General features: G+C 40.6%; 1 protein-coding gene across 11 annotated transcripts; it reads right to left on the bottom strand.

Annotated features, from left to right (window-relative positions):
- Nucleotides 1–59,785: 59,785 nt before the first annotated feature.
- Nucleotides 59,786–71,347, bottom strand: ADIPOQ (adiponectin, C1Q and collagen domain containing). Of its 11 annotated transcripts, none has more exons than XM_082654597.1 (5): nucleotides 71,237–71,272; nucleotides 70,481–70,547; nucleotides 63,354–63,410; nucleotides 63,009–63,224; nucleotides 59,786–62,093 (listed from the first exon to the last, which is right to left on the bottom strand). In XM_082654597.1, exons 4-5 carry the CDS (start codon nucleotides 63,214–63,216, stop codon nucleotides 61,573–61,575), a joined length of 729 nt encoding a protein of 242 aa, XP_082510723.1. In that variant the 5' UTR covers nucleotides 63,217–63,224; nucleotides 63,354–63,410; nucleotides 70,481–70,547; nucleotides 71,237–71,272; the 3' UTR covers nucleotides 59,786–61,572. The 11 variants fall into 11 exon arrangements, with proteins under 11 accessions (XP_082510723.1, XP_082510726.1, XP_082510728.1 ...); XM_082654600.1 differs by having other exon boundaries at nucleotides 70,481–70,544; nucleotides 71,237–71,257; XM_082654602.1 differs by lacking the exon at nucleotides 63,354–63,410 and having other exon boundaries at nucleotides 71,237–71,291.
- Nucleotides 71,348–72,089: the final 742 nt, after the last annotated feature.

Below are 72,089 nucleotides of genomic sequence, written 5' to 3'. Positions count from 1 at the left end.
GCCCTATCTGCTTGATTTTAATTTCCCCACTTAAATATGTGTTACTCATTTGGAGACGCCCAAGGCACTTTCCTAACATATCTTTCAATTGATCTCTATTTTGCAGATAAATCAACTGAGGTCAGGAGACTCAAACGACCTATCAAAGAGCACCCAGCTAATAAAAGTTTGGACTAAAGTCCACATCCAACTCTGTTGTAGATGATAATCAGGGGCCACAGGGCAGCCCAGAAAGTATAGAGAGAACAAAAGACTTGAGAAAAAGCAGAAATTGCTGTGGGCCAGCCTCCCGGAACCTGAAGCCCCTGAGAGGAATCGGTACCTGCTAATTGTCTTCTGACTTTTCTTAGTGGTCAGGGCTGGCTTTTCAGCCTGTCTCTTCAAGGGGCTAAGAAAAACAAAGAAAGTGATAAGAAGAGATTGTAGGAAATGACCAGAAGACTGGTGTAATGTTACTGTTGTTGCTGGGAAGAAGGAAGTCCCTAATCTGAGATAGCTTTGTGTGAAGCTGATCCTCTAATAATACATTTCCTTCACCCAGGGTTTCGGCACAGAGCGGGAGGTGGCTTTACTGCTTCTTAGATCTCAGGAGGTAGAAGAAATCGTAATTCTTAGTTATTGATTACTGAGGTGAAATAAAGCATGTTCCAGAATGATCTGAGAGATAATAACTTCCTCAAGTTACTGAACCAGGAACTAAACTATGCGGTTAGTAAATCCTCACAAAGCCCCTGTGCAGGGTGCATCATTAACTGCATTTGGAAATGAGATAACTGAGGCTTCAGGAGTTTAAGGAATTGGTGGAAGGCCGCATGCCTCATAATTGGCAGAGCTGGGGATTGAACCAGCATGTATATGACTTCAAAGCCGCTCTTTAACCACTACTCTCATCAGTTTTTCCTTGAAGGCAATGTGATGTGAGGATGACCTGACTCATCTCCCCATTATCTTTCCACCTAGGACTTGCTTATACTTTTTCATTCCTCTGAAATGCCTCCTTCATCTCGCCTCCACCTGCACGAACACAACCCGTCCTCTAAGGTCTAGTTCAACCCTAAGCTGCTCCAGGAAGCCCTGAGTCCAAACTGACCTATTCCTTCTCCAAAGTCTTATTAACACCTGCAGAATTTCCTGGGGCCATTTTTTTTTCATTCATTAAATGTATAACTAAGTACTCTTTCAAATAAAATGCATTAGATATTTCATAGAAGCACTCTTTGTCTTAAACAAATAAATCTACAGATCAGGATAAATTTTTCATAACACATTCAGAGAGGTGATTTGAATTGGTTCAGGATTTTTTTCTCCTCACTTAGCCATTCCCCAAACTTTGATCCAGGATCGCAGGGGTAAAGAAGTAGGGGTCCCTCCTGGCTCCATCCATGGCCAGGAAACAGACTTGCTCCTCTTAGCTGACATTTGCCTCTCTGATCCCCTCCAAGGTCTTTGATAAAATTCCAAAAAGGCCATACGTCTGCCGTGTGCCTCTCCATCATGTTGATGACACAGCTCGTTCCCTAAATAACTAATGAGGCGGTAGCTAACTCTGTCGTAGTGGCACATCAGTAGGCTTTGGGATCGAGCAAAACAGAGTTTGACTGCTGCCTTGCTTTTTGCTGGGCAGGTGGCTTTGAGAAAGGCCATTAATCCCTCTGAGCCTATGAAACGGAGGTACTATAGTCCTTGAAGGACCACAGTAAGTATCAGCGATAATGCTGTTATGTGCTGTGCGAGGCATCTAATAGGTACTCAAAAGGTGGAAGCTATTATAATTATTAGATGTGAACCCAATCAAAAACAGAAGAAAAACTAACTTTTTTTAACCTTAGGGCCAATTAAAACACACACACACATACAAATGCTTATGACCTTGCGTAAGAAGCCTCCTTCTTCTCCTCTTCTTTTTCTTCTCTTTCTTCTTTTAATCTCATTAAAAATTAAACATTGTAATTATGATTATTTGCTGTTATAGATTGAATGCTTATGTCCTCCCAAAATTCATACGTTGAGAAAAAAAACCTAGGGAATTCCCTGGCAGTCCAGTGGTTAGGACTCCGTGCTCCCACTGCAGCGGGCATAGGTTTGATCCCTGGTCAGGGAACTAAGATCCCGCATGCCACATGGCGAGGCCAAAAAAAAAAAAAAAAAAAATGGTATTAGAAAGTGGGATCTTTGGGAGGTGATTAGGTCATGAGGGTAGAGCCCTCATGAATGGGATTAGCACCCTTATAAAAGCTGCCTGAGAAAGTCCCCTTATCTCTTTCTACCACACGAGGACACAGAGAAAAGATGAGCATCTATGAACAGTAAGCAGACCCTCCACCAGACACTGAATCTGCCAATGCCTTGATTGTGGACTTCTCAGCCTCCAGAACTATGAGAAATAAATTTTTGTTCTTAATAAGTCACCCAATCTATAGTATTTTGTTACAGGAGCCCAAACATCTAAGATATCTACTTCATGAAATAGACAAATGTCCGTGAGAAAATTAGCACTTCATTTTGGCTTCTGAAGATGCCTGCTCGCATCTGGGCATATGGAAAAAGAAGCAACATGAAGACAATTTTCTCATGTTTAACCCTGAAATTATAGGCCTTGGACTAAATCAGAGAGCTGGAGGCCACGGTAGGGTCTTGTGCTAGTGGTTGCTCATCACCATGTGAGAAAAACTCAAGGTATCGCTGGGAGATTTTTCTACATTCATAGGATGTCAAAGATTATCTCATGTCCCTCATGAGGAAATGGACTCCAGGGTGATAGAGAAACACTGCCTGCACAATGATGGAGCCCAAAGCAAAACCTGGACTCCAGGTGCTCAGACCTCTGTCGGCTACCGCCATCCATTGGCTTAAAGGCATTACTGAGCAACACTTGGTACTAGCTGTGTGCTTCTTGGGGGTAGAAGGCAGGAGGAGACAGGGCTCCAGCCCTGTAGGAGTTCACAGGATGCAGAAGCAAGAGTTACCCTCAGACAGCCATGAAGGAACAGCTTCATGATTCAGAGCTCAGTGGGGCACACCCAAGCCCTAAGTAAGCTCCACACTACAGGAGGTATACTTGCTTTTTCCCTAGAACCGTCCACCTGAGGCAGCATATATCACTGTTAATGTAGTTAATAGACTCTGGTGCCAGACTATCTGGAATTGAATCCTAGGTCACCCAAAGAATAGCTGAGCAACCTTGGGCAAGTTACTTAATCTCTCTGTGCCTCAACTTTCCCATAGGTAAAGCATAGACAGTATTGTAAAGGTGAGATTATACAACGTAAAGTAATTTTTTTAAATGTCAGCACAAGGACTTTCCTGGTGGTCCAGTGGTTAGGACTTCGTCTTCCAATGCAGGGGGTGCAGGTTCGATCCCTGGTCGGGGAGCTAAGATCCCACACGTCTCGCGGCCAAAAAACCAAAACAAAACAGAAGCAATATTGTAACAAATTCAATAAAGACTTAAGACAAAATAAAATAATAAAATAAAATAATATGTCAACACAGGGCTTCCCTGGTGGCGCAGTGGTTAAGAATCTGCCTGCCAATGCAAGGGACATGGGTTCGAGCCCTGGTCCGGGAAAATCCCACATGCCACGGAACAGCTAAGCCCGTGCACCACAACTACTGAGCCCATGTGCCACAACTACTGAAGCTCTCACGCCTAGAGCCCGTTCTCTGCAAAAGAGAAGCCACTGCAGTGAGAAGCCCACACACCGCAGCAAAGAGTAGCCCCTGCTCGCCGTAACTAGAGAAAGCCTGCACGGCAACGAAGACACAACACAGCCAATAAATAAATAAATAAATAAATAAATAAATGAAATACACTTACTTAAAAGAAAAAAAAAATGTCAGCACAGAGTAAGTACTCAATGGATGTTAGCCATAATTATTATATAAGTACTCACATTATTAGAGGGAAAATTTAATATTTGATGAATATTTACATATACATACTTGATATGCCATCAAATAATATTTGATGAATGAATGAATGAACAAATTAATGCAATTGGAGTCAGAGAAGGAAGGGAGTTTTGCAGGCTGAAGTGCTCAGGGAAGTTTTCCTCATAGAGGCCAGACCTGATCTCCGCATTTAAGGAAGTGTAGAATGTGAGAAGCATGAGAGAGGAAGAAACGAAAAATGTTTACACTTTCAAAGGATCTATTAAACGAAGACATGTGTTGAAAGATGATTATTGCAGTGTTCTTTTTCTGCAAATATTGGAAACAGCCTAAAGAGCCACCGAGACCATCAAATACGATTTGATGAATTCATACGATGAATTACTTTGAATCCATTAAAATGATATTTTCAAACAATGCTTAATAACAGATATGCTCAGATTATAATAAATTACCCAAAAAACACACACATTATAGACAAGTTGTATATAAAAAGAAGGAAAGGAAATTACCAAAATGTTAGAAGGAAGGAATAGGGATCATTTTGTTTCTTTCAATCTTGCTTAATTTTTCAAATTGTCTACAATGGGCATGTATTATTTTAATAATTTTCTTTGCTTTTAACTGTGGTAATATATAACATAAAATCTGCCATTTTGACCATCTTCAGGTATACAGTTCAATTAATAATATTTTTTATTTAAAGTCTTGTGTTTTTCTCAGGTGAAGAAGGTTCCCAGACTCAAGACCTTGCTGATGCTGCCAGCCTGTCATGGTGGCCCAACCAGCGCTCTGAGTGGAAGCATGACCACTGCTGGTACCCAAACACTCCCACCCCTCTGCCCTACTAAACACCATTATGATCCTGGAGTATGTAACCGCCTGCTGAGAGTTAGCACTTTGGCCCTCCAGTGTGGGGAATGATTTCTCCCTAAGTCAGAGTGTTAGCAGGCTTCTCATGTCTGGGTAATGAGGGGCCTCTCCCATCCCCAAGCCTCTTCATTTTGTCTCTGATATTGTTCTGCATAAATGTGGTTTTCAGGTATTGCCTCCCATGCTCACAAATCTGGGGGGTGTGTCCCCCTCTGGCTCCAGAATCCCCCCAGAATTCCTTTGTACCTCCTGGAAAGTGTAAAAAGCAAGAATGTGGAGACTCTTCACCTAGTTCGGAAGGCTTGGCCTCGTGCTGCAGCTTGCATGATGAATCAGCACACAAGTTAGAGAGAACACCTTGTGTAACAGAAGCCTGGCCAGAGGGAGGAGCCATCTGGCCACAGGCCTATGTGTCTGCTACGTGCCCAGGGCCAAGGGGGAAATGCCAGCCTTGAAGTGTCTCTTCAGTTTTCCTGTGATTCCACCATTTCTTATATCCATTCTCTTCCTTCTCTATTTTTACATTCTAATTCATTTATTCAACAGTCATTATTAACCTCTAACCATTCCCCAGGCACTATGGTAGGGATGAGACATGGACACCAAAAGTAGTGGTAATAATCTATTAACTGCTAGCACGATGTTAAAACGCTTTCTCTGCACTGTCCCATTTAACACTTACAATAACTCCACAAAGAAGACACTGTTTCCTCCATTTTATACATTATAAAGCTGAGGCTAAGGAAGGATAAGACATTTTCACAAGAGAACTTCTGGGTAAAAATGGCAAAATACCTCTAGATTAGAGGATCTGCCTCACACAACACCCAACACCCAACATTTTACACAATGAATGGCAGAAGAAAAAAACAGCAAAACGTTAAAAAAAAATTACCAGCAATTTCCACTTTTGGTATGGACAAATAAACACCTACCAGATCCTGCTCTCCCAACAGATAACAGCTATAAACACTAGACAAAATACAAAAACCTGCAACCTGAAGGTTTGCTGAGAGAAAATAGAAGCAGACAGAATCTGGAGGACAGTCACACCTTGGAAGAAGGTAATGACAAAAGGTGAGTTACCATTTTTCGTAGTTTTTAGCCTGGGAACAGGCTGAGGTCAGCACCATCTGTGGTGGCTAAGACTCGGATAAAAAAAATTCATACTCCTTCTGGCCTAAAGAACCAAAGAACAGAGTATGCTGGAAAGTAATGGTAGAGGGAAAACATTGAAAAGGAGTGATCTAAAGAGAGAGAGAGACCACAAATTCTGTTTATAAACTCTCACCAAGTTTCTCTCAGGTTCTGAACCACACAAGCATAAGGCAGACTCAAAGCAGTAGATCTAAAGATAGAGGAAATGAGCTGAGACTTGAGCTGCTCCCCAAAGGGCAGAGTATTGACTTTGAATCGACCTAAGTGCATTTACTTGCTAAAGCCGAACACTTCAGAGGACTAGAATAGGATGTGGAATCTCCATAACATTAAATTCATAATGTCTAAGATATAATTCAAAATTAGTCAACATACAAAGAACCAGAGAATATGATCCAGGCTTAAGAGAAAAGACAATCAACTGAGACCAAGCCCAATATGATCCAAGTGTTGGAATCAACCTAAAGATCGCCAAGCAGCTATTAAAATTACACTCAGTGAAGTCAAAGAAAAAAATGCTTTCAATAAACGAAAGGCAGGAAATCTCAAATGAGAAGTAGAAATTATATTTTTAAAGAACCAATGGGAATTCTAAAACTGAAAAACTAGAATATTTGAAATTAAAAATTCTCTGGATGGACTTGATGAAAAAAAGAGTCAAAGGGCTTCTCTGGTGGCGCAGTGGTTAAGAATCCACCTGCCAATGCAGGGGACATGGGTTCGAGCCCTGGTCCGGGAAGATCCCACATGCCACAGAGCAGCTAAGCCCGTGCGCCACAACTACTGAAGCCCGTGCACCACAACTACTGAAGCCCACGTGCCTAGAGCCCGTGCTCTACAACAAGAGAAGTCACCGCAAGGAGAAGCCCGCGCACCGCAACAAAGAGTAGCCCCTGCTCGCCATAACTAGAGAAAGCCCACGCACAGCAACAAAGACCCAACGCAGCCAAAAATAAATGAATAAATTTATTAAAAAATGAGTTAAAAAACTTGAAGACAAATCAATAGAAATTTTCTACCTGAAGAACAGAAAGAAAAAGAGACATCGAAAAATATAAACAGAGCCTAAGGGAACTGTGGAACAATAAAAAATGTCTACATACATGTAATTTGAATTCCAAAGGTGGAAAAAAGAAAAAATGAGGCCAAAAAATTGTTTTGAAGGAATAATGGCTTAATTTTTTCCGAATTTATTGAAAGACAAATATATAGATTCAAGAAGTTCAATGAACCCGAAGCAGCATAAGTATACATAAAGACACACATTGGTATATCATAGTCAAACTTTGGAAACTAAAATAAGGAGAAGTTTTTGAAAGCAACCAGAGAAAAAAATGATGCCTCACATAGTGGAAGAGCCATTTGAATAACTGCTGAATTCTTGTTAGAAACTATAGAGACCGGAAGACAGTGGAACATCTTTAAAGTGCTGGGGGAGGGGACAGGGGACACCCAGAATTCTATGTTCATTGAAAATATCCTTCCAAAATAAAGGCCAAGTAAAGGCATTTTTTAAAATCCACCAGCAGTAACAAGGAAAGAGTTTCAACCTTAGGCCATGAATCTTTAAAAGTAGTTGTCCAAGAAAGGAAAATAGAGTTCTGATGTGGTTCCACATGTTTCATAATCTCATACTTACCTTCCCGAGAAGTAGTATGGAGGAAAATAAATGAAATGGAAAAATCCTGATAATTTGCAGGAATTGCAACACCCCCTATTCCAATTTGGAAAGAATAAGACTGAGAGGGTGAAAAGGCAAGTTGGAGAGAAGTCAAGAGAAAGCACCTGGGAGCAGCAGTACTGAACACCGTGGGACCATGGTAGAGTGAAGGAGGACACCCAAGGCTTGACAGTTTCCGGATCACTGCTGGGTGGGACAAGCCCACAAGAGCGGTACACACACCCAGCTGGGTGGCATGGGTACTGGAACTACAGATTTTAATGGGATCTCGGAAAAGCACAGGTCAGGTCCTATAACAAAAGCTGGATGCAGCCCTATCCCCTCCCCATGCCCTAAAACTACAGAAAAGTGGACAGCAAGCAACTCACAGACTTGAGCTATAGTTCTGATGGGAAGACAACTGAATTTTAGATAAGACAGGATAAGTTTCAAGGAGAAGTCACCCAGATTCTGTATCAAACCAAAGGAGATTAAAGTGTCAAAGAGACAAGGTGTGTAGCAAAATCCTGCTTCGGATCTGACATATAACTTAGAAAAATAAACAGGTAACAGAATAGATGCAGCTAAACATCAAATTATTTTCATAGAGGGGAGACTTGAGATAATCATGATGAATATTGAAGAAAGGACATGAAATTTAAAACAAAGAATAGATGACAAAGACTATCTAACATAAGAATTTTTGGTGTCCTGGGAATAAAGAGCTACAATAATTAAGTTGAGAAACTGTAGAAATGTAATAGAGGAAAATTTCTCCAAAATGTAAGAATTCAACCTTTTAATCCAAAAGATATGCTGTTTTCCAATAATATTGGTTTAAAGAGAGAGAGAGAGAGAGAGAGAGACATCTAGACATGTGCTTGTTAATTTAAGTTAAGGAAAAATTTTTTAAAAGGTTTCCTTAGGTATTTAGGAAGAATAGTCCAATCACCTATAAGGGTGAAAAAAAAATAGATTTTCTATTGCAGTGTTCAGTGGCAGAGGACAGTGGAGCAATGTCTACAAAGTTCCAAGGGAAAGAAAAAGTGACCCCAAAATATTACATCCCTTCAAAATTCCATTCAAGTATAAATGCAAAAGGCAGATGTTCTCAAATATGCAAGGAATATAGCATGCATGCCTGAGCCCTTCTTGAAAACATAAGCTCTACCTGACCAAGAGTTGAATAAGAATAAAACACTCAGAGATAGAAATGCTGGGGCAAAAACCCTAGTGGTGAGCATAAAACCCATGTAAATATCAAAGCAAAGTTGAGTAACAGGGGAAGTTACAGGACAGAATGGATTGAAACTGTCACAACCTTTGCAAAGAAATAATACTGACCAGTGAAAAACAGTAGGAGGGGAGAAAGAGGTGGGAAGAAGTGTAATAGTGCTGGTCTCATATTTTCTAGGAGGCCATCAGTTGGTGATATCCAAAATTAAAATACGATGTTTGAAAGCAAATTAACTCCAACTTTTAATGGTTTTGTTTTTACTTTTTTTTTTTTTTTTTTGCGATACACGGGCCTCTCCCGTTGCGGAGCACAGGCTCCGACGCGCAGGCTCAGCGGCCATGGCTCACGGGCCCAGCCACTCCGCAGCATGTGGGATCTTCCCAGACCAGGGCACGAACCCGTGTCCCCTGCATTGGCAGGCGGACTCTCAACCACTGCACCACCAGGGAAGCCCTTAATGGTTTTTGTAATCCTTTTTCTCCTTAAACTTAGCACAGAGCCAGATAGCAAGTAATAATAGCAAACATTTACTGAATGTTTACCATACGCTTACTGCTCTAAGCTCTTTACATATATTAATTTATGTAATACTGTCCATAACCCCATAAAGTACAGTCTATTTTGAGCCCCATTTTACAAAGAAGAAATGAAACACAAAGAAGTTAACTTACTTACCCAAAGCCCCAAAGCTAGCAAGTCATGGAGGCAGAATTCAAACGCAGACAGTCTGGCTCCACAGGTCATATACTTCACCCCACCCTTTCCTATAGCTCATTACCATGGGAGGTGGCCAGGGTCAGATAGCAAGGGTTGAGCAGAAATCCTACAAATGAGCGTGTGTACACCCCTGCTCCCACAAAGGCACTGAGCTCCTATTTCTTTAAATAAACTGTACACAGCCAGGTAAAGCCCTTCTGTGGGTCAATATGCAGCCTGCTGGCCCAGGCTGGGCCCTGCTTCAGAGGGATTTAAAGAAGCTGCCAATATCCCAATATCCCTCGTGGTGAAGCAACTTTTCTCTGAAAGTCAGCAATCCTTTGAATTACACTCATTTTTTATTATTGTTGTATTTTTTTAACTTTCAAGCAATAGATTATGGAATACAATCCAATGGCTTCTTTTTTTTTTTTTGTTTATTTGTGTATCATTCTAACATACGGATCCACTTGGAAATATCTACAATCATGCTCACAAGTAATTTTCTTTTCTGAATGGTGGGATTTGGGGTCATTGTTTCGCTTTCTTCCTTGTACTTTTCTACAGAACATATAGCGCTTTGGTAAAAACAAAGATTTTTAAGAAAAGAAAATGAGAAACTTACTTAACTTCACATCGCTTGAAGCTAAGATGTAAACTCTTATCTCCTAGACTTTAAGAACCATGTACTTAACCATTTTGTTGTCTTACCTCCTGCACCCTGGAGTTAAGTCTTAATGCAAGTAATAGATAAATGTGCTACAAATGATGAGGCATTTGAAGAGCTTGACACCATGTCCAGCAAATAATAAGTAATAAATAAATGTTTGTGGTTATAATAATGATGATTATTATTATTCACTACTACTACAGTACATTATTAGAAATGCTATGATGACTCTGGGAGGGCTCACGCCAAGGAGTACTTCCTAGAACTTCTGCTGCCAGTGTCCTTGTCCCCACGGTGAGCCACAGCCACCGCCCGCCTCTGCAGGAGACCCTCCAACACTAGCAGTTCTTTCAGATTTTCTACTTGGATGATCATGTCACCTGTGGGGGGAAGAAACAGGTTATGTCTTCATGATTGTTCCAGCACCATTTGTTGAAAAGACTATCTTGAGGGGAGTTGAGGAAGATGGCGGAAGAGTAACACGTGGAGATCACCTTCCTCTCCACAGATACATCAGAAATACATCTACATGTGGAACAACTCCTACAGAACACCTACTGAATGCTGGCAGAAGACCTCAGACCTCCCAAAAGGCAAGAAACCCCCCACGTACCTGGGTAGGGCAAAAGAAAAAAGAATAAACAGAGACAAAAGGATAGGGACGGGACCTGCACCAGTGGGAGGGAGCCATGAAGGAGGAAATGTTGCCACACACTAGGAAGCCCCTTCGCGGGTGGAGACTGCGGGTGGCGGAGGGGGGAAGCTTCGGTGCCACGGAGGAGGGCACAGCAACAGGGGTGCGGTGGGCAAAGCGGGGAGATTCCCGCACAGAGGATCGGTGCCGACCGGCACTCACCAGCCCGAGAGGCTTGTCTGCTCACCTGCCGGGGCGGGCGGGGCTGGGAGCTGAGGCTCGGGCTTTGGTCGGAGCGCCGGGAGAGGACTGGTGTTGGCGGCGTGAACACAGCCTGAAGGGGGCTAGTGCACCACAGCTAGCCTGGAGGGAGTCCGGGAAAAGTCTGGACCTGCCGAAGGGGCAAGAGACTTTTTCTTCCCTCTTTGTTTCCTGGTGCCCGAGGAGAGGGGATTAAGAGCGCTGCTTAAAGGAGCTCCAGAGCCGGGCGCGAGCCGCGGCTAACAACGTGGACCCCAGAGACGGGCATGAGACGCTGAGGCTGCTGCTGCCGCCACCAAGAAGCCTGTGTGAGAGCACAGGTCACTATCCACTCCTCCCCTCCCGGGAGCCTGTGCAGCCCGCCACTGCCAGGGTCCAGTGATCCAGGGACAACTTCCCCGGGAGAACGCACGGCGCGCCTCAGGCTGGTGCAACGTCCTGCTGGCCTCTGCAGCCGCAGGCTCGCCCCGCATCCGTGCCCCTCCCTCCCCACGGCCTGAGTGAGCCAGAGCCCCCGAATCAGCGGCTCCTTTAACCCCGTCCTGTCTGAGCGAAGAACAGACGCCCACAGGCGACCTACATGCTGAGGCGGGGCCAAATCCAAAGCTGAACCCGGGAGCTGTGCGAACAAAGAACAGAAAGGAAAATTTCTCCCAGCAGCCTCAGGAGCAGCGGATTAAATCTCCACAATCAACTTGATGTACCCTGCATCTGTGGAATAACTGAATAGACAACGAATCATCCCAAATTGAGGAGGTGGACTTTGGGAGCAAGATATATTATTTTTTCCCCTTTTCCTCTTTTTCTGAGTGTGTATGTGTATGCTTCTGTGTGAGATTTTGTCTGTACAGCTTTGCTTTTACCATTTGTCCTAGGATTCTGTCCGTCCGTTTTTGTTTGTTTGTTTTTACTTTTAAAAAATTTTTTTTCTTAATAATTATTTTTTATTTTAATAACTTTATTTTACCTTACTTTATTTTATTTTATCCTCTTTCTTTCTTTCTTTCTTTCTATTTTTTCTCCCTTTTATTCTGAGCCAAGTGGATGAAAGGCTCTTGGTGCCCCAGCCAGGAGTCAGTTCTGTGCCTCTGAGGAGGGAGAGCCAACCTCAGGACACTGGTCCACAAGAGACCTCCCAGCTCCACGTAATATCAAATGGCAAAAATCTCCCAGAGATCTCCATCTCAACACCAAAACCCAGCTTCACTCAATCACCAGCAAGCTACAGTGCTGGACACCCTATGCCAAACAACTAGCAAGACAGGAACACAACCCCACCCATTAGCAGAGAGGCTGCCTAAAATCATAATAAGGCCACAGACACCCCAAAACACACCACCAGATGCGGTCCTGCCCACCAGAAAGACAAGATCCAGCCCCATCCACCAGAACACAGGCACTAGTCCCCTCCACCAGGAAGCCTACACAACCCACTGAACCAACCTTAGCCAATGGGGACAGACACCAGAAACAATGGGAACTACGAACTTGCAGCCTGCAAAAACGAGACCCCCAAACACAGTAAGGTAAGCAAAATGAGAAGACATAAAAACACACAGCAGATGAAGGACCAAGGTAAAAACCCACCAGACCTAACAAATGAAGAGGAAATAGGCAGTCTACCTGAAAAAGAATTCAGAATAATGATAGTAAAGATGATCCAAAATTCTTGGAAATAGAATAGAGAAAATGCAAGAAACATTTAACAAGGACCTAGAAGAACTAAAGAGGAAACAAGCAACAATGAACAACACAATAAATGAAATTAAAAACACTCTAGAAGGGATCAATAGCAGAATAACTGAGGCAGAAGAACGGATAAGTGACCTGGAAGATAAAATAGTGGAAATAACTACTGCAGAGCAGAATAAAGAAAAAAGAATGAAAAGAACTGAGGACAGTCTCAGAGACATCTGGGACAACATTAAACACACCAACATTCGAATTATAGGGGGCCCAGAAGAAGAAGAGAAAAAGAAAGGGACTGAGAAAATATTTGAAGAGATCGTAGTTGAAAACTTACCAATATGGGAAAGGAAAGAGTTAATCAAGTCCAGGAAGCACAGAGAGTCCCATACAGGATAAATCCAAGGAGAAACACGCCAAGACACATATTAATCAAACTATCAAAAATTAAATACAAAGAAAACATATTAAAAGCAGCAAGGGAAAAACAGCAAATAACACACAAGGGAATCCCCATAAGGGTAACAGCGGATCTTTCAACAGAAACTCTGCAAGCCAGAAGGGAGTGGCAGGACATATTTAAAGTGGTGAAGGAGAAAAACCTACAGCCAAGATTGCTCTACCCAGCAAGGATCTCATTCAGATTTGACGGAGATATTAAAACTTTTACAGACAAGCAAAAGCTGAGAGAGTTCAGCACGACCAAACCAGCTTTACAAAAAATGCTAAAGGATCTTCTCTAGGCAAGAAACACAAGAGAAGGAAAAGACCTACAATAACAAACCCAAAACAATTAAGAAAATGGTAATAGGAACACACATATCGATAACTACCTTAAATGTAAATGGATTAAATGCTCCCAACAAAAGACACAGACTGGCTGAATGGATACAGAAACAAGACCCGTATATATGCTGTCTACAAGAGACACACATCAGACCTAGGGACACATACAGACTGAAAGTGAGGGGATGGAAAAAGATATTCCATGCAAATGGAAATCAAAAGAAAGCTGGAGTAGCAATTCTCATATCAGACAAAATAGACTTTAAAATAAAGACTATTACAAGAGACAAAGAAGGACACTACATAATGATCAAGGGATTGATCCAAGAAAAAGATATAACAATTGTAAATATTTATGCACCCAACATAGGAGCACCTCAATACATAAGGCAAATACTAACAGCCATAAAAGGGGAAATCGACAGTAACACAATCATAGTAGGGGATTTAACACCCCAGTTTCACCAATGGACAGATCATCCAAAATGAAAATAAATAAGGAAACACAAGCTTTAAATGATACATTCAACAAGATGGACTTAATTGATATTTATAGGACATTCCATCCAAAAACAACACAATACACATTTTTCTCAAGAGCTCATGGAACATTCTCCAGGATAGATCATATCTTGGGGACAAATCAAGTCTTGGTAAATTTAAGAAAATTGAAATCATATCCATTATCTTTTCCGACCACAATGCTATGAGACTATATATCAATTACAGGAAAAGATCTGTAAAAAAGACAAACACATGGAGGTTAAACAATACATTACTTAATAACCAAGTGATCACTGAAGAAATCAAAGAGGAAATCAAAAAATATCTAGAAACAAATGACAATGGAGACACGATGACCCAAAACCTATGTGACGCAGCAAAACTGTTCTAAGAGAGAAGTTTATAGCACTACAATCCTACCTTAAGAAACAGGAAACGTCTCAAATAAACAACCTAACCTTGCACCTAAAGCAATTAGAGAAAGAAAAACAAAAAAACCCCAAAGGTAGCAGAAGGAAAGAAATCATAAATATCAGATCAGAAATAAATGAAAGGGAAATGAAGGAAACGATAGCAAAGATCAATAAAACCAAAAGCTGGTTCTTTGAGAAGATAAACAAAATTGATAAACCATTAGCCAAACTCATTAAGAAAAAAAGGGAGAAGAATCAAATCAATAGAATTAGAAATGAAAAAGGAGAAGTAACAACTGACACTGCAGAAATACAAAGCAACATGCGAGATTACTACAAACAACTCTATGCCAATAAAATGGAAAACCTGGGAGAAATGGACAAATTCTTAGAAATGCACAACCTGCCGAGACTGAACCAGGAAGAAATAGAAAATATGAACAGACCAATCATAAGCCCTGAAATTGAAACTGTGATTAAAAATCTTCCAACAAACAAAAGCCCAGGACCAGATGGCTTCACAGGCAAATTCTATCACAAATTTAGAGAAGATATAACACCTATCCTTCTCAAACTCTTCCAAAATATAGCAGAGGGAGGAACACTCCCAAACTCATTCTACGAGGCCACCATCACCCTGATACCAAAACCAGACAAAGATGTCTCAAAGAAAGAAAACTACAGGCCAATATCACTGATGAACATAGATGCAAAAATCCTCAACAAAATACCAGCAAACAGAATCCAACAGCACATTAAAAGGATCATACACCGTGATCAAGTGGGGTTTATTCCAGGAATGCAAGGATTCTTCAATATATGCAAATTAATCAAAGTGATACACCATATTAACAAGCTGAAGGAGAAAAACCATATGATCATCTCAATAGATGTAGAGAAAGCTTTCGACAAAATTCAACACCCATTTATGATAAAAACCCTGCAGAAAGTAGGCAGAGAGGGAACTTTCCTCAACACAATAAAGGCCATATATGACAAACCTACAGCCAACATCGTCCTCAATGGTGAAAAACTGAAACCATTTCCACTAAGATCAGGAACAAGACAAGGTTGCCCACTCTCACCACCATTATTCAACATAGTTTTGGAAGTTTTAGCCACAGCAATCAGAGAAGAAAAAGAAATAAAGGGAATCCAAATCGGAAAAGAAGAAGTAAAGCTGTCACTGTTTGCAGATGACATGATACTCTATATAGAGAATCCTAAAGATGCTACCAGAAAACTACTAGAGCCAATCAATGAATTTAGTAAAGTAGCAGGCTACAAAATTAATGCACAGAAACCTCTGACATTCCTATACACTAATGATGAAAAATCTGAAAGTGAAATTAAGAAAACACTCCCATTTGCCATTGCGACAAAAAGAATAAAATATCTAGAAATAAACCTACCTAAGGAGACAAAAAACCTGAATGCAGAAAATTATAAGACACTGATGAAAGAGATTAAAGATGATACAAATAGATGGAGAGATATTCCATGTTCTTTGATTGGAAGAATCAACATTGTGAAAATGACTCTACTACCCAAAGCAATCTACAGATTCAATGCAATCCCCATCAAACTACCAATGGCATATTTCACAGAACTAGAACAAAAAATTTCACAACTTGTATGGAAACACAAAAGACCCCGAATAGCCAAAGCAATCTTGAGAATGAAAAATGGAGCTGGAAGAATCAGGCTTCCTGACTTCAGACTATACTACAAAGTTACAGTAATCAAGGGAGTATGGTACTGGCACAAAAACAGAAATATATATCAATGGAACAGGATAGAAAGCCCAGAGATAAACCCACAAACATATGGTCACCTTATCTTTGATAAAGGAGGCAAGAATATACAGTGGAGAAAAGACAGCCTCTTAAATAAGTGGTGCTGGGAAAACTGGACAGGTACATGTAAAAGTATGAAATTAGAGCACTCCCTAATACCATACACAAAAATAAACTCAAAATGGATTAAAGACCTAAATGTAAGGCCAGACACTATCAAACTCTTAGAGGAAAACATAGGCAGAACACTCTATGACATAAATCACAGCAAGATCCTTTTTGACCCACCTCCTAGAGAAATGGAAATGAAAACAAAAATAAACAAATGGGACCTAATGAAACTTAAAAGCTTTTGCACAGCAAAGGAAACCATAAACAAGACGAAAGACAACCCTCAGAATGGGAGAAAATATTTGCAAATGAAGAAACTGACAAGAGATTAATCTCCAAAATATACAAGCAGCTTATCCAGGTCAATAACAAAAAAAACAAACAACCCAATCCAAAAATGGGCAGAAGACCTAAATAGACATTTCTCCAAAGAAGATATACAGATTGCCAACAAACACATGAAAGGATGCTCAACATCATTAATCACTAGAGAAATGCAAATCAAAACTACAATGAGATATCATCTCACACCAGTCAGAATGGCCATCATCAAAAAATCTAGAAACAATAAATGCTGGAGAGGGTGTGGAGAAAAGGGAACCCTCTTGCACTGTTGGTGGGAATGTAAATTGATACAGCCACTATTGAGAACAGTATGGAGGTTCATTAAAAAACTAAAAAGAGAGCTACCATAAGACCCAGCAATCCCACTACTGGGCATATACCCTGAGAAAACTATATTTCAAAAAGAGTCATGTACCAAAATGTTCATTGCAGCTCTATTTACGATAGACAGGACATGGAAGCAACCTAAGTGTCCATCATCAGATGAATGGATAAAGAAGATGTGGCACATATATACAATGGAATATTACTCAGCCATAAAAAGAAACGAAATTGAGATATTTGTAGTGAGGTGGATGGACCTAGAGTCTGTCATACAGAGTGAAGTAAGTCAGAAAGAGAGAGACAAATACCGTATGCTAACACATATATATGGAATCTAAGAAGAAAAAAGTCATGAAGAACCTACGGGTAAGACGGGAATAAAGACACAGACCTACTAGAGAATGGACTTGAGGATATGGAGAGGGGGAAGGGTAAGCTGTGACAAAGTGAAAGAGTGGCATGGACATATATACACTACCAAATGTAAAATAGATAGCTAGTGGGAAGCAGCAACATAGTACAGGGAGATCACCTCGGTGGTTTGTGACCACCTAGAGGGGTGGGATAGAGAGGGTGGGAGGGAGGGAGATGCAAGAGGGAAGAGATATGGGGATATATGTATATGTATAGCTGATTCACTTTGTTATAAAGCAGAAACTAACACACCATTATAAAGCAATTATACTCCAATAAAGATGTTAAAAAAAAAAAGGAAAAAGGAATTCATGTAATCTTCCTAGGACTGTCATCCAAATTATCCTAAAAAGAGACTTTCCAAATCAGGCAAGGAATGTTACCATTAAATCAAAGTTTAAAAACATGTTGAGCTAAAAAAAAAAAAAGAAAAGAAAAGAAATGCTATGATGGAATAAGTATTTGATGGCATGGAAACATAGAGGAGAAAAACCCGCTAATCCAAAATGGTAGTCAAGGAAAGCTTCCTGGAAAAGGTGACGGAAGGTGACTTTTAAGGAGTAAGACAGCCTGGTAAAGAGGTGAGGAGAGCAGGCCATTCCAGGCAGGGGAACAGCATAATGGATTAAAATAACCAGTGGGGCTGGATTGAATAGCATGTGGAAATGCAGCTGGAGAAAAGGTGGTAAATGTAAGTCATTGTTAGATCAGAGATGACCTCCTATGCCATGGTATGCTAAGGAATTTATACTTAAAATCCATGGGAACTACTGAAGGGTTTGAAACAGAAGAATGTCCCAATGACATATGCCTCTCTAAGAGCTTACTGGCTGCCACGTGGAGGACAACTCTAGAGACAGGCACTGGTTATGGTTATTGTCATAGTCCTCCTAAGGACTGATGGTCTCTAAGGCAAAGGCAGAGTCGGGGAGAGCTGTCCAGGACTGTGCTTCCAGAGTGTGGTCCACAGACCAGTAGCTGTCCTTAAAGCCCTTTCGGGGGGGGGGGGGGGGGGCTGTGAGGTCAAAACTGTTTTCACAATAATTTTAAGGCAATATTTGGCTTTTTCACTGTTTTGACATTTGCACTGATAATACAAAAGCACGACGATGGGTAAAATGGCTGGTGTCTTAGCACAATCAAGAAGGCACTGAATTCCACTGAGTTCTGCATTCTTCACCACCATGCACTCAGAGAAAAACAAGTCAGTTTCTCTTTTAAATATCCTTGATGAAGCAATAAAAATTATCAACTTCATTAACTCTTAATCTTTGAGTACACCCCTTTTTAATTAATACTCTGTATGATGCAAAAGGAAAGATACCTAAAGCACTTCAGTTGAAGACAGAAATATAATGATTGTCTAGAAGAAAAATACTTTTACAAGTGAGTTGGGAGTCAGACTGACCACTTTTTTCGTGGGACACCATTTTCACCTAAAAAAAAAAAAAGACTAACAGGTTATTCAGACTTGAGAATTTGGGAGACATTTTCTTGAAAATGAGCAATGTGAACCTGCCACTTTAGAGAAAACAACTGTTCCTTGTTTCTGTTATAGTATTTGTTCCTAGGTGCAATTATTGCTGATGGTGAAATTTGAGTTTTCAAGCAAAAATTAGAATTTTTGGAAAGCTTGTTTCGATGACTGTGAATGTGACAGCTTCCCAATTCTTAAAGATTTTTCTGATGAGGTGGTTGCTTTGGGTTGAATTGTGTCCCCCCCAAGAAGACACGTTGAAGTTCTAACTCCTGGTACATGTGAATGTGACCTTATTTGGAAAGAGAGCTTTTGCAGATGTCATTAAGTTAAGAGCAGGTTATAGTGCATTAAGATAGGCCCTAAATCTAATGACTGGTGTCCTTAAGTAAAAAGAGATTTGGATAAATAGACACAGACACATACATGAAAGGAGGCCATGTGAAGATGTAGGTAGAGATTAAAGCAATGCAGCAACAAACCAAGAAGTGTCTGTTAAGCCTCCAGTCTGTGGTACTTTGTTACACCAGCCCTAGGAAACTAATACAATGATGATAACATCAAATGTGATTATTTGATATTGTAGCAGGAAATGTGTCAACATTTGAAAGATGTGCATAACTTAGTGAAGCAATATTATCAAAAGCCCAGTGTATAATGTCACAAAATGATGGATGGGTGAAAGGTCCATCCAAAGTGTAAAATAACCAATAGATTTTCATAAAACAGAGCAAAAAGTTCACTATAAGGTTTCAGAATCCACATTGCAGCTAACCTTTAAGAAACTAATATTTGTGCTTAGGTGTAGTATCAAAGAAAATTATTTACAATTATCTGAAAAAGCTATTAAAACACCCCTCACTTTTCCAACTGCTTATCAGTATGAAGCTATATTTTCTCATACACTTCAACCAAAATAATATATTGCAACAGACGGAATACAGAAGCATATATGAGAATCCAGCTGTCTTCTATTACGCCAGACAGTAAAGAGCTTTGTAAAAATTTAAAACAATGTAACTCTTCTCATTAATTTTTTTTTGTTTTGGAAAATGGAGTTATTTTCATAAAAATATTTTATTCATGTTAATATGTGATGAGTCTACTGTTATTTTAGATAAATATTTTGAAATTTCTTAGTTTTAATTTCTAATACAGAAAATATCTCTAAATACAGCATATATACATAGCAGCTTTGGGAGCTCCTCAATGATTTTTAAGAGTGTAAAAAGATTTGGAGACCCCAAAATTTCACTAGTTTAAGAGGTAGAAACAATAGGATTTGGGGAATGATTAATGGGGGTTGAGAGAAAGAACAGTTTTCTCCCAATGGGAGAAATGTCAAGAACAGGATTTTAAGGAGACACGATGTGTTCAGTGTTGGAAACGCTGAGTTTAGGTTGCCTGAGGGATGCCGTGATGGAACAGACCATTAGGCAAAGATCTATGGGTTTTAATGCAGCTGTCTGAATACAGAGTACACATAGCTGCAGTAATTGAAAGCCCAGGAAAAAACAGAACTATGAAGGGAGAGAATTGCCCTGCTTCTCAGGATGGGATCCAGGGTTACACCTATATCAAGGCACAGCAAGAGAGCTGGCTAGAAACCAACCAGAGTCTGATAGAGTATCCAGGGGGAAGATAAATCTCACAGGAAGAGATATCATAGAAAGGAAGCAAAGCAGAATTTTCAAGAAGAGAGGGGTCAATAGCAGCAAATCTATAAAGATATCAACTGGGTCATTACTGACTTGGTGGGAGCAGTTCTAGAGAAAGAGGAGAAGCCATAGCGGCAGCAGGAATGGGCTACTCTTTAAGTGAAAAGCTTGAGGTCAGGCAGAAGTTAGAAGAGTCATGTTATGTGGGAAGAAGGCCAGAGGAGAAGGGGTAATTCAAAATCCAGAAAAGTGGGGTATAAACCATAGAACAAGACCCCCCTCCCCCCCACAGAGGGTAGGATTTTGCTCAGGAGACAGTGAGTATAGAAGGCAAGGCTGTAAGGGGTTTGGAATTAAACTGTCTGCTTCAGTCTTGCCATTTGCTAAGTGCATGTCCTCCCAACATTTATATTTTGGAACTCTAATCCCCTCTAATCCCCAATGTGATGGTATTTGGAGGTGGGGCATTGGGGAGATAATTAGATCATGAATGAGGATAGAGCCTTTATGATGGGATTAGTGTCCTTTTAAGAAGAGAACAGGGAGGTTGCTCCTCTCCCTCCCTCCCTTACTCCCTCATGCGAAAAAACACAAGGAGAACACGGCTGTCTGCAAACCAGGAAGCAGGTCCTCACCAGACACCAAATCTGCCAACACCCCGATCTTGCACCTCCTAGCTTCAGAACTAAATGAGAAATAAATATCGGTTGTTTAAGCCACCCAATCTATGGTATTTTGTTATAGCAGCAGGAGTTAACTGAGGCAGTAGATAACGAACTTACAAGCTACATAAGTACTCTGTGTCCTAACTTCCTCTCCTAAAAATATGGAGAGCAATCACATGTACCTTACAGAGCTGTTTATGAAGACAACATGAGCTAATTCACAAACAGAATTTAAAATATTGTCTGCCATCAGGAAACTCACAAGCCTCTTAGATAGCCTCATCCACCAGAGTGCAGACAGCAGAAGCAAGAAGAACTACAACCCTGCAGGTTGTGGAACAAAAACCACATTCACAGAAATATAGACAAGATGAAAAGGCAGAGGGCTATGTACCAGATGAAGGAACAAGATAAAACCCCAGAAAAACAACTAAATGAAGTGGAGATAGGCAACCTTCCAGAAGAAGAATTCAGAATAATGATAGTGAAGATGATCCAGGACCTTGGAAAAAGAATGGAGGCAAAGATTGAGGAGATGCAAGAAATACTTAACAAAGACCTAGAAGAATTAAAGAATAAACAAACAGAGATGAACAATAAAATAACTGAAATGAAAACTACATGAGAAGGAATCAATAGCAGAATAACTGGGGCAGAAGAACGGATACGTGACCTGGAAGACAGAATGGTGGAATTCACTGCTGCAGAACAGAATAAAGAAAAAAGAATGAAAAGAAATGAAGACAGCCTAAGAGACCTCTGGGATAATATTAAATGCAACAACATTCACCTTATAGGGGTCCCAGAAGGAGAAGAGAGAGAGAAAGGACCTGAGAAAATATTTGAGGAGATTGTAGTCAAAAAATTCCCTAATATGGGAGAGGAAATAGCCACCAAGTAAAGGAAGCACAGAGAGTTCCATACAGGATAAACCAAAGGAGAAACACGCCGAGACACATAGTAATCAAATTGGCAAAAATTGAAGACAAAGAAAAATTATTGAAAGCAGCAAGGGAAAAACAAAAAATAAAATACAAGGGAACTCCCATAAGGATAACAGCTGATTTCTCAGCAGAAACTCTACAAACCAGAAGGGAGTGGCATGATATACTTAAAGTGATGAAAGGGAAGAACCTACAACCAAGATCACTCTACCCCAAAATGATCTCATTCACATTTGATGGAGAAATGAAAAGCTTTACAGACAAGCAAAAGCTAAGCGAATTCAGCACCACCAAACCAGCTCTACAACAAATGCTAAAGGAACGTCTCTAAGTGGGAAACACAAGAGAAGAAAAGGACCTACAAAAACAAACCCAAAACATTAAGAAAATGGTCATAGGAACATACATATTGATAATTACCTTAAACGTGAATGGATTAAGTGCTCCAACCAAAAGACACAGGCTTGCTGAATGGATACAAAAACAAGACCCATATATATGCTGTCTACAAGAGACCCACTTCAGACCTAGGGACACATACAGACTGAAAGTGAGGGTTGGAAAAAGATATTCCATGCAAATGGAAATGAAAAGAAAGCTGGAGTAGCAATACTTATATCAGATAAAATAGACTTTAAAATAAAGAATGTTACAAGAGACAAGGAAGGACACTACATAATGATCAAGGGATCAATCCAAGAGGAAGATATAACAATTATAAATATATATGCACCCAACATAGGAGCACCTCAATACATAAGGCAACTGCTAACAGTTCTAAAAGAGGAAATCGACAGTAACACAATAACAGTGGGAGACTTTAACGCCTCAGTTACACCAATGGACAGTTCATCCAAACAGAAAATTAATAAGGAAACACAAGCTTTAAATGACACAATAGACCAGATAGATTTAATTGATATTTATAGGACATTCCATCCAAAAACCGCAGATTACACTTTCCTCTTAAGTGCGCATGGAATATTCTCTAGGATACATCACATCTTGGGCCACAAATCAAGCCTCAGTAAATTTAAGAAAATTGAAATCATATCAAGCATCTTTTGTGACCACAACGCTATAAGATTAGAAATCAATTACAGGGAAAAATAGGTAAAAAGCACAAACACATGGAGGCTAAACAATATGTTACTAAATAACCAAGAGATCACTGAAGAAATCAAAGAGGAAATCAAAAAATACCTAGAGGGCTTCCCTGGTGGCGCAGTGGTTGAGAGTCTGCCTGCTGATGCAGGGGACACGGGTTCGTGCCCCGGTCCGGGAAGATCCCACATGCCGCGGAGTGGCTGGGCCCGTGAGCCATGGCCACTGAGCCAGCGCGTCCAGAGCCTGTGCTCCACAACGGGAGAGGCCACAACAGTGAGAGGCCCACGTACCACACACACACACAAAAGACACATGGACCCCAATGTTCATTGCAGCACTATTTACCATAGCCAGGACATGGAAGCAACCTAAATGCCCATGGACAGACGAATGGATAAAGAAGATGTGGTACATATATACAATGGACTATTACTCAGCCATAAAAAGAACGTAATTGGGTCATTTGTTGAGACATGCATGGATCTAGAGACTGTCATACAGAGTGAAGTAAGTCAGAAAGAGAAAAACAAATATCATACATTAACGCATATATGTGGAACGTAGAAAAATGGTACAGATGAACCAGTTTGCAGGGCAGAAATAGCGACACGATGTAGAGAACAAACATATGGACACCAAGGGGGGAAAGCAGCGGGGGGTGGTGGTGGTGGTGTGATGAATTGGGAAATTGGGATTGACATGTATACACTGATGTGTATAAAACTGATGACTAATAAGAACCTGCTGTATAAAAATTAAATAACATTAAATTTTAAAAAATTTTAAAAATAAATAAATAAATTACTGTCAAGAAAATTGCTGACTCTGAAATAGGCAAAAAAGATTATTTAGTGTCCAGTGCACCCTTCTGGATCATCTGTGCCTTTCATTTTCTTTGAACTATTGTACAATGTGGCAAGTTATAGAAAAATGATAAGAGTGGAAGTGATTCTTATTCATAGAAATACAAATTAATTTTGTCCAGTGGAGGTACTATTGATTGCGCTCAAGAAACCAGTTTTATATATATTAACAAATTTATTTCAACACTCCTGATGTGTTCTGTGTGTGTTCTTTGTAATCTCTTTTGAGTCTGTTGTAATATCCTTCTGGTTCCCTGTTTAATTAATGAGCTAAGTAAAATCTTTGCTATCTGTTCAAGAAAAGAAAAAAAAGATAAATGTTTCTGTTTTTTTAACATCTTTATTGGAGTATAATTGCTTTACAATGGTGTGTTAGTTTCTGCTTTATAACTAGTGTTTGTTTCTTATACCTACATTGAGCACCATATCAGAACATATTAAATTTTTTGCTCCCACCATAAAAAAAAAAAAAAAATGCCGTCTGCCAAATGGGAACCGCTCAACCCAGCACCGTCACTGCTGAGACCACAGGGAGGGGGAAATGCTGGCATCCACAGTCCACTAAAGTCCCTAGGCTGGAGGGACAGAGCAGAGGTGGCTCCTGCCTGATGTCCTCAACCTTTTCTGGAGTACATATAGGGTGGCAGACAGTTCAGTTGAAGTTTAAGGAGGGTGGCGCAATTCTAAAACATTTAGTGGGACTTAAAACATTGTTCAAATTGTTTTCTTTCTCAATTACTCTCTTCAACTACACTCTCAAATCCTCCTTTCTGGTTAATTAAAAGGTAGTTTATATTTTCAAACTCACCTGTACTGGAGCTGGGATTCTGATGATGACCAACACTTCCAGGCAGGGGTGGTCAGGAGGGAGGGGGATGGGAGAGGATGTCACTCTCCCTAACCAGCCATTCGGTCATCCTCTCTGCAGTCACTGCCTCCCTGACTGATACTGGCTGACCCACCTGTCCTCTGTGTGACAGGTGTCCAGGGCTGGTTGGCCGCAGACTCATGTGAGAACTGTTCTGAGGGCCCCCAGATGGGAGATCCAGCTTGGCTCAACATATCCACTTGACCTTCACCATCCTGAGCAGGATACTCTGCTGTCTGCCTTTGACAATCCCCCATCTCTCCACCACCCTCTCTCCTCCTCAGGCTTGGTGGGGGGAGGAGGTATTTGTGGTGGTTGCTGGGGCAACAGGGCTGGTTCTGCCACCTCTTAATAAGCCCCGGAAAGGTGGCTGTATCTAAATTGTCAGCTCTCTTTAGATGGGGGGTACTACTGCCCGTTGTTTTCAGTTGTGGGCTCTGGTGCCTGAAGCAACAGGAATAGCCCCCCTCAGCCTATGGTTAGGTAGCTGGTAGGAAGTGGGGATGGTGTTGACTGAGCTCAGAGTTGCAAGAGAGGAAAAGACAGGCAAAGGAGCCAGATCTCAAGGTGCTCCCCATCTCCTGACCCATCTCACAGATCGGGTTTTCCAGAAGTAGACCCTGAAATGGAATTTGGGGGTGCACTATGTTTATTAGGGACAACACCTATGAAAGGAAGAGGGAGGAAGCAGGACCAGGCCCAGGAACCAGATGAACTGTACTGCAGGTGTGGTGGGGAGCTCTGGATTCAGGACTGCCTGTGGGTGTCTCAGGTCAGGCACAGAGGTCCAGGGCTTTATACCTCTGCTTTGCTCAGTCGCTGGACACAGGTCACCCTGGGAAGGACGTGGCCACCCGTGAGGCCACTCTACAGCTGAGGCTGAAGCTGACAGCACTGACCACTGGAGCCTGTCTGCTGAGCAGTCCCGCAGCCGGTCAGCAAGGCTTCCTTGGAGGGGACTCTAGCCGATGCATCCCCATGACTACAGTCCCGCACTCCCCTCCAGCACCCACCTCGCTTCAGCTTGAGGACTTTGTGGTCAGGTCTGCTCCTTCCAGCCTGCCTCTTTTCACCTCTGCAGAATCTGACAGCCCAGGCAGTTTGCCAGCAGGGCACTGAGGAAGGAAGTAGGAAGAACTTTAGATTTTGGAAATGCTACTTATCCGTAAGTGTAGCTCTAGGCAACCATAATTAGGAAGGTGAATTTGCTTTTAAAGAAATTGCATAACACCTTCCCCTAAGAGACATTTGGGAGATTTCCTGCTGTGCTTCATGGTATCTGACTCACACCCCGACTTGAAATAATCTGAAATCAAGAGTGCTAACTGTCAATAGGATGGGGGTTTCCGGAGCCCTGGACATCCCCTTGCTCATCCAGATTTTGGGCTGACCCTGACCAGGTTTGCCCTTGCCCAGGAAAACTTGAATTACATTAGAGATGGGGTTTGAGGAATAGTTTATATGCTTATTTTCAAGTTTCCTTGAGGGTCATCTTAAGAATCCAGAGACCAGAATGTTGCCAGGTGCCTAGCAGGAGCTTCATAAATGTTTTTGGGTTTTTTTGGTTTTGTTTTTAATTTAATTAATTAATTTATTTATTTTTGGCTGCCTTGGGTCTTCGTTGCTGTGCGCAGGCTTTCTCTAGTTGCGGCGAGTGGGGACTACTCTTCGCTGCAGTGCGCGGGCTTCTCATTGCGGTGGCTTCTCCCGTTGTGGAGCACGGGCTCTAGGCACGCAGGCTCAGTAGTTGTGGCGCACGGGCTTAGTTTCTCAGCGGCACGTGGGATCTTCCCGGGCCAGGGCTTGAACCTGTGTCCCCTGCATTGGCAGGCGGATTCTTAACCACTGCGCCACCAGGGAAGCCCCATAAATGTTTGTTGAATGAAACTTCTGCGCAAATCTAACAAAATTTATGTGAGATGAGCACAGCATTCGGTTAACCTCCCCACCCTCACTCGTTAAATTCCTGTTGAAGGGGAAAGCAGATTTTATTTTTAGAAAGGTGGATAGGCAGGCAGTTAGTGACAGAGAGGATGAGGGAAGGGCAGAGGCACTTCCAGGAAAGGAGTTTCTGATCTCAATTTATGACAGGAAGTCTTATGTAAAAGCCCTGGGGCTCTTGCTTAATTGTTGATAACCCTGAGTTAGCTCTTTATCATTTATAAGTCTTAATTTGTAAAATGAGCATATTCTTAACACCTAAATCACAAGGTGTTGTATGGATTAATGCGATAACAGGTAAAGTGCCGCCTAGCAGGAGGCTTAACGCTTGAGATGAGGTTACTACAGTTGTTCATCCTAATAAAGAGAGGCGTGTGTTTTGCAACAGAAGGAGGATGGCAGGAGAGGAGGGGCAGTGAAGCCTGGGACACAGAGGTACAAGGAAAAACACACTGCACCCATCATTCATTTGTTCAATCATTCATTCAAGATATTTACTGAGTGCCTACTATGTGCCAGTCAAAAAGGAACAAAATTTAAAACATTGCATACTTGGAACATCAAATAGTCTTGTAGGACGTCTTAAGGAAAGTAGGAAAGAATGTGGTTGGAAAGCCTCAGCTTCCTGTCCAAGTCTGTAAGTGGGGATAATCACACCTACTTCTGGTTTATAAGCTGAGGCTTCTCTCTGACACCCACAGGTATGACCCACCCCCATTCCTCTCCTGACTTTCCTCTCTCCAAGCAATTTGCTCTCATAAAGATTGATAAAATAAACAAAAATGACTTTTAAATACCTTTATTAATTATATGATTATAGTAGGAAATTTTGCAGAAAATTCAAGGCATACAGAACACTATGAAAAAATGTAAAAGAACAAAATACTAATCTCCAGAAGCAATCACTGCTAATATTTTGTTGGAAATCTTTACAGAGATTTCCATAAACACACACACATATACATAATGTTAATTTTACATATATATATGTACATATATAGAGAGAGAATATGCATATACTCTATGTAATATATGTAATATCTATATATTTCATGTAAATTATATAATATTTTTCACTAAAAATACTTATAGAAATTTTTCATGCCAATGAAAATAGAACCACATTACCCTAACTACTGCCTACATAGTATTCTATTCTGTTAGAGCTACTGGAAATCATGGTCTAATTCTCTATTAGGGACATTTAGGCTATTATGCAAACATTGCTACAATGAACAATTTTGTATATTTGTGTCCATCAAAGTTATTACATTTTTGGTGTAATGATACATTTTGATTAATCAGTTGGTTGTTGAACTGACCCCAGGGTGACCATGTCTTCCTGAGAAACAACATCTAGTCATTGCCTCTTAGATTCATTTACCTCCCTCCATCCTGGCACAATTTTCAATTTAAGAAATTCATTCCTCATATCATCCTCATCGCCAGATCTCCCAGGTTTGTCCTGGGCAGACTGGGCACATCTCCCTCTCAGTGGGTAAAAATGGGGATATTGCTGAAACTATAATTGATACATTTACCTTTCCTCTCTAAGCTTTTGTGATGTTATTAGGATCTGAAATGTTCCCCTTGGGCTCTTTCTTAGAAATGTAGACATTTCATCCTGAGCCCCCAAAGACTTGAGACTTATAACCCCTTTCATCTTCTACTCCACATAGCTGACTGTATATATATATATATATATATATAGAGAGAGAGAGAGAGAGAGAGAGAGAGAGAGAGAGAGAGAGAGAGAGGTTGCTGTGTTGTACTGCAGATTCTTGTCAATGAAGAAGGTAACATTGAAAGTGTCATCTAGTCACTAAGATTGTCAAAGTTCATTCAATGTCATCAGTAATTGGCCTTTTGCTGGATACCAAGATCTACCCCTGTAGATCCTACTATAAATCACTTTTCGAATCTGAGCCTCAATTTCCTCATTTGTACGATAAGAAAGTTGGGCCAGAAGATTTCTGAAGTCCCTACTGCACTTAAGGTTGTAATGGGGACTCCCCTGGTGGTGCAGTGGTTAAGAATCCACCTGCCAATGCAGGAGACACGGGTTTGAGCCCTGGTCAAGGAAGATCCCTCATGCCGCAGAGCAACTAAGCCCATGCACCACAACAACTGAGCCTGCGCTCTAGAGCCCGTGAGCCACAACTACTGAGCCTGTGTGTCACAACTACTGAAGCCCGTGCACCTAGAGCCCATGATCTGCAACAAGAGAAGCCACTGCAATGAGAAGCCTGCGCACCGCAACGAAGAGTAGCCCCCGCTTGCCACAACTAGAGAAAGCCCATGCCCAGCAACGAAGACCCAACGCAGCCAAAAACAAAAAAAAAGAAAGTAAGACTAATGATGAATGGACTCAGCTAAATGAATGAATGATCATGTTACTTGAGGGAAAACTTCTCATGGTTTATTTGGAATCTGAGCTATAAATTCGTGAAAAGCTCAACAATTTGTTAACCTCAATAACAGCTCAGGACCACAGCGAGAGGAGTCTCCCAAGGACATCTTGAGTAATTATGACAATAAGCTCAGTTGAAGGTCTGAGAAGGTAGGTATTGAAGAGGTCAGAGGTGGCAAGTAAAGGTAGGCCTCAACCTGTTTATAAAGAAGAAATGTTACCCTTAATCCTGTCTCTAGTTACATCTGCAAAGTTTCAGTTTCCCTAGACTCTTTGCTTCAGTACTCTGTCCCCAGATCACCCTGTCAGTATTTGAATTGTCAGTCTATTTCTAACCTCCCCCCTACTCAGTGGACTCCCCACCGTGATTGGGCTAGAATTCACATTCACACATAATGAAGGTGTGAATAGAAGTATTAACAGTTTCACAGAGGAACCTGGCAATGGCAGTGACCGACTGCTAGAGATAAAGATCTGATGGGGGATTGTAGGCACTGGCACAGTCCCATCATGGGGAGGCAGCATGATGGTGGGTGTTTATATTGATGCTACCATACTTTATATTAAAAAGCATAGAGTGCTCTCAGAAATGAAGGTTTCAAGGAGATCTTAAAGCAAAATGATAAATTATCAAAGAGTATGGAATTCTGATTCTCAAGAATTCTGATTCTCAAAATTTCCTATACAACCACCTTTTTGAAGTGTCAATCACTTCGACAAAACTAAAAGTCAGTTCTGATTTGCAAGGAGCAAAATGTTGATTCCTCCAGGGCTTGAGTTCCCTGTTCCCTCAGACTCTTCTCTTCACTTTCACTACCTACCTCTCTCATTGGACCTAGTCTCCACTGGTTTTGCATGTAGTCCTGCCCTGGAACCTAGGCTGTCATTTGTTGGCAGGTTGTATCATGTCCCTCATAAGCCTGATGGCTGTTCCAGTTAGCTAATGCTGCATAACCTATCACCCTAAAACTTAGTGGCACAAACCATTTTATTATTCTTACAGATTCTGTGGCTCACGAATTCAAAAAGGGGCACAGCCAGGATGGCTCTGCTCTGATCCATGATGTCCGGGGCCTCAATTGAGATGACTCAGATATCTGGGAATAATTCAAATGGCTGATGGCTGTGACAGGTTGGGCTGGAGAATTCACTTGCAAGATGGTTTCTCAACTCATGTGTCTGGCCTCTTGGCTGAGATGGCAGGAAAGCTGGGCTCAGCTGGCATTGTCTACCAGAGTGCCTACACCTGGCCTCTCCAGCATGGCAGTACCAGGGGACTGAGTAACAGGGGAAATGATGCTATGAGGAAATAGACAAACATAAAATACGAAACTCTCCACACTGGCTTGGTGCCTTTAGCACGTCAATATCATGCAGGGAGGAAGATAACTGTTTTTTTATTAAATGAGACTAAAAGGACATAATAAGACATACATCTTGATTAAATCTTAATTAGAATAAAAGAATGTAAAAGAGAAACTTGGGGATGATTGGGAAAATTTGAACATCGATTGGATAAAACTGATATTAATGAATTATTATTAACTTAGGTATAATAAATATTAATAAATTGAATCATAATAATAATAAGTATAATTTTTAATTTAATAGTTTATTCCAGTGTGCTTGTATATATATATAAACGTGCTAAAATTTTGCCATATTTGCTTGAATAATAGTTATGTCTAGATAATGCATGGAGGATATAGAGGGAATAACTGTACTACTCTTTCCATTTTTAGTATGTGTTTAAATTTTCTTTTTTAAAAAATAATTAATTAATTTATTTATTTATGGCTGTGTTGGGTCTTTGCTGCTGTGTGCGGGCTTCTCATTGCGGTGGCTTCTCTTGCTGCGGACCACAGGCTCTAGGCACGTGGGCTTCAGTAGTTGTGGCTCGCAGGCTCTACAGCGCAGGCTCAGTAGTGGTGGCGCATGGGCTTAGCTGCTCCGTGGCATGTGCGATTCCCGGACCAGGGATCGAACCCGTGCCCCCAGCACTGGCAGGCGGATTCTTAACCACTGCACCACCAGGGAAGTCCCTGTTTAAATTTTCTAATTAATTTTTTTAAATGTACCTCTTTTCATGTTTTTATTGTAAAATAAATATACATAACATAAATATACATAACATAAATATACATAACATAAAATTGACCATTTTAACCATTTTTAAGTGTACAGTTAAGTGTCATTAAGTACATCCACAGTATTATGTAACTCATTGTGTTCTTAATTTAGTTTATATCAAGGTAAAATTTACATAAAAAAAAATGCACACATTTTAAAGTGTATGATGGAATGACTTTTGAAAAATGTATACTCCCATGTAACCACCACTGCATCAAAATATAAATTTTCTTCATGTCCCTTTGCAGTCAGTCACCCCTCACCACCACCTTATGCAGCAATCACTGATCTTATTTCTCTCATCATAACATAGATCTATACCTTAATATAAATGGAATCATATAGCATGAGTCTAGCCTATTTTTCACTCAACATAACATTTTTTAGATTGACCTATGCTGTTGCAAGTATCAGAAATTTGTTCCTTTTAATTACTGAGTGGTAGCCTATTGCATGAATGAATATATAACAATTTGTTTATGTATTTATCTATAAATGAAGATTAGGGTAGTTTTCAGTTTGTGGCTATTATGAATTGTGAATAAAATAGCTATGAATATTCATATACAGCTCTTTTTGTAGACAGATGTTTTCGTTTCTCTGGGTTGTGTGGTAAATGTATGTTTCGCTTTATAAGAAACTACTGAAATGCTTTTCTATAGCGGTTGTACCATTTTACCTCTCTAACAGCAAAGTAGGAGGGTTCTAGTTACTCCACATTCAACACTTGGTATTGTCAAACTTTTTAACTTTAGCCATTCCCATGCTTATAAGGTGGTATTTTTCATAATTTCATTTATGTTTCCCTGATTATTAATGATGCTGAGTATATTTTCATGAGTTTATTGAACATTCATTTACCTTTCTTTCTAAAATATCTGTTCATGTTTCTCCCTTTTTTAAAAAAATTTAGGGTTATTTGTCTTCTCATTCTTGAGTTGTTAGGGTACTAATGTGTGGGTCTAATCCTGAATTTTCTACTCTGACCTACTGATCTATGTGACTATCTTCCTGCCAATACCACACTGTCTTGATTTCTATAGCCAAATAATAAGTCTTGAAATCAGGTAGCATAAGTCTCCAACTTTGTTCTTTTTTACCAAAATTGCTTTGCCATTCAAGCTCTTTTACATTTCCAAATAAATTTTAGAAACAGCTTGTCAAATTCTACGAAAAGGCCTGGTGGGTTTTTTTTTCTTTGTAGTTATTTTTCCCATTGATTTCTAACCTAATTTTACTGTATGATTTAAAGCTTATGAAATTTAGTGAGATTTGCTTTGTGGCCCAGCATAAGATTATTTAAAAAAATGTTTTATGTACATTTAAAATAGTGAATTTTGGATGTAGTGCTTTATATATGTTGATTAAGTCATATTTTTAATAATATTATTCAAATCTTCTCTATTCTTATTGATCTCTATCTGTTAGTTATCCTATAACATGAAATGTATATTAAAATCTTTTGCTTGGAATATAGATATTTCTGTTTCTCCTTATAGTTATACTAATTTTAAATTTACATATGTTGATGTTCCGTGTGCACACAAATTTAGAATTGTTTTACCTTCCTGGTTTATTGAATATTTAGCTCTAAGTAACGCTTTTTGCCATAATGCTTGCACGCTGTAACTTTCCCATCCTTTTACTTTTAATCTTTCTAAATGTGTACCATGTAAGTAACATATATTTTAAAAATCCATTGTGTTAATTCTTGACTTTTGATTGGGGCATTTAGTTGGACCAGTCATTAATATATTGATGTTTAAATATGCCATCTGACTATTTGCTTTCTATTTGAGTCACTGCCTGGTGGGATTTTGACTGGGATTGAATTTGATCTATAGATAAATTTGGGGAGAATTACCATCTTAATAATGAACTTTCCTGTCCACGAATATGGTATATAGCTCCCTGAACTCAGATTTTGTTTTAATTTATCAACATGTTCTATAGTTTTCAACATGGAGATTTTATATGGTTTGATGTTATTATACACTGTATTTTTAAATGACATCTCATTGTGGTTTTAATTTCTTAGATTACTAATAAGAATAACAACCTCTTCATATATTATTGACCAATTATACTTTTGCTCAATTTTTTTTTTTTTTTTTTTTTGCCACACCACGCAGCATGTGGGATCTTAGTTCTCCAGCCAGGGATCGAACCCACATCCCCTGCATTGGAAACATGGAGTCTTAACCACTGGACCACCAGGGAAGTCCCCCTCTTTTTTTTTTTTTTTTTTTTACCAACTTAACCACTTTTTTAAAATTAATTTTTATTGGATTATAGTTGCTTTACAATGTTGTGTTAGTTTCTACTGTACAGCAAAATGAATCAGCTATACATATACATATATCCCCTCTTCTTTGGAGTTCCTTCCCATTTAGGTCACCACAGTGCCTTAAGTAGGGTTCAGGGAAGTCCCTTTTGCTCAATTTTTACAGAAGTCTTTTTTAGTTCTTTATAATTTCTGAATACTAATCCTTTATCATCAGTGTTATGTAGTGCTAGTAACTTCTTCCAATTTGTGGTTTGTTCCTTTCACTTTCTTTGGCAGTATTATGTGATTAATAGAAGTTTTTAAGGTCACTATAATAAGATATAAATATGCTTCCTTTATTGTTTAGGCCTTTTGAGTCTTGTTTATAAAATTATTCCTTCTGTTTGTATTTTCTCCTAAAATTTTTCAGTTTACTCTTTCATATTTGAGTCTTCAACTTTCTTGGAATTAACTCATGTATACAGTGCAAAGAAGAGATTCAATTTCATGGGTTTTAAAGTCTGTATAAAAAATTATTCCAGCATTATTTATTGAATTATCCATATTGTTCCACTGGTCTGTGAAGTAACCTTCATTGTATAATAAAATTTCCTATATTCATGGATTCATATCTGATTGTATATATTTCTCTCTTCCTGAATAAACTACATTGTCTTAATCACTATAGCTTTATAATAAGTCTCATTATCTGGAAGGACAAATTCCAACCATTTTCTTCTTTCAGAGACTCTTAGCTCTTCTCAGCACTTTGCTTTTCGATATAAATGTTAGAATCAGCCTGTCAAGTTTCATGAAAACTGTGTTGGGATTTGACTGGAATAGCATTGACTTTATAGATCAATTTGGGAATAAGTGACCTCTTTGTAATAGTGAGTCCTTCTGTCCATTAACCATGTCTTATTTCCAATCTCATCTTTTGATCTCCATCCAGCAACCCAATGTCAGACCCAGAGGAGAAACTTAACATTTTCTGTTGAACGGCTGATTAATTAATGAGTGGGATAAATCTACCTAGAATCTCTGGGAGCTCTTCACCACTGTATTGCTACCAGGTAGTCTTATCTGCAGTAAAACATCTCCAACATTTCCTAACAAGGGTATAGTAGCTCAAAGAACAGATACAGGGAGAGAAGAAACGCAAGGGTAAAGGGTTTCCAGATGATGCCCACAGAGGTTTATTGCATCACATCATTTTATTTTATTTTTTATACTGCCAAATATTCCCCCAAAGTGGTAGCATCACTTTCTTTTTTTTTCTGGAATTTTATTTTATTTAATTTTTTATACAGCAGGTTCTTATTAGTCATCCATTTTATACACGTCAGTGTATACATGTCAATCCCGATCGCGCAAATCATCACACCACCAGCACCACCTCTCGCTGCTTTCCCCCCTTGGTGTTCATACATTTGTTCTCTACATCTGTGTCTCTATTTCTGCCCTGCAAACCAGTTCATCTGTACCATTTTACTAGGTTCCACATATATGCGTTAATATATGATATTCATTTTTCTCTTTCTGACTTACTTCACTCTGTATGACAGTCTCTAGGTGCATCCATGTCTCTACAAATGACTCAATTTCGTCACTTTTCATCATTGAGTAATATTCCATTGTATATATGTATCACATCTTCTTTATCCATTTGTCTGTCGTTGGACGTTAAGGTTGCTTCCATGACCTGGCTATTGTAAATAGTCTTGCAATGAAAGTTGGGTTGCATGTGTCGGGGTTTTTTTTTCCGTACACGGGCCTCTCACTGTTGTGGCCTCTCCCGTTGTGGGGCACAACTCTGGACATGCAGGCTAAGCGGCCATGGCTCACAGGCCCAGCTGCTCCGTGGCATGTGGGATCCTCCTGGACTGGGGCACAAACCCGTGTCCCCTGCATCAGCAAGTGGACTCTCAACCACTGCGCCACCAGGGAAGCCCGCGTGTGTCTTTTTGAATTATGGTTTTCTCTGGGTATATGCCCAGTAGTGGGATTGCTGGATCATATGGTAGTTCTATTTTTAGATTTTTAAGGAACCTCCATACTGTTCTCCATAGTGGCTCTATCAATTTACATTCCCACCAATACTGCAAGAGGGCTCCCTTTTCTCCACACCCTCTCCAGCATTTGTTGTTTGTAGATTTTCTGATGATGCCCATTCTAACTGGTGTGAGGTGATACCTCATTGTAGTTTTGATTTGCATTTCTCTAATAATTGGTGATGTTGAGCAGCTTTTCATGAGCTTCCTGGCCATCTGTATGTCTCCTTTGGATAGATGTCTATTTAGGTCTTCTGCCCATTTTTGGATTGGGTTGTTTGTTTTTTTAATATTGAGCTGCATGAGCTGTTTACATATTTTGGAGATTAATCCTTTGTCTGTTGATTCGTTTGCAAATATTTTTTCCCATTCTGAGGGCTGTCTTTTCATCTTTTTTGTAGTTTCCTTTGCTTTGCAAAAGGTTTTAAGTTTCATTAGGTCTCATTTGTTTATTTTTGTTTTTATTTCCATTACTCTAGGAGGTGGATCAAAAAAGATCTTGCTGTGATTTATGTCAAAGAGTGTTCTTCCTATGTTTTCCTCTAAGAGTTTTATAGTGTCTGATCTTACAATTAGGTCTCAAATCCATTTTGAGTTTATTTCTCTGTATGGTGTTAGGGAGTGTTCTAATTTCATTCTCTTACATGTAGCTGTCCAATTTTCCCAGCACCACTTATTGAAGAGACTGTCTTTTCTCCATTGTATATCCTTGCCTCATTTGTCATAGATTAGTTGACCATAGGTGTGTGGGTTTATCTCTGGGCTCTCTATCATGTTCCATTGATCTATATTTTTGTTTTTGTGCCAGTACCATATTCTCTTGATTACTGTAGCTTTGTAGTATAGTCTGAAGTCAGGGAGTCTGATTCCTCCAGCTCCGTTTTTTTCCCTCAAGACTGCTTTGGCTATTTGGGGTCTTTTGTGGCTCCATACAAATTTTAAGATTTTTTGTTCTAGTTCCGTAAAAAATGTCATTGGTAATTTGATAAGGATTGCATTGAATCTGTAGATTGCTTTGGGTAGTATAGTCATTTTCACAATATTGATTCTTCCTATCCAAGAACATGGACTATCTCTCCATCTGTTGGTATCATCTTTAATTTCTTTCAACAGTGTCTTATAGTTTTCTGCATACAGGTCTTTTGTCTCCCGAGGTAGGTTTATTCCTAGGTATTTTATTCTTTTTGTTGCAATGGTAAAAGGGAATGTTTCTTTAATTTCTCTTTCAGATTTTTCATCATTAGTGTATTGGAATGCAAGAGATTTCTGTGCATTAATTTTGCATCCTGCAACTTTGCCAAATTCATTGATTTGATCTAGTAGCTTTCTGGTGGCATCTTTAAGATTCTCTATGTATAGTATCATGTCACCTGCAAAAAGTGACAGTTTTACTTCTTCTTTTCCAATTTGTATTCCTTTTATTTCTTTTTCTTCTCTGATTGCCATGGCTAGGACTTCCAAAACTATGTGGAATAATAGTGGTGAGAGTGGATATCCTTGTCTTGTTCCTGATCTTAGAGGAGATACTTTCAGTTTTTCACCATTGGGAATGATGTTTGCTGTCGGTTTGTTGTATATGGCCTTTATTATGTTGAGGTAGGGTCCCTCTATGCCCACTTTCTGGAGAGTTTTTAGCATATATGAGTGTTGAATTTTGTCAAAAGCTTTTCCTGCACCTATTGAGATGATCATATGGTTTTTCTCCTTCAATTTGTCAATATGGTGTATCACATTGATTGATTTGTGTATATTGAAGAATCCTTGCATCACTGAGATAAATCCCACTTGATCATGGTGTATGATCCTTTTAATGTGTTGTTGGATTCTATTTGCTAGTATTTTGTTGAGGATTTTTGCATCTATATTCCTCAGTGATATTGGTCTGTAATTTTCTTTTTTTGTAGTATCTTTGTCTGGTTTTGGTATCAGGGTGATGGTGGCCTCATGGAATGAGTTTGAGAGTGTTCCTTCCTCTGCAATTCTTTGGAAGAGTTTGAGAAGGATGGGTGTTAGCTCTTCTCTAAATGTTTGATAGAATTCACCTGTGAAGCCATCTGGTCCTGGACTTTTGTTTGTTGGAAGATTTTTAATCACAGTTTCAATTTCAGGGCTTATGATTGGTCTGTTCGTATTTTCTATTTCTTCCTGGTTCAGTCTTGGAAGGTTATACCTCGTTAAGAATTTGTCCATTTCTTCCAGGTTGTCCATTTTATTGGCATAGAGCTGCTTGTAGTAGTCTCTTAGGATGCTTTGTATTTCTGTGGTGTCTTTTGTAACTTCTCCTTTTTCATGTCTAATTTTATTGATGAGTCCTCTCCCTGTTTTTCTTCATGAGTCTGGCTAATGCTTTATCAGTTTTGTTTATCTTCTCAAAGAACCAGCTTTTAGTTTTATTGATCTTTGCACTTGTTTTCTTTGTTCCTATTTCATTTTTTTTTTTTTTGCTCTTATCTTTATTATTTCTTTCCTTCTGCTAACTTTGGGCTTTGTTTGTTCTTCTTTCTCTAGTTCCTTTAGGTGTAAGGTTAGATTGTTTATTTGATATTTTTCTTGTTTCTTGAGGTAGGCTTGTATAGCTATAAACTTCCCTCTCAGAACTGCTTTTGCTGCATCCCATAGGTTTTGGATCATCGTGTTTTCATTGTCATTTTGTCATTTGTCTCTAGGTATTTGTTTACTTCCTCTTTGATTTCTTCAGTGATCTCTTGGTTATTTAGTAACATATTGTTTAGCCTCCATGTGTTTGTGCTTTATACATTTTTTTCCCTGTAATTGATTTCTAATTTTATAGCATTGTCGTCAGAAAAGGTGCTTGATATGATTTCAATTTTCTTAAATTTACTGAGGCTTGGTTTGTGATGTGATGTATCACAAGATGTGATGTATCGTGGAGAATATTCCATGCGCACTTGAGAAGAAAGTGTAATCTGCGGGTTTTGGATGGAATGTCCTATAAATATCAGTTAAAGCTATCTGGTCTATTGTGTCATTTAAAGGTTGTGTTTTCTTATTAATTTTCTGTCTAGGTGATCTGTCCATTGGTGTAAGTGAGGTGTTAAAGTCCCCCACTATTATTGTGTTACTGTCAATTTCCTCTTTTAGAACTGTTAGCAGTTGCCTTATGTATTGAGGTGCTCCTATGTTGGGTGCATATATATTTATAATTGTTATATCTTCATCTTGGATTGATCCCTTGATCGTTATGTAGTGTCCTTCCCTGTCTCTTGTAACATTCTTTATTTTAAAGTCTATTTTATCTGATATGAGTATTGCTACTCCAGCTTTCATTTAATTTCCATTTACATGGAATATCTTTTTCCATCCCCTCGCTTTCAGTCGTATGTGTCCCTTGGTCTGAAGTGGGTCTCTTGTAGACAGCATATATATGGGTCTTGTTTTTGTATCCTTTCAGCAATCCTGTGTTCTTTGGTTGGAGCACTTAATCCATTCACGTTTAAGGTAATTATCAATATGTATGTTCCTATGACCATTTTCTTAATGTTTTGGGTTTGTTTTTGTAGGTCCTTTTCTTCTCTTGTGTTTCCCACTTAGAGACGTTCCTTTAGCATTTGTTGTAGAGATGGTTTGGTGGTGCTGAATTCGCTTAGCTTTTGCTTGTCTGTAAAGCTGTTCATTTCTCCATCAAATGTGAATGAGATCGTTTCGGGGTAGAGTAATCTTGGTTGTAGGTTCTTCCCTTTCATCACTTTAAGTATATCATGCCACTCCCTTCTGGCTTGTAGAGTTTCTGCTGAGAAATCAGCTGTTATCCTTATGGGAGTTCCCTTGTATGTTATTTGTCATTCTTCCCTTGCTGCTTTCAAGAATTTTTCTTTGTCTTTAATTTTTGCCAATTTCATTACTATGTGTCTCACCATATTTCTCCTTGGGTTTATCCTGTATGGAAATCTTGCGCTTCCTGGACTTGGGTGGCTATTTCTTTTCCCATGTTAGGGAAGTTTTTGACTATAATGTCTTCAAATATTTTCTCAGGTCCTTTCTCTCTCTCTTCTCCTTCTGGGACCCTTATAATGTGAATGTTGTTGCATTTAATGTTGTCCCAGAGGTCTTTTAGTCTGTCTTCATTTCCTTTCATTCTTTTTTCTTAATTCTGGTCTGCAGCAGTGAATTCCACCATTCTGTCTTCCAGGTCACTTATCCATTTTTCTGTCTCAGTGATTCTACTATTGATTCCTTCTAGTGTAGTTTTCACTTCAGTTATTGTGTTGTTCACCTCTGTTTGTATGTTCTTTAATTCTTCTAGATCTTTGTTAAGCATTTCTTTTTTTTTTTTTTTTGTGGTACGCAGGCCTCTCACTGCTGTGGTCTCTCCCATAGTGGAGCACAGGTTCTGGACATGCAGGCTCAGTGGCCATGGCTCACGGGCCCAGCCGCTCTGCGGCATCTGGGATCTTCCCAGACCGGGGCATGAACCCGCATCCCCTGCATTGGCAGGCGGACTCTCAACCACTGCGCCACCAGGGAAGCCCTATTAAGCATTTCTTGCATCTTCCCAATCTTTGCGTCCATTCTTTTTCCGAGGTCCTGGATCATCTACACTATCATTATTCTGAATTCTTTTCTGGAAGGTTGCCTATCTCCCCTTAATTAGTTGTTTTTCTGGGGTTTTATCTTGTTCCTTCATCTGGTACATAGCCCTCTGCCTTTTCATCTTGTCTATCTTTCTGTGAATGTGGTTTTTGTAACACAAGCTGCAGGATGGTAGTTCTTCTTGCTTCTGCTGTCTGCCCTCTGGTGGATGAGGCTATCTAACTTGTGCAAGTTTCCTGATGGGAGGGACTGGTCCAACACATCATTTATGTTGCCTACTGCAAGCTTGGCTTTGTGCATTACCTGTGTAGCACAACCTGTCTCAGCAGGCATAACCAGTTCAGTCGCTGTGTGTTTAATATTAAAAGAGGAAAGGATGATTTGCCGGGACTACCAAAGCCATTTTAAAGAAAGCAAAGGTTTTCCATTGTGTTTAGTATTCAGGGTAACTGCCAGAATCACTTATATTTCTACTCCTATAAGAAGGTGACCAAGAAAAGTGTTTACCTTAACCCCATGCTAAATTGAGCTCTTACACCTCTTACAAGTTTTAACACAGTGCAGCTTTAAGAAAGGATTAGTGTATGGTGTTAGAAAGTATTCTAATTTCATTCTTTTACATGTAGCTGTCTGGTTTTCCCAGCACCACTTATTGAAGAGGCTGTCTTTTCTCCATTGTATATCCTTGCCTCCTTTATCAAAGTTAAGGTGACCATATGTGCACAGGTATTCCTCTGGGCTTTGTATCCTGTTGCATTGATCTATATTTCTGTTTCTGTGCCAGTACCATACTGTCTTGATTACTGTAGCTTTGTAGTATAGTCTGAAGTCAGGGAGTCTGATTCCTCCAGCTCTGTTTTTCTTTCTCAAGATTGCTTTGGCTATTCGGGGTCTTTTGTGTTTCCATACAAAGATCCAAATATAAGGCCAGACACTATAAAACTCTTAGAGGAAAACATAGGCAGAACACTCTATGACATAAATCACAGCAAAATTCTTTTTGACCCACCTCCTAGAGAAATGGAAATAAAAAACATAAATAAACAAATGGAACCTAATGAAACTTAAATGCTTTTGCACAGCAAAGTAAACCATACACAAGATGAAAAGACAACCTTCAGAATGAGAGAAAATATTTGCAAACGAAGCAACTGACAAAGGATTAGTTTCCAAAATATACAAGCAGCTCATGAAGCTCAATATCAAATAAAACAAACACCCCCAATCCAAAAATGAGCAGAAGACCTAAATAGACATTTCTCCAAAGAAGATATACAGATTGCCAACAAATACATGACAGGATGCTCAATGTCACTAATCATTAGAGAAATGCAAATCAAAACTACAATGTGGTATCACCTCACACAAGTCAGAATGGCCATCATCAAAAAATCAACAAACAATAAATGCTGGGGACGGTGTGGAGAAAAGGGAACCCTCTTGCACTGTTGGTGGGAATGTAAATTGATACAGCCACTATGGAGAACAGTATGGAGGTTCATTTAAAAACTAAAAATAGGGCTTCCCTGGTGGCGCAGTGGTTGAGAGTCTGCCTGCCGATGCAGGGGACAGAGGTTCGTGCCCCGGTCCGGGAAGATCCCACATGCCATGGAGCAGCTGGGCCTGTGAGCCATGACCACTGAGCCTGCGCGTCCGGAGCCTGTGCTCCACAACGGGAGAGGCCACAGCAGTGAGAGGCCCGTGTACCGCAAAAAAAAAAAAAAAAAAAGACACATGCACCCCAATGTTCACTGCAGCACTGTTTGCAATAGCCAGGACATGGAAGCAACATAAGTGTCCATTCACAGATGAATGGATAAAAAAGATGTGGCACATATATACAATGGAATATTACTCAGCCATAAAAAGAAACGAAATTGAGTTATTTGTAGTGAGGTGGATGGACCTAGAGTCTGTCATAGAGAGTGAAGTAAGTCAGAAAGAGGAAAACAATACCGTATGCTAACACATATATATGGAATCTAATAGAAAAAAAAATGCTTCTGATGAACCTAGGGGCAGGACAGGCATAAAGACGCAGATGTAGAGAATGCACTTGAGGACACGCAGAGAGGGAAGGGGAAGCTGGGACGAAGTGAGAGAGTGACATTGACATATATACACTACCAAACGTAAAATAGATAGCTAATGGGAAGCAACCGTATAGCACAGGGAGATCAGCTCAGTGCTTTGTGACCACCTAGAGGGGTGAGATAGGGAGAGTGGGAGGGAGACAGAAGAAGGAGGGGATATGGGGATATATGTATACATATAGCTGATTCACTTTGTTATACAGCAGCAACTAACACAACAATGTAAAGCATTTATACTCCAATAAAGATGTTTAAAAAATTAAATTAAAAAAAGAAAGGATTAGTAAACTTACTGCTTAGCATTTTACATCAACAAATAGTTTGAATCCATTATCAGTTTTCCTACTAGACACTAGTTTATGACATCATAATAGAAACAATGTAACAAAAGCATTCAAAACAAAACAGAACAACAAAAAGAAGATTTATTCTGCATATAAGAAAAAGAAGCTATCAAATCTATGCTCACTTAAGAGAAGACTCTTCCCCTAACAAAACTGTTAGTAGCTCAAGAAAATTTACAGCAGCATGAAGGAGGCAACAGACATGTATTTACTTTGAAGCATTTTTAGCCTTCAGTAGTGGAGAAGATCGCTATACTAATTAGGACATTCTGCCTGACGTTCTGACATTCTGAAATGAGAAATGTTTATTTCTGATCTTAATCCTCCTCCATTTTAGAATAGGGGCTTACGTGCTATTTTTCCACAGGGCTGTATATAGAAACTTTCATGGAGAACTTTTCATCCCTAACAGTCTCCTATCACTGCAGACAGTCCTGTGGGGAGGGAATGGATAGCAGGCTGAGGACATTCCACCTTCTTCTAATTCCTGAACTTCCCATAACCCAGACATATGCTGGGACTTCAAAATCTCTTGCCATGGCAGGCCTTACTAATTCTTCCCGCTTGATTTCATATTTGATCTCAGTAAGATTTTTCTCAGAAACAGGAAATCATTAGGAAAGTGCCGACTTGGAGGAAAAACAGGGATAAGAAAAGGATGTTTACCCAGTAGAGGAGGAAACCAGGCTCAGCGATAAAATGACAAAGGGAAGTGGTGCCTCTGCTTAAACTGACCAACTGACTCCAGTGTTAACTCTTCCTGCTCTTCTCTGAGAAACCATAAGCAACCTGAAATTTTACTTAGGTAGACTGAAAAGTGAATCCAAAATCTCATCAGAATTGAGGGACGAGGCTCTTATCAGCAGTCATCTGCTCCCAAAAGCTCTTCATCAACCAGCACCCCTCAGCTTTAGAAGACATTTTTGTAAGGCTCATGCTTACGTAAATTCCAAACACCTCACCTGTTACTACTCATAGCATCATCCCTCAACATAGATAGATGTGCTGTGTGTTAAAATAACTCACAGTACAGAATGGAAAGTTTAGATGACAAAATAAATGTGTTAAAAGGTAATAATTCTCAACACAGAGGTAACATCAAAAGAGTCCCTTTAATGAAATAGACTTCCTAGGAAAGAGTGGCCTTCTTGTAACTTCAAAATGTCCAAATGTTAGGGAGGACACAGAGAAGTTCTCTGAATGAACTTATGTACACACCACTTCCTCAAGAGCACAACCTGAGTGTCATAGGATGGATAAGTGTGCCAAAATCTATGCTTGTTTGTTCTCTGTGAGTAGAGACTGAGACATACACCCGTATGTAACACACAGTCTTACTTCTCCTTTCACTGGCTCCTTCCGACACTCCACTTGATTAAGCAGAAAAAGTTGGTCTAAATTATGTACATTCTAACTTTATAATTCTAATATAGAAATATCTCTAAAATTGAGGCTTTCCTCTTCAATTCAACTGCTACTGCTTTTGTCTTCACCTGCTGGGACCCATAGCCTCCAATCTGATCTTTCATCATCAATACTACCAGCAAGTGACCTTCATACAATGCCAGTCTGATGTTATTATTCTCCTGCTTAAAAGATTTTTTTGGCTTCCCATCACCAAAAGATGAAGTCCAAACTCTCTACTGTACCCGTCTCTACTTTGCCTGCTCTTGCCACACCCAACCTCATCTCTGCTCTTTTCTCTTACATATATTTCTCTCCAGTCACATTGAACTTCTCACCTTCCCTTATTAGCCCATTTATGCTTCTTTGACTTTGTATCTGCTCTTCTCTCTTATTGGAATATAGCAAATTCCTTCTCATCTTTTAAGAATAAGTTCAAATGTTATCTCCAATACACAGATTTCCTGACTTCTCTGGCAGCCTAAAGCATATTTTATCATTTTGATGGAAACAATGATTACATTAAAGGGAAATTATGAATATTGTATCCATCTTTTTTCTAGATGAATGCTGTCCAGTGAAACTTTCTGGATGATGGTAATGTTCCTCTGTGTTGTCCAGTAAGATAGCTGCTAGTTACATATAGCTATTAAACACTTGAAATGTGGTAGATATTACTAAAGAACTGAATTTTTAATTTAATTTATTTTATTTAGAGTAATTTAAACTTAAATTTAAAGAAGAGTCCACATATTGTTAGAGGCTGCTAAGTTGGACAGCACAGTTTCTGCATAATAGTTGGTGGTCAGTACAGTTTTGTTGAATGGATAAGTGGATGACCAGAAAAAATATCACTATGTTACATTTCAAGGCCATCTAGTTATTATATGCCTGTCACCCTGGGAAGAAGACAAGGTTTCTCAAAGGTATCTAAGAGACATCTGAAAGTCATAGTACTAATTTCAGAACACAATGAAATTGATATGTTTAACTTAATTGTATAAATCAAGAATCAGCAAATGTTATCATAGTATATTCCCAAAATAGTACATAAAGTATCTTAAAGATCACTTTTTAGCAGGATAAATCTTTTTATCAAAGTTATGAGAAAGTTGAACAAAAAACTTGATATCAGATCTTTGACAAATACATGTTTACTTCCAGGACTGCATTCAAGAACTTGCTGTATTTCATCTTGAGGAAACGTGGAGGGAGTATTGAGTTTACCCGGGAGTGACAGTTTAAATGAGAAGTTGGCATCGATAGGAATAAGAAATGCTAGCAGCAGTAATAAATCACCCCTAAAATTTCACAACACAATAAATCTTAGTAAAGGTTTCTTTCTTTTTTTTTTTTTTAATTTATTTATTTATGGCTCTGTTGGGTCTTCGTTTCTGTGCGAGGGCTTTCTCCTGTTGTGGCAAGCGGGGGCCACTCTTCATCGCGGTGCGCGGGCCTCTCACTATCGCGGCCTCTCTTGTTGCGAAGCACAGGCTCCAGACGCGCAGGCTCAGTAGTTGTGGCTCACGGGCCTAGTTGCTCCGCGGCATGTGGGATCTTTCCAGACCAGGGCTCGAGCCCGTGTCCCCTGCATTGGCAGGCTGATTCTCAACCACTGCGCCACCAGGGAAGCCCAGTAAAGGTTTATTTCTTACTCATGTCATAGTCTGATATAAGTTGGGGAGCTCTCTATGGAAGCTCTCCTCCAAAATGTGGCTCTGGGGTACAGAATCCTCCATCTTGTGACTCTACCATCATCCATCCATCATTAACCTTTGGCCTCTACTCCCACTATGGAGGAGAACACAGTGTGTGGGAAGGTACATGAGGCACTTTATTATTTCAGCCTGGAAGGGGCACCCATCTCTGCTTACATTCCATTGGCCAGACCTCCTCATAGGTCCAAGGTAGTCACAAGGAGCCTGGGAGATACAGAGGAGCATGCAGATATCAGTGAGTTCCAGTAGTCTCTGTCACAGTGCTGAAGACAATAGCCAGATTCTTTAAAATTACCCTTGACAGTCCTTTTTTTAAGAATTTTGAGTATATCCAAAATACTTGGCTTGCATCAGTGTCTATACTGAAGGGAAAATATCCATCTTCAGAGAGTGGATGATACTCAGCCAGGGGAAAAGCTCATGTTCAAGAAAGATAACTGAACACCAGCAAAGGAAACAGATTCACATCTCAGTTCTCATGTTCACTGTGAGGGCTGTAACTCCCTACACATTTTAAAGACGTCCCTCTTGGGCTTCCCTGGTGGAACAGTGGTTAAGAATCTGCCTGCCAATGCAGAGAACACAGGTTCGAGCCCTGGTCCAGGAAGATCCCACGTGCTGCAGAGCAACTAAGCCTGCACACCCCAACTACTGAAGTCCGCGCGCCTAGAGCCCATGCTCTGCAACAAGAGAAGCCACCGCAATGAGAAGCACACGCACCGCAACGAAGAGTTAGCCCCCGCTCACCGCAACTAGAGAAAGCCCACGTGCAGCAATGAAGACCCAACACAGACAAAAATAAATAAATAAAATAAATAAATTTATTTAGAAAATAAATAAATAAAGACATCTCTCAATAAATATGCATTTTTTATGACCATGCACTATAGTAGGAAAAGATGGGGGACAATGGTAGCTTCTTTTGTTGTATCCGGGAAACCAGGCATATTTCTATCTCTGTTACACCTGAGTTCCAGTCAGTGAACCTTCCCTTTATTACAGAAGACAGGGAGTATGCTATTGCCTGGACTGTGTCACAATTTCCATTTTCCAGAGAAAACATTCGCTCGTTGAAAGCAGTTTGGCGTGCAGACATTTACAGCATTGTAGCATTCCTCGTAGAATCATCCATCATGAAATTGTTCTCTGAGAGAAAGTTTTCCAGGGTGGGAAAATAACTCAATAGAACTTTTTCTTCATTTGAATACCAGAGTTCATGCTTCCCTTTTGTAGCTGTAATTTTGTCATGAATAAGGAAGACAGTAAGGTCTTTGTCTTTAGGATTCAGATTTAAGGTATTCCTATTTACTAAAATAAATGTGTCTGCCAAGTAAGCAAGACTATGAACCAGATAATATCTTGCTGCCAATAAGTCAAAAGGAATGTGTGAATCTGAGAAAGAGCTGCTACTTCAACTCCTAACTGAATACTGACTCACCCTGTGCCAGACCTCAGACAGTCAACAGCTGCGTGTGTGCAGCAGTGGAATATTAAGGAAGTTTTTTACAAGCTCAAATTATAGAAAACAGTTAAGCTTTCATAAGCCTGGATTTTATAAAGTTTACTCGGTTAATAACATCATTCAAACCCATGCATGGGTCTGTGAGGCATTCTTCTCATGTCCATGTTCTGGCTGTAATTAATACTGAGACAACCAGCCCAGAGTTGAAGTTTCCAAGTTATTTGGGCCCTGACAAAATTCTCCAAAAGAGGCAGACATTTTGCTCCATTTATATACACATCTGCCAACATGTTTGATTTCTAGGTATAAATATTATGCAGATAGATCACTGTGATACCCTGCTATGGACTGCATGCTTGTGTCCTCCCAGAATTCGTATGTTGAAGCCTACATCCCCAGTGGGATGGTATTTGAAGGTGGGGCCTCTGGGAGGTTATTTAGGTCATGAGGGTAGAGTCTTCATGAATGGGATTAGTGCTCTTATTAGAAGAGACAAGAGAGATGATCTCTCTCTCTCCATCATGTGAGGATCCAGCAAGAAGACGGCCATCTGCAAACCAGGAAGAAGACCCTCCCCAGACCTGACGACCATGCTGGCACCCTGATCTCAGACTTCCCAGCTTCCAGAACTGTGAGAGATACATTTCTATTATTTTAGTCACCTAGTCTATTGGCATTCTGTTACAGCAACCCAGACCACTATATTTATTCCTTGCTTGGCCTTGCGATAAATGTTGCACTTTCCTTCACCACAACCTGGTGTCAGTAGATTGGCTTTACTGCCTGCAAACAAGTGGACCCAAGTACGGTTCAGTAACAAAATCAGATCCAGCAATATACCAAGGCTATTACAACATGATCAAATGAGGTTTATTCCAGGGGGAAAAAAAGTTGGTTTAACATTTGGAAAGTAATCAGTGCAATTTACCATATTTACAGAGAGAGGAAGGAAAATCATATGATCATCTTAAAAGATCCCCTGCCCCCTAAAAATATCTGCAAAAATGCAACACTTGGGCCTTCCCTGGTGGCGCAGTGGTTAAGAAGCCACCTGCCAATGCAGGGGACACGGGTTCGAGCCCTGGTCCAGGAAGATCCCACGTGCTGCGGAGCAACTAAGCCCATGCACCACAACTACTTGAGCCTGCACTCTAGAGCCCGCAAGCCACAACTACTGAAGCCCGTGAACCTAGAGCCTGTGCTCCACAACAAGAGAAGCCACCACAATGAGAAGCCTGCGCACCGCAACAAAGAGTAACCCCCACTCACCACAACTAGAGAAAGCCTGAGAGCAGCAATGAAGACCCAACACAGCCAAAAATAAATAAATTTGTTTTTAAAAAATGCAACACCCACTCATGATTTAAAAAATAACTCTCAGCAAATTATAAATAGAAGGGAACTTCCTCAATCTGATAAAGGGTTTATGTAAAAAAAACAAAAAAAACAAAAAAACTGCAGCTAATATCATCCTCAATGGTGACAGAATGAATGCTTAATGTTTCTCAAGAACAAGAGAAATGTATCCACTCTCCCCATATCTATTCAACATTGTACTAAATCAATATAGGAAGAAAAGGAAAAATAAAGACATATATTAGAAAGGAAAAAATAAAATTAATCATGATCCTGTACACAGAAGATCCCTGATAGTCCACGACAAAAGCAACTAGAACTAATAAGTGAGTCTAGCAAGGTCCCAGAATACAAGACCAATATACAAAAACCAATTTTACTTTCATGTACTAGCAACGAACAGCTGGATATTGGAATTTATAGAAACAATGCCAATTATACTATTTAAAACACGAAATACTTAAAAATAGATATAACAAAATCTGCATAAGATGTGCTGAAAATTCAATACCATTTGACCCAGAAATTCTACTTCTAGATATATACCCAAGAGAAATGAAAACATATACCAACACCAAAACATGTACATGAACATTCATATATAGCAGCAGCATTCACAATGGCCAAAAAGTGGGAACAACCCAAATACCCATCAATTGATGAATGTGCGAATAAAATAGGCTTATATCCATACAATGGAATATTATTCCATAATAAAAAAGGAATAAAGTACTGATATATGCTACAGTATTGAGGAACCATGAAAATATTATGTTAAGTGAAATAAGCCAGTCACAAAAGACCACAGGTTATGAGTACATTTACATGAAATGTTCTGAATATGCAAATCTATAGAGACCGAAAGTAGATTATTGTTTGCCTAGACTGGGAGGTATGAGAGATAAGATTGGCTTGAGATTAAGGAATGACTGTTGATGGTTACAGGGTTTCTTTTAGGGGGAAGGAAAATATTCTAAAATTAGATTGTGGTGATGGTTGCACAACTCTGTGAATATACTAAAATATCATTGAATTCTACTCTACAGTCAGCGAATTGTATGGCATATAAATTATATCTCAATAAAACTATCTTAAAAAACACAGGAGAAAGTTTTTTTCAACATTGGGATAGGCAAAAAATTCTTAAGGATTCAGTACATATAAAGAAACTATAAAACTATTTTTTAAAAATGATAAACTGGACTCCATCAAATGTTTTAAGTTTTGCTCTTCAAAAGACACAATTAAGAAAATAAAATAGCAAACCAGAGGTTAGGAGAAAATATTTATGATGCATATATCTGATAAATGGCTTGTATTTGTAATATATAAACACAACTCAATAATAAGACAAACAATCCAATTTTAAAATGAGCAAAACAGGACTTCCCTGGTAGCGAAGTTGTTAAGAATCCACCTGCCAATGTCGGGGACACAGGTTCGAGCCCTGGTCCGGGAAGATCCCACATGCCACGAAGCAACTAAGCCCGTGAGCCACAACTACTGAGCCTGCACTCTAGAGCCTGAGAGCCACAACTACTGAGCTCGTGTGCCACAACTACTGAAGCTCATGTGCCTAGAGCCCATGCTCCGTCCACAACAAGAGAAGCCACCATAGTGAGTAGCCTGCTCAACACAATGAAGAGTAGCCCCTGTTCGCCGCAACTAGAGAAAGCCCATGGGTAGCAACGAAGACATAAGACAACAAAAAATAAAAATTAATTAATTAAAAATAAAACAAAAAGACAAGGTGAACTCTCACTTCACACACACTAATCTAGCTAAAAGTAAAAAGACTGAAAATAAGTGTTGACAAGGACGTGGAGCACCTGGAACTCTCATATGCTGCCTGCGGAAATTTAAAATGGTAAAACTACTTTGGAAGAGTTTGATGGCTTCTTAAAAAGTTAAATTTTCCCTTACCATTTGGCCCATAAATTCTACTGCTAGGTATTTACTCAAGAAAAATAGCAATATATGTCCACAAAAAGAAATTGTACACAGTTTCATGACAGATTTATTCATAATAGCCAAATACTGGAAAAGTCTCAAATGGCCATCAACAAATGGCTGGATAAACAAATTGTGCCATATCCATGCAATGGAACGTTACTAAGCAATGAAAAGAAAAACTACTGATGCAATAATTAACATGAATGATTCCATGGGGTAAGACTGTCCTGAGTCTTGGCCTCCAGTACTGCTTACTTACCTAATAAGCCTTCAGCTACTGTTCCCATGAGAATAGCAGTTCCCTTGGCAAGAAAATGCTATGCAGAAAGCCTAGTGAGTGGAATGGTCCCCAAATACCTATCAGAACCCCTAACACTGTGCTGCTGGACAGAAGCCCACTCTCCTGTTTTTTGTTTTGTTTTGCTTTAGTTTGATTGGTTTGTTTGTTTTTGAGGATGGGTCAGCATTTTAGCTAGAAACTTGGTTTTCCTTTATCAGAACTCAGGACTTAATTTTTTCTCCAGTATTATGAGCTTTACCTCTAAATAGCTTTTCACTTTATTGCTAGGTTTGACACTTCCAAACTTATAACTGTGTATCCCTTTCATTTATAAGAATTATTGCTTTTTTGTTAATTTAATGCATTGGTTTTGTTCCTTGAGTTTAGATGCCAAAAATGACATACTCTTACCAGTCAAATCTGAATAATGCTGGATTTTTTTTCCTTCGATGAGGAGAGAGTGGAGGTGGAAATGGGTGGGTGGTGATAGTTTGCTCTCAAAAATCAAGGGTTTTTTTTTCAATTTATTTAAGTGATACTTGTTGGTTATACAAAAAATGGTGTCTTTCCTCACATATTAGAAGCACTCTTTCCGTGGACCGTGCACTGAAAGTGATTCAGGTGGGACTAACTCCAGGCACACGTTTTCCCTGACCCCACTATGAACAGCAGAGGTGGGTATGTGCGCCTTAGATCAAGGTGGGCACGTGGCCTAATCAAGATAATCACAAACTACAGAGGAGCTAGATCTATATCCATCAGAAAAGCAAACATTTCTTTAGCTCTGGAATAGAGATCTATAAGAATGACAGAATTAGAAATCTTTTTCACTCAACTTATCTGGTCTCACAGAAGAAGCCAGGGTCTGCAGCAAGGAAAAAATTTTATCAATAGCTAAACGAAGCAGAGATAAGATAAAATGAGAGGACAGTTAGACTCATGACCACGTCAATGGAGTCCCTGGATTTAGACTCAAGAATGCTCTATCCCCCTAATTTTTGGTTACTTGACAAATAAATTCCTATTTTTGCTCACGCTGTTTGGTATTGGGTTTCTCTTACTTGTAACTGAGAGTCTTGACAATAAAAAAGTATAAGAAGGAGAAACGAGTACTGTTAAGTACTGTCAATTACACCACCAAAAGATAACTGTATTTTTTAGTATTTTTGCGGGTTTTTCTTCCACTGTTTTTCTATACATACTGTATTTATAATCATACACCACAACCTATATCCTTTTTTTGCTTAATACAATTATATAAGCATTTCTTGGGTAATTAAAAATTATTTGAAAATATCATTGATTATGGACGTAAAATATCTCATCATGCAACCATACTATAATTTTAACCATCCCTCCATTTTTGAATATTTAGCTTGTTTCCAATATTTCTCCTTATGAATAATACTGCAATAAATATCTTGGCACCTAGAGATTTTTTTTCTACATTTAGGATTATTTCCTTCACACGTAATCTCAGGAATTTAATTACTGGGCAAAATGTATGAACATTTTAAATGTCCATGATAAAATGTGAAAAATTTGTTTCTAAAGAGCTGTAAAATTAATAACCTCAGCAAAATTATATAAAGATATCAAATTCATGTCTCCACATCCACATTAAATATTACCACTTAAATCAATTTATTTTTGGCCGCTAGGCTTGTGGGATCCTAGCTCCCAGCCAGGGGTCAAACCCAGGCCGCCTGCAGTGGGAGCTCAGAGTCCTCACAACTGTACCCCCAGGGAATTCCCTAAAACAATCTTTTATTGGTTGTATAGTTGAAAATGTTATGGCATAACTTTGTTGTTTTAATTTGTATTTATTAGAGAGAAAATGCATGAGCATAAATTTATAATTCATTTATTTTTTCCATCTTGTGGCTTGTCTCTTCTTGTTCTTGTCCATGTGTTTATTGGCGACATTATGTTTTTCTTACTAATTTGTTTGACCCCCTCATAGTAAAGGTATTAACGTGTAACATTTATTGCAAATTGATTGTCTTGTAATTCTGTTGAAAATAATTGCCTTATATATTTTTTTAAAAAGCACATGTTTAAAGCTTTATGCATCACATCTGTTTATCTTTTCCTCTATTGTTTCTTCTCTCATCTCAGAGAGTCTGTTTCCCCATTTAGAGACTTGATAGCCACTTTTATGTACATTTAGAGTGTTTTTAATAGTTTTGTGTTCTACTTTCAGTTGATTTAACTATCTGATCTTTTTGCAATAGTTTTCAAGCATGTATGAGGAAAAAGCGAAGAATATTCCTTTGCTCTAAATAACCAAAACGTATAAAGCTTCTTTTATCACATATTAAACTTTTTATTTTATTTTGTTTTAAATTTTATTTTATTTTTTTATACAGCAGGTTCTTACTAGTTATCTATTTTATACATATTAGTGTATATATGTCAATCCCAATCTCCCAATTCATCATACCACCATCCCTCTGCCACTTTCCCCCCTCGGTGTCCATACATTTGTTCTCTACATCTGTGTCTCAATTTCTGCCCTGCAAACCAGTTCATCTGTACCATTTTTCTAGATTCCACATATATGCGTTAATATACGATATTTGTTTTTCTCTTTCTGACTTACTTCACTCTGTATGATAGTCTCTAGATCCAACCACATTACTACAAATGACCCAATTTCATTCCTTTTTATGGCTAATATTCCATTGTATATATGTACCACATCTTCTTTATCCATTCGTCTGTCGATGGGCATTTAGGTTGTTTCCATGACCTGGCTATTGTAAATAGTGCTGCAATGAACATTGGGGGGCATGTGTCTTTTTGAATTATGGTTTTCTCTGGGTATATGCCCAGTAGTGGGATTGCTGGATCATATGGTAGTTCTATTTTTAGTTTTTTAAGGAATCTCCATACTGTTCTCCATAGTGGCTGTATCAGTTTACATTCCCACCAACAGTGCAAGAGGGTTCCGTTTTCTCTACACCCTCTCCAGAACTTGTTGTTTGTAGATTTTCTGATGATGCCCATTCTAACTGGTGTGAGGTGATACCACATTGTAGTTTTGATTTGCATTTCTCTAATAATCAGTGATGTTGAGCAGCTTTTCATGTGCTTCTTGGCCATCTGTATGTTTTCTTTGGAGAAATGTCTATTTAAGTCTTCTGCCCATTTTTGGATTAGGTTGTTTGTTTTTTTAATCACATATTAAACTTTTTAATCTTTCTATTCATATGCCAGCAATACTCTATTTTATTTATTTTTTTAACATCTTTATTGGAGTATAATTGCTTTACAGTGGTGTGCTAGTTTCTGCTTTATAACAAAGTGAATCAGCTATACATATACATATATCCCCATATCTCCTCCCTCTGGCTTCTCCCTCCCACCCTCCCTATCCCATCCCTCTAGGTGGTCACAAACCAATATTCTATTTTAATTGCTATAATTTTGTAATACCTTTTATCACCTGGTAAGGCTAGCTGCCCATCCCACTGATAAATTATTATTTTTGAAAATGTGTTCTTATATTGTCTCACCTGTTTGCTCTGTCAGATGACCATCACACACACACACAAAACTAGCACCTCTGAAAATTCACTAGCAGCAACAGAATAGGAAAAGGGGTATAACTACAAGTTATAAACTTCAAAATGTGGCTATTGAGGAAAGAGACAAAACATTCTGACAGGTCAAAGCTCAGCTTCTGAGCCCACTGCAGCCCTCTACCCGCCACGACTGAACCCAGAAAGAAGGAGATTGGACAAATTCCTGAGACCTCTCACTAATACTCCCCAGCCTGTGGTTAAACGGACTCAAAAAATAAGTAAGCAGCTCAAAGAAACACTCCTCACAGTGTAGACCCCAACTTCAAGATCTCGCTAGAAACAGGAAGAGCCCCAGGGAACTATCAGGAATCCAGTGGTATCTCACCATGAGAACAGGAGGCATGGCCAACAAGGTGGATTAATTCCTGGTACCAGATTTGTAACATCATTTCAGGAGAGTAAAACCTAGGTTACAAAGGCTGCATACAGCCGCAGTGGAGGTCTGCTCCTACTCTTTCTGCCCTCAGTCTCAGAAGGGTGGATGGAAAGCAAATTTTAGCTCCACCCTGTAGGTTGGAGGTGAGACATGCAAGCGTCAGGGATGGAAGAAGTCATGGAGAATTCACCATCAGTGTCTCAGAGAGAACTGAAGGTCTCAAAAGACCTGTCCATTGGGGCTTCCCTGGTGGCACAGTGGTTGGGAGTCCGCCTGCCGATGCAGGGGACATGGGTTTGTGCCCTGGTCCGAGAGGATCCCGTATGCCGCAGGGCGGCTGGGCCCGTGAGCCGTGGCCGCTGGGCCTGCGCGTCCGGAGCCTGTGCTCCGCAATGGGAGAAGCCACAGCAGTGAGAGGCCCGCGTACCGCAAAAAAAAAAAAAAAAGACCTGTCCACGTTCAACACAAGCAAGCTAGAATCAGCCATGTACACTACAGAAAACAGAAAGAGAAACACAACATGCCAAAGAGAAGCTGAGAACCCAGTCTGGGAGAAAAAAATATACACCAAGCAAAAAAAAATTTTTTTTAATTCCAGTGAGTGCCTGTTCTATGGAAGATTGTGATAAGTGCATGAATAAAATAAGATAGATCTCAAAGATAAGAGGTAAAACAACAGAACTTCCAGGACACTGTTAAGTGAGAAGGGTGAAAGTAGGCACCCTTGTAAACAATTTTGTTGGGAATGCATTCTGTGTTCCACTATTTTATTATAATGCTGGACATTGTTTTGAATGTGTTATTCTTTATCATGTTAAGAAAACAGCATTGTATTTCTCATCCACAAAATGTTGTAATAGCAAATGGTTGAACATCTATTCAGCCTATTGCAGCTGGCATAAACAAGCTCTTTTGCAAGACCTTTCTTTTTTCTTGCATCACACTTACAAAGAACCTCAGTGCAGTCCTCAGAACTTGTCCACATAAATGATGAGTGAGACATTTCATCATATTTCCTTTTAACAACCAGACTTTCTGTCATTTAGCAAACTCAGTGACTCATTTTTCAAAGGCAAGATTTTCCACTGCTGTTATTTACAGGATTGCCACTATTAGGGCTACAGGTTGTACAAATACCCCATCGCCCAAATGTCTTTGGGTTCACTCTTTCTACAAGCATAAGCTTTAGAGTCAGACAGCTCTGAGTATGAATCCTTGCTCTACAATTTACTAATTGTGGCTTTGGATCACAGCTTCACCAGTATTCTTATCTGAAATTTGGGTCTAGGCTATTTAATGTACAGGGCGTTATAAGGATTAAATAAAAGAGTGTGTTTCAGGCAGGTACTTCAAATGATGACTTATATTATTATCATTGTTATTTTTTAAATTATTATGTGTTTGGCACGTAGTATATACTTAATAAATATTTACTGAATGAATGAATGATCTCTAGAAAGAATTCAAAGATGAACTAGGAAGTCTCTGCCCATAAGAAATTTCCAAGCTAGGAAATTAATTGCCAATAAAATAAATATAAATGAACTTGAGTTCTAGGTTTGATTTCATGGGGCCTGATGACTTAATTCTGTTACCCCATTACCAAATATTCTTCCTAACTAGACCTCAGCCTGGTACCTGGGCACAGTCATAGATTAACTCCTGACCCATTATACTCTTTGGATATAGATAGCAGAAATCAACTCAAGCTAGCTTAAGTTAAAAGAGAAAATTATACAAAAATCCAGGAACTGATGTCTCATGTGACCCATGGGCAAGTATACAACTGAATGTCAAGAAGGACTGGAACCAAACGGTGGAAAACTTTTGAGAACAAGAGTTTCTCTCTCTCTCCCTCTCTCTTTCTCTCTCTTTCAGTTTTGTTTCTCTCTGAGCCTGCTTTTTTTTCTGCACAGCTGGCCTTCTTCTATCTCTAGACTGCAGGGCAGAAGGTGGCCACCCCTGAGTCTCAAATCTGCATATTTTGCATCCATCCTAATTCATATTCCTGGAGGAACTCTGGATGGCCCAGCTTAGATCAAGCATCTGCCTTGGTCCATTCAATGGCCTCTAGGAGAAAGGGATCAGATTGGACTATAGGGCGGCCTGAAGGGTGTGGCCATAGGGTGGCCCCATCATGAAGGGAGAAATGGAAGAACACCCAGCAGGTGTCCACTACACTCAGTACAGACTGACGCTTGACCTCTTTATAGCCCTAACTCTCAGCACAAACTGAACTGCACATTAAACCTTAATCCTGGGCTTCCCTGGTGGCGCAGTGGTTGAGAATCCGCCTGTCAATGTAGGGGACACGGGTTCGAGCCCTGGTCTGGGAAGATCCCACATGCCGCAGAGCAACTGGGCCCGTGAGCCACAACTACTGAGCCTGTGCGTCTGGAGCCTGTGCTCCGCAACAAGAGAGGCCGCGACAGTGAGAGGCCCGCACACCGCTATGAAGAGTGGCCCCCACTTCCCGCAACTAGAGAAAGCCCTCGCACAGAAACAAAGACCCAACACAGCCAAAAATAAATAAATAAATAAAATTTAAAAACAAAACAAAAAGAAACCTTAATCCTTGTCCCGGAATTCCACTTACACTGATCTTGTGAAACACACATAGCAAATAAAGGGAAGTGGTCTCTGCATTTTCATTGTTTCACCTACTTTTGGGAAAATGTGGTTTTTACATAGTGAATTTCATTCAAAATCATGTTTACTTGCTGTAAAATACCTGAGTGAAAACTGAGAAGGTCAAAGGAAAAAATCTAGTTCTTTCCAAATCTCACTAAAAACCTGTATGTTTCCAAACATTCCTAAGTAAAACACTAAATGAATAAAATTTCTGAATTTGAAGGTAAATATTTCTGCTTTGATGCCTGTGGTGGAGTCATGCTGACTGCTTTCATCACTGCACAGCATGGGATGTATTCTCATCGGTCACTCCATGCACAGGAAGAATTAGAGGCTGGGGTTATAATCAAGACCATACTTGGCCCCAGCCTCCCTTGGTTAAGGAGTTTTTGGCACCTTCCACCTTCTTTCTTCAACAATGGTCTGTCTCAAGATTGGACTTATTTTCTTTGACTTTCATCAACTTCAGCGTAATGTATGTGCATTCTTGGGCCTCCTGCTATCCCTCAATTCCTTCCCTTTATCCTTCTTCAGGACTATCATGGGACATCGGGTGCCTGGTACTAGCCAAACTGAACTAACTACAGTCTACCTTTCCCACTGATTACAACCAAAAACTCTACACAAAATGCAAAAAACAAATACCTGAAGAGTCTAAACAGTAAATAACAGCAGGCAGATTGAGGACTAAAGTCAAAACGTGAATAGCAACTCATAGCCTGGGTGAAATCACCTCTTGCTAACCAGACCAGGAACAGCAATTCCTGAATGACAGACGTGTAAGAGAAATCCCACTTCTTTTTTTAACATGCTTTCTTTTCTCTGTTCTCTCCCAGCTCTGCCCTGAGATCAGCCCCAAGCACTGGGCTGCATTGTCACAGAAGCAGTGGCAACACAAGCATCTAAAATTCACCCCCCGCAAAATCTTTCTCTCTGACCAGAGAAACCAGTGAAATGGACCACCACTGTTCAAATAGTGTGGGTGATCCCTGTTATTTTTTTTTCTTTCTTTTCTCTTGCTGCTTTATCCCCGAAGACAGCCCCAGTCACACAGGACAGCACAATAGTGCAAGAAAATAAAACTCAGAGAGAACGCTAGCTTCCTGGCATTAAGAATCAAGAAAAAGGCTTCCCTTGTGGCGCAGTGGTTGAGAGTCCGCCTGCCGATGCAGGGGACACGGGTTCGTGCCCCGGTCCGGGAAGATCCCACATGCCGCGGAGCAGCTGGGCCCGTGAGCCATGGCCGCTGAGCCTGCGCGTCCGGAGCCTGTGCTCCGCAACGGGAGAGGCCGCAACAGTGAGAGGCCCGCGTACCGCAAAAAAAAAAAAAAAAAAAAAAAAGAATCAAGAAAAGGAGGGTCCCTGAGGGCTGGAGAATATAGGGACATGCCAGAGAGGAAAGAGCTGGGAAAGGACACCTTCTAATTCTGTTCGGGACCCTACGTAAGTCCCAGACTCAACTCCCAGTGTACACATGCAGAGCAGACCCAAAGAAGCATAGCAAAAGCTTCAAGAATTAAACTACTAAAGTCCCAGACCAAACTCGGAGTGGTGCACGTGACAGATAGACCCAATAGCATAGCAAAGTCTTGAAAACTGAGTTAACACTGGAATTACCACCTTAGAAGGTAAGACACAACTTGTAGTCTGAACTTAAGCCAACCCCTGTTCCAGAGAGCTTAGAGTATGTGTGATACTGTGTCCAGTGCTGTGAGGATCCCACCCGAGCCAGATGTGGGACTGTGAGCATGGCCAGACATTAGCTATTTGTTGAAATTTTAGAAAAAATCAATAGCAATTATAGCAGCAATAAAAATAGCAAAAAAAAAAAAAAAATAGAAGCAATGCCTCTCTGAGAAACCTGAGAAAATTCAAACATAACATTAAAAGTTTGTTGTGGACAGCTGTTGTTTTTGCATTCATCATCCATTCCCCCACTCTGGTAACTGTGTCCAGATTTTGCTTTAATGAAAATACCCCTTCTCTAGCTTAACCATAACCAATTAAGTAAATAAATATATTCCATCCTCCTGACTCCAGTGATTGGTCAGAGATGCAATGGAGCCAATGAGATGCGAGGAAATCTCATTCATCATTCACAAAATAGCGTCTTTATTGACACACGGTTTACCCCTTCATCCCTCTCTACATCCCACGTATTTCTCCAAAAATGAAAACAAAAGCCACATGATACAGGTGCTTCTACTTTTAATGCTGAACGACAGTATCTTTACTTGTAGAAAATAATGATATACAAACATTTTATAAACCAAAACTTTATAGGCAGAAATAATAATCACCTAAGGAATAGCCATACACATATAAAAGAAAATCATTCAGAATTTAAAACTGGAAGCAAAAAACTAAGTTTTCCATTTCTACGTTTATACAGAATGGTATTAGCTCTGCTTTGGCTAAAATCTTTGAAGAGCAGCTCTCAAGCTATTGTCTCCTGAGAGGATGTTTACCACCATCAATCATCTGTAATCCACCCCCCTTTTTCTTGAGGAATATTTGACAATTAAAAATGTGTATATTTAAGGTGTACAATTTGATGATTTGATATAGTTATATGTTGTGAAATATTCACCACAATCAAGCTAATTAACGTATCTATCACCTCAGACAGTTACCTGTTCTTTTTTCCTTTTCTTTCTTTCTTTATAATTCTTAAAGAACACGAGTAGATTCAGGAAGCCCAGGTCTTCCCAGACCCTGTTGGTGCTCAAAGAAAGAATGGTTTCCAAATTCCTTCATGGGTTTTGCATTGAAGGCTCAAGCTACTTCCTTGAGGGAAAATTCTTTGAGTGTTCTAGAAAGCACAGTCATCCCGAACCTCAGTGGAAATCAAGCTGTCCAGTGGAACAAAGATTGGGTGTTTAAAATCAAGGAGTTCCTAAAATGAAACTGTTTCTTAGATAGGGATTAGTTATATGGAGAGACTGAAATGGAGTTAACTCTGGGTAGATATGAGGTTCCAGTGCTTGCTCTTCATGAGGCATTTATCAAGGACCTACAAGGGGACTTGGGATGAAGGAAGCACAGTCCTTTCTAGGCAGTTGTCCCTGGTCTGTGGGAGGATGTTTCACAGACCTAGGACTCTTATCCAGGGTAACATGTAGAGGGACACACGTGTGAGGAAGGCTTGCAGGAAAGAGACATCACATCAGAGAAGCTTCCTGACCAGGTGGACTTGAGAAACAAGGAAGATGTCAACATATGGAGATGGAGTCGACTTGCTGGGCCAGAGAGAAGAGCATGAGGAAAGACACAGAGAAGAGGAAGTACGGAGTAGTGCAGGAGCTGCTGAGTAGTCCATTTGGAAAGGGACGTAGTCATAGAACCACCTTCTCCGAGGGAGCACTACTGGGGAAAGGTTTAATGCATGGTGAAGGCCAGTCCAAAGGCCCTCAGGCAAGCTGGGTGAGAGACCCCTACCAATACCTTCCAAAAGGCCATACACTCCTTAAAACGGGCACTGTATACTGGAAAAGGCCCACGGCCCTGGGTTGGATCTCTAACTCTGCCGCTAAATGCCTGTGTGACTTTAGGCATTCACTTAACTCTCTCATCCTCAGGACCCCAAGTGTAAAAAGAGGAGAATAGTATCTTTCCTGTGTACTTCACAAGATTGGCATGAGCATAAGGAAAAACAGTGGGCACAGAGTAGCACTGTCAAATACTTTCTTGTAGTTCGTTATCTTGTCACGTTTTGAAACTCCCCAGTAGATGTTACCATCCTTCTAGTATTACCACTACATGATAGATTTTTGAGGCCAAGGGATGTGTCTTCTTCAGGACTGTCTGGGAATACGGTATATGATTTTTTGAAAAGGTACTTGATGAATGAATGAATGAATAATGTTCAGAGTCCTCCAACTAGTTAATAAAGTCAGTCTCCTAACTACACTGAAGACCTGTGGACTGTTCTTTGACTCCAGGCTGCTTGGCCCAGTTGAGGCTCTGAGTTAGTGGTGATCATTCAATGTCATGGTAGAGAAGGAAGCCTGTGAAGGTGGAGTCATGGACATTATCTGCATAGACCCCATTGTTCTCTCCATCCCCATACACCTGGAGCCAGACCTGGTCACCCTTCTCCAGATAGAGGAGCACAGAGCCAGAGGCCTGGTCCACGTTCTTGTCCTGGAACTGGTCATAGGTGAAGAGCACGGCCTTGTCCTTCTTGTAGAGGCTGACCTTCACATCCTTCAAGTAAACTGTGATGTGGTAGGAGAAGTAGTACAGCCCGGGAACGTTGCAGTAGAATTTGCCAGTGGTACCATCATAGTGGCTTTGCTGATTGTAGAAGATCTTGGTAAAGCGAATGGGAACGTTGGGAATGGTGACCCGGGTCTCCAGTCCCACACTGAATGCTGAGCGGTATACATAGGCACTTTCTCCAGGTTCTCCTTTTCTGCCTGGGATTCCTGGAAAGCCTCGGGGACCTTCAACCCCAGTCACTCCAGTTTCACCGGTGTCGCCCTTAGGACCAGCAAAACCTAGAGAACGAGAAGACCTTAGTGACCACAAAAACAGAACTCCCGTTTAGGTTGGTTCCAGCCTAAATCACTGTCCCTGTGGCCCCCTACCTACAAACTGCTTGACTGACAGAGCAAGGAACCAATGAGAGCTCCCAAAGGGGACAGCTGTCACTTCCCCCTCCACATCCCCTGCCCCACAGCAGGCTCCCATAAATTCATCTCCAACCTTATCTCCTATACATCTCCATCACTGATGCTCCACCCTGCCAACACTTTATGTGCCAGCTCAACCAACTACACATCTGCTTTTCTCTGCCCTCCGTCTAGGCTGCCCTCCCTCCTTTATTCTGTCCACACACCCTTCAAGGCCTCGCTCAAGCCCCACCTCCTCCTGAAAGCCTTCATTGTTAACCCAGGTCTGCATTGAGGGCATTTTCTCTCTGTTCCACTGTTTAGGCACTTGTCCACATTCACTTCAGCATATTTGGAGTAGACTCTCTTGTAGTAGCCTCTAACAGTCCTGTGCACCAGAGCAAGAGTTCTCCAAGAGAAGGACTGTGGCCTGCAGGAGGTACCAGGAAGTATGGTTGAATGCCACTAGATGGAACGGGAATTAAGGGAAAATTAAGGGAAACAGGAATATGAGCAGACTGGGAATAGGGATGGATGAGGGCGGGGATGGAAAGAGGATGCAGAAGGTGGTGTGGGTAGAGCAGAGTCAAGGGTACTTGGTTTTAAAGGTACCACGTGTGTTTACCTTTGAAAGGCCAATCCAAAATCCACTTCATGTTGCTTATGGGTCACATTAAAAAGCTTTGTTTCTTCCCTGTGTGTAGACCTTAAGTTAATAACTATTGCCCTCCTATAGTGCTAGAAGCCCTCTTCTACCCAGGAGAAGTCTGTAACAGAGGAGACTAAAGACCTTATTCTTACCTGGATCTCCTTTCTCACCCTTCTCGCCAGGGGTGCCATCTCTGCCATCACGGCCTGGAGTCCCGTTGTGGCCAGGATGCCCCGGGATGCCTGCCATCCAACCTGCGCAGGCCCCCTTGGGGATGGGAAGGACTTCAGGCGCTTCAATGTTTTCCTGGCCATGACTGGGCAGGGCTAGTAGCAGTAGAACAGCTCCCAGAAGCAGCATCCTGAGTCCTGGAACCCAGACCTGTGCTGTCAGACACAGAAGAGTGGACCCCACATGGCTCACCCAGTCAGAACCCAAGCAGGACTCTGGCCAGTTCCGCAGAGTCTGCCTCTGAGACCTGCTCTCTCAGTACTCACCTCTTCCAGGGAGACTCAGATTCTGACTCTTTCAGCCCACCTTGATTTCTCTCTGCCCTGAAATTTGCAGTATTTAGCATTATTCTTTGTGCGTGTGATCTCCTTTCTTCCACCATCAGTGATGGTGAGACAACACTCCTCCAATTCCTCATATCTGAGCACAGTACGAGGCACAGGGAAGGCTCCAAGAGTCAACTTGTCATGAGCCTATCCCTTGAATTGTCCAAGAATGATGATTCAGATCATCCCATTCAACTCTAACCAACTTCCCTCTCTCCGGCTCCTTCTTTTTCTTCTCTACTTCCCTTTTCCTCATTTTCTATGTCTGTTCCTCCTCCTTTCTTTCCCATTCTCTTTCTTCCTCTCCCCATTCCCTGGGCCACATGTTAGACCATTTGGTATATTATGTACGTGCACACACACGTGCTCACATATGCACATATACACATGTACACCCATACACACACATGCACAATGCACACGCACACACACACACACACACACACACAGCCTTAGTCAGACAACCAGCGACACACTGTCGCATGAGAATATCCACTGACCGCTGCCTGGGCCACACTTAGCTGCACCTCGTCACCTGCCTGATCCCCACGCAGCCTTCAGGACACAGTGGGCTGTCCTCTCTTTTAGGAAGTCTTCCCGGTCCTCCTTCCCCAATCTGGTCTGCCGTTCCTCCTCTGTGCTCCCCCAGTGCCCTCGCTTATCTAGCATTGGCACATCTTGCACCATATACTATAATTCCTGACTTGCTTACCCATTTCAGTCATTAAACTACAAGCACCATGGGGCAAAGTCTAACCCACCACCAGCACAGAGTAGGGACTAAATAAATAGTTCTGTAGGAAAAAAAAAAAAAAAAAAAGAGCAAGAGAGCCAGAGAGAAGGGAAGGAGGAAGGAAAAGAGAAAGGAAGGGGGAACGAGGGAAAGAGGATGGAGTACATTTAGAACATATATTCTGGGTACCCTAACAAAAAGCTCAAGCGACACAGATGGCCAAGGTGCCTCCAAACCATTAGAAGGAGTGAAAAGTCAGGTCTCTAGAGTTCTCTGGTTCCTCCTCCTCTTTTAAAAATAAATGTGCTCCCTGTCTCAGAACTGGCCCTCCATATCCCCTCCCGGAAGACAGTCCTTTACATGCACAGGGGCTCTGGTCCCCATCCATCCCTGCCTGTTATTAGGTGATCTTAGCCCCCCACCTCTGATTGCCAGGGTGTTAGTCTTCCCATCCCTCTCTCACCAGGGAGTGGAGAGAAAGCACCACAGAGGGGAACAGGGCATAGGATCCTGGATCACAGGCATCACTAAGACCCTCTGTGGAGTTTGAAAGGTAGCTAATCCCAAGAACTTGATTCTAAATAAAACATGGTCCATATGTATTTTTTTACCCTAAACACGCAATATTTTTCATCAGTTTGCTTGTCTCATAGATTTCACGAAGCCTCCAGAATTGAGTTTGGCTTCAGGAGGCGTTTCCTCTATGAAGGATGGAGAAAAGACCCTGATGAGAAATCTTACCCTAAAGACATGCATGGTGTCTGGAATCCCACCTCTATGGCCCATTGCCTGGGGCTCTATAATGCCCCCTCCATGTGACACAACCCACTCATCTTTCATATGTATATGTGAAACATCATATATATATGATAAGTTTATATATGTTATATATAAACTTATATATATATGTTTACTGTATATATATATATATATATGCTCATCTTTCATACACACACACGTGTGTATTCATTAAAAATAGTAAGAGAGGGAATTCCCTGGCAGTCCAGTGGTTAACGGACTCTGAGCTTCCACTGCAGGGGGCACGGGTTCAATCCCTGGTCGCGGAATCCCACAAGCCATGAGGCACAGCCAAGAAAGGAAAATAGTAAGATAAAAAAAAAAAAAAAAAAAATAGTAAGATAAATACTTTGAAAACTACAGAAAACAAAACAACCCCCACTCCCAAGAATCCATCTGTTTATTTTTAAACATGGTGGAAATAATACTTTACATAGAAATTTTATTCCCCAATTTTTGCCTTGCAATTTTCTAATTTTTATAATCGTCATTTTAAACGTGTGTGTGCGCTAGTCCATCAAGTGGATATAGCCAAGATATATGTCAACGTTCCCATTTTACTGAACTTTGAACATATTTTCATTTTAAAACATTTTAAATCTGTAACAAACATCCTTAGGCACATAGTTTATCCTCAAATTATTGTTCTGCTATGACATATTCCCAGAAGTAAAATTTCTGGACCAAAAGGTATGAACATTTTTAAGGCTTATGATGGATATTCCCAAATTACAGTTTGTCATGCTGTTCCCCGGTAATACGTCAGTGTGTACATAGAGAGCCTATCTTAGCTACCCTCACCAGCTTTGGATATAACGATTACAAACATTTTTGTTGTTCTTAGTTTAGTGAGCATTATGATCATTAGTGAGTTGTACATTTTATTAAAGGCCTATTTCCTAATTTAATTTCCTCATTTTTGATATCTCTGTTAAGTGTTCTTTATCAGTTAATTTATTAGGGACACAATGTGCTTTTTGAATTAATTTGTGTGAGTTCTTTATGCCAACACTTTGTCATATGTGCTATGACTATTAACTCTAGTGTAAAGATTATTCTTTTGTCTTGCTTATCCTGAGTTTCAGGTGACAGAAGTTTTAGTTTTTATATAGCCAACTCTGTTGGGTTTTTTTTTTTTTGTTTTTGCTTCTGAGTGTTAAACGGTCCTTCTCCATACTAGAGTTTGGTGAGTACTTTATTTTCTTCTATTGTTTGGTGTATTTTAAATTTTACTCTTTAATCCATCTCTGATATTTTGTGTTGGTGTAAACTGTGATCTAAGATACTCAAATGATTTCTTCCTATTTGAAAACTGTTTAAAAGACATTTAATTAAATTAACCTTTTTTATCTCTGTTGGTCTGATGCATCAGTTATCAAATATCAAGTTCTAATATCATCTTAAGCAGAGTGAGAATTGAGAATGAGACCAGCAGACAGAGGAGGAGAGACAGGCAAGATAACTGAGACAGGTGCCGATAGGGATAGATGCTGCCCCCTGGTGGTCATGAGTCCCTAGTCAAGGTTTTCTTTTACCATTAACATGTACCTTTGTCCCCCTCTACTGGAATTGGAGGTCTCAAGGGGTGTTCTCAATAACAGCCGGAAATAAAATGAAAATGAGAGATCGTTTAAGCTTGGCTTTTCCCAAGATGAGAAGAAAGAGGGGAGTTAGACGAGAAGCCAAGGAGAAAAGACCAGCCAAGCCCCTTTTGTGTTTAAGGAGAATACTTGTTCTGAGGTTTTTAAGGCTTTATATGCCATCCAAACTTCCCACAATTTGTCATCTCCATCCTTTTCCTCTATGGGGTTAGCAGTAAAACTCCTAAGAAGACCACCGAGAGGCTCTGTGCTTGCTTCTTCCAGAAATGAGGAGGGCTATGCTCTTTTCCACAGGGAAACAGAAGGAGAGAATCCAGAATAAAGAACCAGGGAAGGCAGCTACAGAGGGTCCCAAAGAAGAAGGGTGACTGGGGGCTTCCTCCAAACCATTAGAAGGAGTGAAAAGTCAGGTCTCTAGAGTTCTCTGGTTCCTCCTCCTCTTTTAAAAATAAAAACTCTATTTTCCTGGGCTTCCCTGGTGGCTCAGTGGTCAAGAGTCTGCCTGTCAATGCAGGGGACAGGGGTTCGAGCCCTGGTCCGGGAAGATACCACATGCCGCGGAGCAATTAAGCCCATGCACCACAACTACAGAGCCTGCGCTCTGGAGCCTGTGCTCCACAACAAGAGAAGCCACCACAACAAGAAGCCCACGCACCACAACGAAGAGTAGCCCCCGCTGGCCCCAACTAGAGATAGCCCGTGTGCAGCAATGAAGACCCAACACAGCCAAAAATAAATAAAATAAATAAATTTGAAAAAAAAAAGATTCTATTTTCCCAGCCCAAGGGAAGGCATTCTGTGCTCAACACTACAGTGTTATGGACAGATCTCTCCATTCATAGGGGCAACCAATCTGGGTTCCATGACAGTAACATGGGGCGACAGTAATGGAAGGAGGGATTGGGGGCAGATGGGCACACAATCCTAGGATGTTTCTGATGCTAAGAAGCGATTCTGATTAAGAAGAAGGTTGTCGTCTAACCAAGTTCTGGATGGAAAAATTAGCAATTGATAATAATTGAAGGTCAGTGCAGAGATGCCGAAATTTCAAACAATTTATTCCAAAATTATCTGTGCTCTCTGTTTAGATATAGCAATTTTTACAATTTGATTTTGAAAGACCTCTCTTTCTAAAGGGGAAAACATTATTAAATAAAACTGTAATCTAGAACTATATTCTAAGATTCAATCGTGCCTACAAAGAAACCATTTACATGGGTCATGAAGCTAATCCCAAGTACCACCTATAATTCCTTGTCTTTGTAGAATGCCTTTTGTAAAGTCCTCACCTCACTTAATATCCCACCTAATTCTCAGAATTTTGAGGGACAGGTTGAGGTAGAATACAGAGCACAGGTTCTATGACCTCAGTGGTTGGGTGAAAATAATTTGTTCTTCCTTGTAACATGTTTCAGTCATATGGCTGTTGGAGGATTAAAAGGCACAATCCACGTAAAATAATACTTCAAACAGTGCCAGGCATGTGTCAGCGCTCAATAAATGTCATCTGTTGTATGAATGTACCCATTCTAGAGATGAGAAAAGTGGGTTTCGGGGTGGTTAAGTGACTCGTCCAAGATCCCAGAGCTACATGTAGAGGAGCTGGAAATCAAATTCTGGTTTTCTGAAACCCAGCAATGGACCCTTAGGCATATCCCAAGAAAGGAAAACAGCATCAACGTCACACATCTGCCTTTTAATATTCCACTCCATAGGATGGGGGATAGAAGAGAAAATAATGTGAAGGAACCTCCAGACTATGATGCAGTGACCTGGCTTCTAGTCTGGGCTCCACCAGTGACTTACTGGGTGACTTACCCGTCCCCACCCACTTTCCAGACCTCATGCTCTTTGCAGGCAAAGGTGATTATTTCTTTTTTTTAACTTTTTTTTTTTCTTGGCGGCACCATGTGCAGCTTGCGGGATCTTAGTTCCCCGACCAGGGATCGAACACATCCATGCCCCCTTGCAGTGGAAGCTCAGAGTCCTAACCACTGGACCACTGGGGAATTCCTCAAAGGCGATTATTAATGAATTTATTCTTAGCTTATTTCATAATATTGTTGTGAGAACCAGTAGACTAAAATTATGAAGAAGTATTTTAAAAACTTATAAAGTGTTCCACACATATAAGTGAAGAGAAGCAAGCAAATATTTATGGACGACTCGCTGTGGATCCCCACTGTACACTCACCACCCCTTTAATCTCATTTAACCTCCACAGCTCCTGGGGGTTAGGACTCAGTTCCCACACGAGAAATCCGAGGACCAAAGAGGTTTAGTAATTTCTGCTCAAGGGTCACAGGTAAAAGAGTGCAGAGGTGAAATTTGAAATCCAAAACCTGAGTTATTTCTATCGTACTAACTTTCATGGTGCACTGTGTACAGGCATGGCTCTCCTTGCTTTCAAAATAATGCAAGGGGATGATCATGATGATCTCTGGATCCTAAAGGGCCATATTACAATCTCTCGTTTTCATTTGTTAAGTGTATGAGAAATTCCACTTTGACCTGCTGGAATGCCAGTAACAACAGCAGAATCTTGTGAAATGCAAGGATGGGGTCTCCTCTGGGACAGGCAGGAGACAGAGTGGGATGGGGGAAAAAGGTCACCAGACCCGGTGCCAATTCCTCCAGCAGGAAAGGACATTAAAGCATAGATCACATAGTCCCAGAGAGCTGAAAGGTACCCCAGAAATCATCTCACCCCTGCCCTGCTTTTACAAATGGGAGGCTAAGGGGGAGGAAAGGGATGCATTTATTGCATCCTCATAGAAACCAGCTCTCATACTAGGAACTTTTACACATTACTTATGCTATTTGTTATTTATTTTAATCTTTACAAGAACTCCATGAAGCAAAGAAAATAACCCCCACTGTAGAGATGGGGAAACTGAGAGATTAAGGAGAACATCCGCGAGAGATTCCCATCACATTACACTGCCTCGAAAAAGGCTTCTCAGGCTCACCTTCATAATCTGCTAAATGAGATCACGAGGAACATGAGAACACTTTGAAATTGGGAAGCGTTCTTTGCAGTATAAATTGCATAAGGCAGTTTCAGACTGTATTTTGTTTAATCCTTCTCATAGCCCTGCTTTTGACTCCACTCTCTAGAAGAATCTGAGACTCAAAGAGACCAAGATGCTGGCTTAAGATCATGCAACTCTTGGGTTGAATTCAATGAAATTGCCATTTTTAAAGGTCGAAAATGGTAGAATATTGGCAATTTCACATGGTGCAACCTAATGATAAATGGCAGAACCAGGAATCAGCTAGGCTCTGCCTGGCTCCCAGGAGGATGACATGAAAGCTTTTATTCAGCATCCTTGTGCCCAACACACACACACACACACACACACACACACACACACACACACATTTTGGCATCAGTCTCTCTCCACTTGAAGGAGTTCCTGACTGAAAGCTTCTAGTCTCCAAAGCTTCTACCTCCTGACCTCAGCAAAGTGTCTAGGGCCACAGGTCCCCAGCTTGACAAGGAGTAGGACGGAAGTCTGTCCCCACAGCCACCTCTGAAAGGACAAGAAGCAAGTCCTGTGGCCCTCTTTACAACTCCTCAAGAATGGAAGGAGGGAGGCAACAAGGATAGACAATTAAGCTGCAGGCTCCCTTTCCACTGCTCAGCTTCAGGAGCAAAGCTGACACCCTCACGCTCCTTTGGACATATTCTGTCAGCGTCAAGGCCTCCCTGTTTCCAACCTTGTCAGGAGGAGGTGGCCTTACCCCCAGTGGCAGGAGTCACCAGGAGTGAGGTAGCTGCACCCCTCGTAAGGCTTGATCTGAAAACCAGAACCTCCCCAGACCAGGGACCCGCATCCTCAGACAAGGGCTGGCCTGATCTCTAAAATCCCTCCCACTCAGGTCTCTGCATCAATGGCTGGAAACAACCAGGAGGCCGCACGTGCAGTGCTCACTGGGGCGAGCAGGATTGGGCTTGACCAAGACCAGGTAGATCCAGTTGTTTCTGTCAGAAGATGTCTGCTAAAAATAAGATTTTTCATAAGTTGCCAGTATATGCCAGGCCCCTTGCTCACTTTACCTCATTTGCACTTCTCAATCATCCTGTGAGATATCCCCACAGCAGGGTAGATATTCCCATATTTACAGATACCCCCAAATCTACACGTACTGACCATGCCTCACCCATCTTTGTACCTCACGGACACTACCCAGTGTCTGGCCCGTGGAATCTGCTCAATAAATATTGCTGAGTAGAATCCAACTTTGGAGTTGGATTCCAAACTCAGGCTGAGATCGGAGCTCAGGCTTTCCCCAGGCTGCCTCTTCATGTGCTTCTTTCTCCGCCTTACCTGGTCAAGCTAAGTGATTTGTCCCCTTCTCCTCTTATCTAATTGGACTTTATCACTGGACCATCCCTCCAACTTCACTGACCCCAAACTTCTCTTTGGTTAGGCATCTAACCACAGAGTGAATTGGGCAAAATTCAGGATGGTCCCAGGCATTTTGACCAGAAGGAACAGTCCCTTTTCTCTTGGAGCCGTGGGAGAATCGAGGAAGAATCCCAAGGCCTGTCTGCTACCCTGGCCAGGGTTTTGCCTGTATCCCTCCCTACCCTGCTAACAGGACAGTGTGGGCACACCCCAGTCAGGGGCTCCACGGCAGGGCAGCCACTTCCCCTCCAGCCTAGAACTTGAATCAATTGTCCTTACCCTCAGGTGTGGAATCAGAGCCACAGACTTCGGTCAGGATGGAAGTGAGGAGGAGATGGCCCAGTCTCAGCAGCCTGGTACTCATGGGGGCAGGTGGTCCCCACCTCACAGTTGTCCTTTCCTATTGGCCAGCATGGTGAGGACCAGAGACCAATGGGCAGGCATGTGCCCCTGGCAACTGCCTCAGGTCCACCCTGGGGAACCTGGTGCAACCAGCTTGGGCTTGGGAAGCCAAGTGGAGCTTCAGTCACCACAGTCTTGTCTCCAGACTTTGGCTCTTGTTTTCGCCTCTTACAATGGCGACGGGGCCAAGGGTCAAGACCAGAAGCAAGAAAACAAGATATTTCCTTATGTAAAATGAATTGCCCTGTGGTCCAGGAGACCTCCGTCTTCCCGGAGATTTGCCCTAATGAATCCGGGGCACCAATTACCACCATCACCTCCTGCTCACAATGCATGATAGGGAACTGCAGTATAACAAGGAATATAACACATCCTCTGTTCTCCGGCCTGAACCCCAGATCGGGGAAAGACTTTGCATGCCAATTTTGAGAACTGAGGTGAGGGGACGTTTCTGGGCTGGTGTAGGGCAGATTAAGACCATTAAAAGCCCTGAATCCCAAATGATTTTGAAGTCCCCACCTGTATGTGATTCAAATTCAGTATATCAGAAAACATATTAACTAGGAGAGAATACCAACTTTCAAGGATTTTGTGGTTTCAAAATTCTGGATAAGTTTTTGAAAACTAACTTTTTATGCATGTGTGAGTCCCCATTTTGCCAGCACCTTAAACGCGTGCCTGTTCCACCTACTGGCGAACACTGCTCCGGGCTAGGAGTGGCCTGGAGCGG

The sequence above is a fragment of the Grampus griseus genome (genome assembly GCF_964374135.1).
Source record: "Grampus griseus genome assembly, chromosome: 5".
NCBI lineage: Eukaryota > Metazoa > Chordata > Mammalia > Artiodactyla > Delphinidae > Grampus > Grampus griseus.
The sequence above is the reverse complement of the archived record's forward strand: the minus strand, read 5'-3'. Positions and strand labels throughout refer to the sequence as shown.

Coding starts and splice junctions, on each gene's coding strand:
- ADIPOQ (XM_082654594.1), bottom strand. CDS start 71,321: ATGAGTACCAGGCTGCTGAGACTGGGCCATCTCCTCCTCACTTCCATC. Junction 63,225..71,236: donor CTCTGATTCCACACCTGAGG/GTAAGGACAATT, acceptor TCTGGGTTCCAG/GACTCAGGATGCTGCTTCTG. Junction 62,094..63,008: donor GGGTGAGAAAGGAGATCCAG/GTAAGAATAAGG, acceptor CTCGTTCTCTAG/GTTTTGCTGGTCCTAAGGGC.